Source organism: Silene latifolia, chromosome Y (genome assembly GCF_048544455.1).
Source record: "Silene latifolia isolate original U9 population chromosome Y, ASM4854445v1, whole genome shotgun sequence".
NCBI lineage: Eukaryota > Viridiplantae > Streptophyta > Magnoliopsida > Caryophyllales > Caryophyllaceae > Silene > Silene latifolia.
The window spans coordinates 416,918,911-416,990,999 of NC_133538.1; the positions used below are offsets into that span (position 1 = coordinate 416,918,911).

At 39.5% G+C, this 72,089-nt stretch overlaps 1 protein-coding gene and 1 long non-coding RNA gene across 3 annotated transcripts; one reads left to right on the forward strand and one right to left on the reverse strand.

Annotated features, from left to right (window-relative positions):
• Positions 1 to 9,272: 9,272 nt before the first annotated feature.
• LOC141626482 (uncharacterized) lies at positions 9,273 to 10,749 on the reverse strand. Its single transcript, XR_012536065.1, has 2 exons — positions 10,055 to 10,749; positions 9,273 to 9,490 (listed from the first exon to the last, which is right to left on the reverse strand). It is a non-coding gene; the product is annotated as an uncharacterized LOC141626482 (long non-coding RNA).
• Positions 10,750 to 30,624: 19,875 nt separating this feature from the next.
• LOC141633120 (OVARIAN TUMOR DOMAIN-containing deubiquitinating enzyme 5-like) lies at positions 30,625 to 36,667 on the forward strand. 2 transcript variants are annotated; one of them, XM_074445601.1, is made up of 3 exons: positions 30,625 to 30,745; positions 31,533 to 31,637; positions 35,325 to 36,667. In XM_074445601.1, the coding sequence occupies exons 1-3, from the start codon at positions 30,654 to 30,656 to the stop codon at positions 36,205 to 36,207; spliced, it is 1,080 nt and encodes a 359-aa protein (XP_074301702.1). In that variant the 5' UTR covers positions 30,625 to 30,653; the 3' UTR covers positions 36,208 to 36,667. The 2 variants fall into 2 exon arrangements, with proteins under 2 accessions (XP_074301702.1, XP_074301703.1); XM_074445602.1 differs by having other exon boundaries at positions 30,682 to 30,779.
• The last annotated feature ends 35,422 nt before the right edge of the window (positions 36,668 to 72,089 follow it).

Consider the following 72,089-nt stretch of genomic DNA (forward strand, 5'->3'; position numbering starts at 1 on the left):
CCTCTCGAGATAATGCCAAGGCTCAGGAAAGCCGTGAAAGAGTTCTAGACTTCCTTCTTCAACAAAGTACCCATTTAGGGTAGGGAGATAGGGTCGCATTTGGACTCCTACATGCTTACGGTTTTGGACTTGAGCGAGCATCTCGAGAACCTCTTCTTTAGTGGGTTTGTACCCTAGTCCAAGTGGTATCCTCTTTGAGTTGCCTTCCTTGTAGGGTGCGAAGGTGTTTCTTCGAGTAGGGTTCAAAGGCATTCCAGGGAAGTATCCCTGGGTTTTGAGTATGTGGTTGACCACCAAGTTGGAGTAGGGATCATAGTATAAGGGTTCCAATTCGCTTTCTATGACACTTATGCTTTGGAAGCCCCCAAGTTCATATACGGGATCTGCAAGGACTTGATTGTTCGACTTCTTTTCGATTATTGCCTTGATGGGTGACGAAGTGATTGTCACTACTTTGCCATTTAGTGGGATCTTGATCTTTTGATGAAGGGTGAATGTTACCGCTTTGGAAGCGTGAATCCAAGGTCTTCCTAGGAGTATGTTGAAGGAAGCTTCGATGTCCACTATTTGGAAGTTAACCTTTCGCTCAATTGGCCTTGTGGCTATGGTTAGGTTAACAAGTCCTACCACCTTTCGTCGTGTACCATCGTATGCACGCACACCTTGATTGGTAGGGGTCCAATCCGACTCTTTCATGCCTAATTTGTATGCCGTTTTGAGGGGTATGATGTTGACCGCAGAGCCATCATCTACCAAGGTCATTGGCACATTCTTCTTTAGACAAATGACGGTGATGTAAAGAGCTAAATTATGACTAGCGCCAAAAGGTGGCAAATCTTCGTCTGAGAAAGTAATAGGATTACTTAGCTTTGGTGATTCTTGATAGACCAAGTTGACTATATCTTCGGGTGTCGAGTTATGTGCTACATATAGTTTGGCTAAAGCTTGCAGTAAAGCTTGGCGATGTGGGAATGAGCTCACTACCAATTGCCAGACTGAAAGATCAGCCTTTGTCTTCTGTAATTGCTTGAGCAAATGGTCAGTGGAGTCCTCTTCGTTATCATTTGGTGTGACAATGTTGGTTGGACCATTTTGAGTAGTGCTTTGATATGGACGTCCCGAACGAGTTAGGTGGTCCACATCTTGGTCTTCACCATTTTGGACTATTTCCTTTACTAGGGAGTTCTCAATGAGATACTCGTCCTTATCATCATCGGCCCAAACTCCATTGATTGTAGCTAGTTCCCTCATTCTCATGATTTCATCTTCTAGTCGTATGATTTGGTTGACTAATTTATCAACCACAACGACTATTTCTTGCATAGTAACGTTTTGAGAGAAGATTAGTGGCACATGCTCCTTGGGTGTTGCGTTGGGATCACGTAAAGTTGTCACCACATTTTCTAATTCCCAAACTTGTCTATCCACACTCCTTGCCCATGTGATGAAGTCGGAAATGGTAGGGGAGATAGTAGAGTAGAACCCTTCATTATCGATTGCATGGATTTCTTCTTCAATTGGAGAAATGAGGTGTGAGCAATATAAGGTAGATTCGTCACTTGTAATCACTAGAACTCCAAGAGGATTCTGAGTGTTGTTGGGTTTACCTCCCGGCGGTATTAGTAGTCGGCCATCTTCAATCATGTCTTGAAGCACATTTTTCAATTTGTAGCATTTCTCTGTGTCATGCCCTTTGCCCCTATGGTATTCACCGCGATTTGAGTTCTCGTCCCAGAACTTGGATTTCCTTTCGGGTTCTGGAGTAGGTCCAATGGGTTGAAGTTTGCCTTGCTTCATTAACCTTTTTAGAGCGTTGGAGTAAGTGTCCCCAAGATTTGTGAATTTCCTTGGTGGGGTACTTTTCTTGGATGGCTCGAGAAGGTTAACTTCATCGGTCTTGCTAGTGGAGCCGTATGAACGACTTGTTGAGCCTTGATATCCTCGACCTACCGTTTTGGACAAGAGCCCTTTACGGATGTCATCTTCAATCCTTGTCCCTAGTACGGTTAAGTCCTTGAAACTCTTGATGTTTTGGTATCTCAAATGGTTGGCATAAATGGGTTTGAGATTATCCACAAACTTCTCCACAAGGGTAGCCTCATTCGGGCGTTCAACTAGTTGGGTACTAGTCTTCCTCCACCTACTTAGGAAGTCGGTGAATCCTTCTTTGTCATTTTGGGTAAGAACCTCTAGAGTGCGCTTGTTAACTTGGATCTCGGCATTATCCGCATATTGCTTAGCAAACTCGATTGCGGCATCTTCCCAAGTAGCGACTTTCTTGTGTTCTAAGGAGTAGAACCGTTGCTTCGGGATGGTGTCAAGAGATGAAGGAAAGATCCTTAAGAACATCTCGAGTTTGATGCCTTTGATAGACATGTAATCCTTGAAGGCACGGATGTGGTTCAAAGGGTTTTCGTGCCCCTTGAATTTAGGGATATCCGTCATATTGAAGTTGGTTGGCAATTTGGAATTGACGGCCTCATACTTGCGGTTATTCTCCCTATAAATGTCATCCCCTTTCAGGTACATCAATTGCTCCTCTAAGTATTGGAGTCTTTTCTCGGCTACAGTTAGTCCCATGGGAGGATTTTCATCCCTGGATTCATCCGCGGAGTCACCTATTACTTCACTTTCATGAGGAGGCAACCTCCCCTCTACGGCATAGATCCGGCCCTCGATGATCTCAAGGCGATCATGGACTTGGTCTTGGGTAACTTGGATTTTGGGCTAGCGCGGCTAGGATTCGATCATTACCATCTTGAAGTTGGTGGAGGTTTGTTTCGCTGGATCCATGCATCTTGAAAACTGGATAAGAGATCGATGACGAATCAAAACACGATCGACCAATCTAACACACTTGCTAAAAGAAGAAATGTTTTGACTCGTAAAGTGGGTGTGTGCAACTTGTGTTAAGTGAGCTTTGAAGAAAGGACAAGAATTTTGAAAATGTGTATCCTAGTCAACTATAGTGTAGTTGTAGGAGTGGACTCGAAGTGAGGTTTTGAAATGGGCTTGTGACCCGGATTTTGACTCGACAAATGGACAGAGTTTCGACTGGGTTTTGCGCTAATCAAATGGCCTTTTTCGAAATTTTGATTAAAAAGGATTTTGATTTTTACAAAAATCGTCATCGTTTCGTTTAGAAATGGTGATCACGTAAGGTACAAACATTTATACAAGCATTATAACGGGATGCTGAGTGCATTTAAAAGGGTTTTGGTTTAAAGTGTGGGTTGCCATACCGAACCATCAAACCTAAAATCTGTGGAGAGGCTCGTACCAAACAAGAGTAAGGCCGATTCCTAGTCCATTTCCTCAAGTAGTGAAGGCCCTTAATACAAACAAGAGAAAGCATCATGGTATGGATGACGTCAATCGCTATCCATCCTTAGGCCCAAATAAGAATTAGGACCGTTTAGACGGGACGATTGGTTGAATGGGTTAGGTTGGGCCTAGGAAGGCCGAATAAAACGGTCTAGGAAGACCGAGTTATGAAAACCGACAATTGTCTTGTACAAATTATTCCCTAACCTTGTTCAAGTTTCACCCTTCGCTACACGTAAGTGTATTATCCCCAGCGGAGTCGCCAAACTGTGGACAGCGGGAGGCCCACGGAGGCGCTTGGGAGGAAGAGAACAAGCGTTTGCATTTTGTTGGAGTCGCCACCAATTTTTATGGGAAATTGGAACCGTTCGAATACCTCGGGTCATGTCAAGACACAAAGTAGTGACATGAACACAAAGCAATTGTTACCCTTAGCATTCTATGTCTAGAATGACTCTCGTGGATGCCAATGAACACGGGTGTTCACAGATATCTGGAGTAAGGGGTGAGGGTACGTATTAGGAAGCTCTTTTGATCGAACACCTAATCTCGCCCGCCTCGATAGCGGCCTCTACTAATGATTAGGGACATAATTTATACTTGATATATCGTTGATTATATGCATGCAATGCAACATCCAAGTTTTAATCCTAACATGTGAGGAATTAACTAAGTCGGTTGACAATTAGTTTAGCATACAATTGGGTCGAAGTAGGAATTTAATGCTCAATTACATGTGAAAACATACAAATGATACAAAATTCAATGATAAATACAATAAGAAAATTACGATAATGAAAATTACAATAATTACAATGGATTAGGCGATTTATGTCGAAAATACCTTTAAAACGGATAATTTGGGAAAAAGAAATAAAAGAATGAATCAACGAACAAGTCAGAAGGTGATAATACGGATATTAGTCAATTATGCGTAAGCTAATTAAACTAGGTCAAGCAACAACGGAGGTCAGAGACAGAACTAAACCTGGAACAGGCGCAGCAGGACTGCACCCTTTAGAAGAGGCGCAGCAGATGCTGCGTCTGTTCCAAGGGTGAGTTCTGGCTGTGAAGCCGGAACTGCAAATCGTTAATATAAATCAGTGATTTTAAAGGTTAATTAATAATATTTACTCGGATGAAAGTGATTATCAGGTTAAGTACATGTGATTGATGGTCATGAAAGCAATAAACATGGATGAGACGGAATAAAGACGGATTATTTACATGAAAGAATGATTGATTAGTGACATGGGTGAACTAAATAGGCTAAACATGACGAATTAATGGCAAATTAATGACGAATAAGCGATGAATATGACGATAAACAGATGAAAATATGTCAAAGGTCGAATTCCAGAAACCCGATATGAACAAATCGAATTTCTACAACCCGGATTGAATTTAATGACGAAAACCCGCAAATATGAGATTATAAGGGATTTAAGTCGAGTTTAACGATGAATTAAAACATGTTAATGATGATAATTTATGTACATGTGAAATTATTATGCTATTATATCAAAACATTGAAGAACAAACGAAAACAAACGAATTGATAACGAATTGTCAGAGGAAGAAGGAAGAAGAAAGGAAGCGAGAATGCATGCGGCCTCACGAAGAGGCGCGGAATCTGCGCTCCTTCAAGAGGCGCGCGGCGATTCTTTGCGTCCTTTCTCGGCAGTCTGTCTTCCGGAAATCCGCAAAAAGAGGTTTTAAAGCACGGTTTTAAAAATCGGTTTTAAGAGATATTTTCGACACAAACCTTACATTAGTGATACAAAAAGTAAATAACAATAAATAAAGAAGGATTTACACCCTCCGACTTACATGTTTGACGAAACGAGATGAACTAAGATATCGATTAGTGATGCTCGACGCGAATGTAAAGAAAGTGCCCTCGTAAGAGGAAAACGATTAGATTAATTAAGTTGATTGATTGTGGAGTTGGTCAAATTGGTCGGTCATGCAAACGAGGCTGGTACTCAGAAGGATCCGAGCTTACGTGGTCGAAAGTTCAAGCACGTAGACGCCAAAAAGTAAGAACAAAGGTCTAGAATGCAAAGGGAGAAGAGAAGGGCGGACACTCGCGTGAGAAATATGAGGAGCGAAAGCTCCTATTTATACTAATCACGTGAAGGAATTAGGGTTTCGGGGAGTCTTTGGAAGTGAATCTCGGAAAGATATGAAAAAGATACGAAAATTACGCAGAAAAGGACCTGGGAAGAGGCGCAGCAGCCACTGCGTCTCTTGGAAGGGGCGCAGCACTTGCTGCGTCTGTTCCCAAGTGGTTTCCTCCTACGGAAGAAAGATTTCCGTGTTTAAGTTATGTAAGGACGGAATAATTTGGTTTTCCTTAATATCTTATGTGAATATTACGGGAAATTGTTTACCAAAGGATAAAGATTGTGAAATATTTATAAAATATGGAATAGAAATATCCGGAACGTTCCAGAACATTCTGACTCGGGATTTAACGGTTATCAGAAAATTAAGACGGTTTTAGGCCCGGACTCCAAATGTACTCTAATTACTGTCAAAACGACCGTATCGGCACGTAGATGACAACTAAGAGGTAGACATTAGTGTTTGAGCAATCACTTGACGATAAACTTACGAACTGTCATAAATCGTTCCGCGTAGCAAACATGCGGCTCAATCATCACCGGGTGGTTTGCGAGAGGTGCAGAAATGAGGTATCTACAATCGCACATTGCAAATTCTACAAAAGGAATCTAAGTAAATTGTGATAAAATGATCAACGTAGGGATTAAGGGTGAATCCCTCTACAAATGACTTTATCACAAGTTATGCAATAACAGTGGGAGCGTCTTTCAAGTTAAAGAGCCCAAGTCTAGTAAGAAGTCTATACATATACTTAGATAAATTCATGTCATTGGAGATGACATTGAATAGAAGGAAATAGCAATTGAAAAAGTTGGAATACATGGATATCGGGTATATCCAGTAGCCAAGCTTTTATTGCATTTTAACTAGTGTTAATAATACACTAAAGATTATAAGATATGAAGTAGTAATAGTATATTGACTATTCATATGTGATAATCGCATTTATCGTTTGAGTTTCATTAAAACTCACTCGTTACCTTGTCGTATCCGAATGGGTTGTAGAGACAAATTGAACCCTATTAAAGTGAACTGGATTGACATGGTATTCGCCCCTAGTTACTTATATGAGGTGAAGTCTCGAAGTGACTAGAGTGTGATGCGATTGATGGCAAGTTCAAGTGCCATAGAGTCATATGGGATGACTAGTCGATCACATAGGCAGACTGTATGGGACACTCTGTCGGGCAGTGACTGCTTATAGAGTTCTGGTAATTCATAAAGCCTGGTCGTGGCAAGAGCTACTATAGTATTCTTATGAGTCAATTCTTTTGACTAGAGACTATTCGCCCAAGTTGGCACAGATTTAAGATTAGCTTTGATTTATACTCTACGATTCCGTAAATGAGGTCAAACTGGGTATATTTTGGGTTATGATGGACTGTGGCTGAACGAAGGGAATAGGGCGATAGGAATTGTTCACCCCTTGTCAGGGTTGTTTGAAATCTCAAGGCCACTCGAGGAGTAGTTAACTGGAAATGTGTGGCCACGCTCGGAAGGTATCTATAGTAGATAATTCCGGTCAGACAGTTACTCTCCAGATCGAGGAAACCACTCAAGATATGATCAAGTGTAAGTACGACCTGCAAGACACCTTACATTGAGTGGGAGATTGTAATAGGACAAGAGAATTGGTGACGCACACTTGTCTCGGACAAGTGGGAGATTGTTGAAAAATGTGTCCTCAACAATAGTGCGATCACATGATTTAATATCATAATTAAATTTCATATTAAGAATACGTAAGGGATGATTCATTTATATAGTCAACTGATCAACATTAATCGGTAACGATTGGCTTGTTAGAGTTTGACGTTACTGTCGTGGGACGGTGGTGGTCAGTTGATCCCTTAAGGTCACACCTAAAGGATGATGCCCTAATCTGTAAAGTTGATTAATTGTATGACGATACAAGTTAATCAATTCCTTAAAATTAAACAATTTACTTGTGAGAGAGAATATTGATATCTTATTGTAATGGGATTAAATAAGATTTATTTTGGTAATAAAAATGCTTTATTACTAAACTTGTTTATTGTTTGAGAAACAATAGAGATAAGAATGAATGGTTAATTATAATTAGAAGATGTTGTGAATTATAACTAAATGACCCATTTTATTTATGTGATCAAGTATCACTAGTCAATTTGTTGAATGTAATTTAATTAATTTATAAAATGACATTTATGTGATAAATATGCATTAAATTAATTAATAACATGTAAAATACTACATGTGACATATTGTGTGACAAATGACAAATTGACAAAATAAAATGGTAGTCCATTTTATACATATGGACCGAAATGAAGGTAGTGGTAGTGGATTGTGGTTGATTTATTTTATGAGATAAAATATTTGTAATGATACCTAGTCTAACTAGCTAGCATACCTATACATTTAGATAAGAACAAAAGGAAAAAGGGAAGGACCATATATTGGTCCATATACTCCCCAAAACCGGTACACCCTTCTTACTCCCAAGGGGACTTTTGTTTTTGTTCTCTAATTCATTCTCTTTATGCATGTTCAAGATATTCACATGCATTTTTCTCTCTACTCCTTCATCTTTCTCTAAAAACTTGAGAAATCTTTATTCAAATTGTTCAATGAGATTACTAATATTATTAGTGTAATATATGAGTATTAGTAATCAATTTTAAGGTAAACTACTAAACAAATATCTAGCACATAATATTTAGTAGAGATAAGGGATAATCTTAGGTGCAATCAAGAGGAGTGGCTTCTATACTTGAAGTCTTTGGAGGATCATCCTATTATTCATTATAGCTCAAGAACAAGTGAAGGTAGGAGACCTTACTTGTGCCCATAAATCCGAAATTTACAATGTAAGGGACATTGTTTTCTTATAAATCTCTTATTTTGTTATGCATGCACTAGATCTAAAGAACAAATAATTAAAAAGTTAATTAGTACATTATTATAGGAGTCTAATAATAGGTATATAAACCCTAACATATTCCACACCGCCAGTGGGGGACCGCAGCCGTTCCCACCTAAGCCCCGCTCATCTCATCCGAGCGATAACCCATGTTCCTTAATGTGCACATCCCCTCTGTGGCAGGCTCCACAAAGGGCAAATCAAGGGCGTAAAGCCACTCCCGCAAATGACTCCACTCGGGCAAGGACGCACCTCGAGTACCACAGACAAACAATCACAACCAACTACATTATACAACAACCACCAATTACCAATTTCAATACGATATGAACTAACAACAATCAACAACCATCAACAACATCATGTAATCAATAACCGAGTAGGGAAACCCTACCCGGAGTAAGCAACCACGAGACCGTCACAAGCAGCTAATCAGTAATGCTCCTCTACGAAACCTCCCTCTATAAATACATATTCATACAATTACCATCTAAACAACATAATACTCCCAAAACCCCCAATTTTACCCAATTAGGGTTTTAAACAAACTCAACGAAACAGTATAAAATCTATACAAGAATCTTACCCTTGACGCGACGAACTCAACGGCGTAAAGAACACGACGATCCGACAACCTTAGCCTTTGGGATTTGATAATAACGCAAAGAATGAAACAACGTACTCTTTTCTCTCTTTGAAAGGTTTTTAGAAAAGTGAAAAGTGATTAAGAGAGATGACGGAACCCTTAAATACTAATCACGCGTTATTAACAAAACCCGGCTAAAATAACCTGTAAGACCAACTTACTCGATCGAGTAAGTGACTTACTCGATCGAGTGCCCCTTACTCGATCGTGTGTCACACGTACTCGATCGAGTACCCATCAGGCAGACTACTGTTTCGTATAAAGATATAATTACTCGACAGAGTAAGCCCTACTCGATAGAGCACCCATAGACATAAAAAACCGTAGTATTACACTGAGTTTCTACATTACAATAACTGTAAATACCAGAAAATATTATTCTCAGTAAAAAACTAAGTAAACTATAAAATAACTACATATCTTCATTAAAATGACCAAGTATATACATTTTTCCATTGAACGTCAATTATCTGCTTCTATCGTGATTCAACCTACAAATCACCAAAAAGCAGAATATTACTTACCAGAACACCCAAGAAGTAACTACAAGATAAAATACCTGAGTTTTAGTAATACAATAACTGGGTTAAAATAATACAATAATCGAGATGTAATGTTACAACAACTAACGAGTGAACAAGAAATTTGAATATATTTGAGTTTCATCTTAATACAATAACACAATTTATTCATTACAATAACTCAGTTTCTACATTACAATAACTACCAATACCAGAATTTCTACATTAGAATAATTGAGTTTACTAAGTTTCTACGTTATAATAACTAAGTTTCTATATTACAATAACTGAATTTCTGCATTTGAATAACTATTAAATAACCACGTTTTTCATTATGATAACTGAATTTCTACATTCAACTAGACATTTTATCAAACAGTTGGTGTGCTAATCTAGATTACAAACAATTTTTCAGGATTATGATAATAAATCATCAATCAAATGTCAACGCTATAATAAACAACCATACTAACGGAGTAGCAATTGAAATAACTCGTAAAATAACATATATTGACTTATATAATCTACGCTTACCTTCGTTTTGTCGATTCGCGCTAGGGTTTCTGCAAATTTTGGGCAAAAATTGACGATTGATACGTGTATCAATCAAATAGAACGAAGATAATGAATTAACTTTGTGTTTTCGACTTGAATTACTCAGTTTTTGTGAAGATTTGATTGAATAATGTTATGAAATTGAAGAAAATAGGAAAAAGAGAGAAAGAATAAAGAAAATAAGGAAGAAAAAGAAAGAAGATTAGGAGAATTTTTTTGATCTAATCGCAACCCTTGATCTTGTTAGATCCAATGGTATATAAATGCGGAGCTAACCCACGAAAAGTGGCAAACTCACCAGATCCAATGGTATATAAATGCCTAGTCATTTGCTAATCACTTCACCAATTTTCTTTCTTTCTCTTTTTTTTTAAAAGAAATAAAGGAACTCCTTACTCTCTTGTTCACCATTTGTTCCATGAGATAGCAGCCAACCAAGCCGTTATTGCTTATCATTTTCATTGCTCTTTAATTATTCATTCTTAGTTCAAGAGTAAGACTAATTGCTCTTTAATTCTTCTTTTAATTATTTTTTATATGGTTCTCACCACATATTTATATTCTTTTTGTAGGTTACAAAGGAGATCCATACAAGCATGAATACCTTATTGATTCGGATTGCGATTAGAAGTAACGCGTGATGGGTGACTCGATATTTCATTAAGTTGAATGATGTAGTTGCATGTATTATTCAATTTTGATATTTTATTATGATTTTGTGACTTAATTATATTTTAAAATTTCTATTCTTTTGATCCGAAATTTCTGGTATTATTCTTAATGTCAAATGTTTATATTTATGAGATCTATCATAATCACATGTGTTAGAAATGAAATCGTTTTTATTATTGCTCTATTGCGACAATTTGAGTTTTAAATTTCTAAACAATTATTAATTTCGTTTTAATTATTATAAACAAGTCCTATGACATATTTTATGACTTTGTATGATAAGAGTTTCGTTCCTATATTTTATTTATTAGTTATTAGCCTTATTTCATTATTTTGGTCGATTTGGATCCAATTATGCTTTAAATTTTTTTCATTACTTTTAACCTATGAAAATTATATTTTTGGCTCTTATAACTCATTTTGAAATGAGATTAGTTTTTGTATAAATTGATTTGGGTCCAAAGTATTTTTGATTGGTTAAATGATGTTTTATCGGTTTTACGATTAATCGGTTTTTATTACGTTTTAAAAAACATTTAAAGTGATAAATTCACGAAACATTATCTGATTACTGTTCATATTATTTTCTGCCATAATATTAAATTTCGTGAATTTATCATGTCAAATGATATTTAAAATGTAATAAAAACCTATTAATCGTAAAACCGATTAAACACCATTTAACCAATTAAAACTACTTTCTGCCAAATAAATTTTTACAAGTTTTTTTATCATTTCACAATGAATTATAAGATCCAAAAATATAATTTTTATAGGTTATAAGTAATGAAAACAGTTTTTAGCATAATTGGATCCAAATCGACCAAAGCAATGAAATATGACTAATAATTACTAAGTAAAATATACTCCGTATGAACGAAACTCTTATCATCTAAACTCATAAAATATATCATACAAATTGCTTATAATAATTAAAACTAAATTCATAATTGTTTAGTAATTTAGAACCCTAATTGTCGAAATAGAGCAATAAAAGCAATAATAAAAGCAATTTCATTCTGATACATGTGATTATGATAGATCTCATAAATATAAACATTTGACATTAAAAATAACACCATAAATTTTGGATCAAAATAATAGAAGTTTCGAAATATAATTAAGTCATTAAATCATAATAAAGCATCAAAGTTGAATAATACATGCAACTACATCATTCAACTTAATGAAATATCGAGTCAGCCATTACGTGTTACCTTTAATCGCAATCTGAATCAATAAGATATTTGTTCTTGTCTGAATCTCCTTTGTAAACTATAAAAAGAATATAAATATATGATGAAAACCATATAAAAAGTTAATTAAAAAAATAATTAAAGAATAATTAGTTTTACCCTTAAATTAAGGATGAGTAATTGAAGAGCAATGAAAATGATAAGCAATAATGGCTTGGTTGGATGCTATCTCACGGAACAAATGGTGAACAAGAGAGTAAGGAGTTCCTTTCTTTTTTTTTAAAAGAGAAAGAAAGAAAAGTGGTGATATAATTAGCAAATGACTAGGCAAAAGAACAAAATGTTAATTCCCCTTTTTTACGATTCAAATGGAGGAACAAAAAGTTGTTTCCTAAGTTAAGATGATCACAAGGTCAAAATAAGGGAACAAAATATATGGCCTAATATATAATTGTGTATCAATAAATGAAACATACCATGTTGTTTTCAAGAGAGTCACACAGCAAGATGCTTGGGTGCCACAAGAGAGTCACACAGCAAGATGCTTGGGTGCCAAGCTCATTTTTTCAAAACGTAGTTACTTATTAATGTATAAATTTTATTCTTTTATGAACTTTTTTTCATAAATTTTCACACCTTACCCTTGTAAAAAAAACAAATTCTTTCTTCTTCTCTCCCCTATAAGAAATTCAATAAATCCTCAAATTTCTCAATTACAAATCTTAATTTTCATAGTATTAATCAAGTGATAATTACTAATTTTGACCTCACTAATCACCGCAACAAATCTTTTTTGTATCAAGTTAAATAGATCTAAATCAAAATAGGGGAGATAAAATTAGGGTTTTTAAAATTAAGGTTGATGGGGAGGGGGTGGCATGGGAGGGTGCTGATGGTAGTCGTCTGGTCGGTGGAGGCGTCGGCGGTTAGTCGACGTTCAAGGAGAAGCGGGGGCCTGAGGTGCTCGAGAGAGTGAACGAGGGTGGTGGCAGAGGTTGAGAAGTTGGAGGGGTGGCGGGTCTTGGTGGTCTGGGCGGGCAAGGGCGCGTGAGGGAGAGGATTGGTCTGGCAGTCACAAGGGAAGGGCGGTTGGTGAGGGTGGCATGGTGATTGGTGGTGGTGGGGCAGGTGGTGGTTACAAACTAGAGGATGAGTTGAGAAAATGGAAGAACATAGATGTTTGAATGGAGGGGTAAAATGGTCATTATATCCATAATTGAATAAAACCCGCCCATGAATGATTACTACCCTTTTCAAAATATTGATTTTAAATGAACAAAAAAAATAATAGTCGGCCCGTTAAAGAAATCGGACTGGAAATTGACTAAGAACGGATTTAATTAAAGAATTAAATCAAAATCGTAAATTAAAGAATAAGAATTAAATCTCTTAAATAAAAATAAAAATATGAGATTAAAAATTAATATGAATAAATAGGAGTTCAATAGAAATAAAGAAGTTCAATGAATTAACTCGAAATAGAATTAGAATACGGATTAAATGAAAAAATAAAACGAAGCTCAAATAATTAGAAATTATTACAATAAGTCTCGAAAACAATGGAATATTCGAGACATCAGAGAGTTTAAGAATTCAAAGGAAGAAAAACTAATTGCTTGGGAATAAATTTCGAGCCATACGAATTAAATTGTAATCGGAAATAAAATACGATTATTAAATTAGAAAAATGGCGGGTGTCAACGTAGGTTTTGGGAGGTCCGAAGAGAATCCCATTGATCTCATTCGTTTCTTCGACATCAATTTGACATTACGAGGAAAGCTCTCGATCCTTTCGCTCTCTTCACACCAATACCAGGAACCGCTCATGAGGAGGGTTATATCCGCTGGCATATACCACCACATGGGTGGATTTTCCTCAATACAAACAATGCTTCTAGAGGTAACCCAGGGCCGGCCGGCTGCGATGATATTTTTCGAGACGATTCTGGTAACTTCCTTAATACTTATACCTTTTCTTGTAGTGTCTGTTCATCGATGCATGAAAGCAAAAATGCGCGCTCTTGTTGTCGGTCTTGAGCATGCTAGGTCCCTCGAAATTAGGAAGCTAATGGTGATATGGATAACTTGTCTTGTGTGAGTTTTATCCGTCAAAAACAGCTTATTAGCAACAGCCTTCATCCTTTAGTTCAAAGAAGCATCAAGCTTATAAATATGGAGGATTGGACAGTTGAGATAGGCTATGTTTTTGGCGAGTCAAGGGCTTGAGAAGCTTCCGGTCCAGTGGGTCCGTAAAGCCGAGCATCGGACTAGCTTGCCAATGAAGGAGTCAACTCTGACACTACCGCTTCTTACTTTGATTCTCCTCCAGATGGCATTCACACGATTCTTCGTGAAAGATTTGTTAGGGGTTGCTTATCCCCGTCTAGTTCCTTTTTAGTTCTATTATTGTATTGGAGGAAAGACCTGGCAAACGGGTCAATCGGGTCGGGTCAGTTCAGTCTCTCATTGATTTCAGGTTAATTCGGGTCGGGTCGGGTCATTTCGGGTTTCAGACCTTCTTCGGGTTTATTGGTCAGGTCTGTTTCGGGTCAAGCGGGTCGGGTTAATTCGCGTCAGGTCATTTTCGGGTCAATGAATAAAAGAGAAAAGGCAATTTCAAGCCTTTTCAGTTCAATTAGAGTTATGTTTTGTCGGGTCATTTTCGGGTTTGGTAGTTTCAGATCAGGTCATTTTCGGGTCCGATCAGTTACAGGTCAAGAAAGCTCGGGTCATGTTCGGGTCGGGTCGGGTCAATTCGAACTGCGGGTCACATTCGGGTGATGTAGTTCGGGTCAATTTCGGATTTCGAGTCAGCTTTTTTCTTGTCGGGTCAATCGGATTGGGTTGCTTTTGCCAAGTCTAATCGGGGCTTAGCCTAGACCTGGAAAAATCAACCCGGCCCGAAAAGGCTGACCCGAAATACGAAATCGACCCGAACTGCCGCACTCGAATGACACCTGAATCCCGACTTAACCCGACCCGACCCGAAAATAACCCGAGCTTTCATGGACCCGTAACAGACCTGACCCGGAATGACTTGATTTGAAACCACCCAACCCGAAAATGACCCGACAAAACATAAGTTTAATTGGCCTCAAAAGACTTGAAATGCCTTTTTTTATCTAAATCGTTGACCCGAAATGACACGGCCCGAAACAACCCGACCCGCATTACCCGAAAATGACCCGACAAACATACCCGAAACAACCCGGAAGGACCCAATCCGACTTGAACTAACCCGATAACGTGACAAACCCGAGCTGACCCGACCCGAATTGACCTGACCCGAGCCCGACCCGATGACCCATTTTGCAGGTCTAGCTTAGTGTAACGAGCCGCCAATGCCTAAAAATTGCGCGCGTAATCCGTTCACTTCGAGCCCTTAGATTTTATGTTTCTACATATGTATATTTATTTCTGTTTTTATAGTCATGTAGTACTCCAAGATTACTTCCTGCGTGTCGAATCTTGGACCTAGCTTTTTATTTTAAGATACGTTTTTAGGCGTTTAGAAAACGTATCGCTATTCTGCACATTCAATGTTTCCTGCTACCAGGCTTGTAATATCGAATTTCCCTCTTTGGGGAGTACTAGTCAATCAATCTGCTTCCCACCCAATTCCCTTCTTATTGTTTGTTGCTTGCATTCTTATGAATGACTCTTGCCTTCATAACTTACTAATAAGCATGTGTGTGTAGACCGTTGATGATCGAGACTAGGATCCCGACACTCGCAAACCGAGACCGATTACGAATGCTCTAGTGCTTGACGCTCTCGCTAGCATTCTTGTCGTGAGTTTAGACAAGGGTGCGTTCCACCACCTGGCTCAATGTTCGGACCGTGACATTTGGTATCAGAGCTCGGTCTTCATGACGGGCTACTGCATACGATGGCAGGAAGGACCATAGAACCGAGTGATAACAAATGCGGCACTAAGGCTATAGTGGCTGCCTTAGAGAAATTGATGGACGAGAAAATTCCATCGTTAGAGGCTCTGCTTGTGAGTTTGGGGAATACTCACCATGCCATAAAGAGGTACGAGGCTCGCGTGGTGACCATTGAAAAGGCGATTTCGAAAGAATATAACGAGGAGGTGGGCTACCTCCACGAAAAACTCTCTCAACTTGAGAACATGTGTAATACCTTGGTGAAAGTGGCCGCAGCCGGGAGTTTCGGTGGAGCTCCCAAGGTGAAGTCGCCTACACCTCACAAGTATAGTGGGGCGAGAGACTCGAAGAAGGTCGATAACTTCCTCTTAGACATGGAACAGTACTTCCGAGTGAGCATGCTCGACGAGAGTCTGAAAGTCAGCACTGCGAGTATGTACTTAATGGATGATGCCAAACAATGGTGGCGCTCGAAATACGCCACGATCGAGTTAGGTACCGTTGTGCTAGAGTCATAGGACGACTTCAAACGACTCTTCAAGGAGCAATTCTACCCGTAGAACACCGATTTCCTAGCTCGAAGAAAATTAAAGAGCTTGAAACACATAGGCTCGATTCGTGATTACGTGAAAGCTTACTCGACGTGTATGTTGGAGATTGCCGACATGACCGAGAAGGATCGAGTGATCCAGTTTATCGATGGCTTGAAAGAGTGGGCTCAACGAGAGACCATGCGACAGAGGCCAGAGTCCCTGTCGGTTGCGATGACAGCGGCCAAAAGACTGGTCGATTACTACATGGAGCGTGAAGCCGCCCAAAAGAAGGGATTCTCTGTAGCGAGCGGAAGTCACCCAAAACTTGGAGGAACGACTCCACAAGCAAGACCTCCCCCTATGGGAAACAGTCGGTTTCGTCAAGGGGGTGACAATAGAAGGTGGGGTACAACCAATTCTACTCTAAGCTCTTCTAAAGGGAGTACTTCAGAAGCGTCCACTGCTAGAAAGCCGTTTGCCTATTTCCTTTGTAAAGGACCACACTGAATGTCCGAGTGCCTACACTAGGGAGAGTTCAACACTCTCAAGAAGAGTTTGTCTAAGATGTCGGTGGAATCAAACCCCGAAGGGACAGACCACGATGCAGAGGGGATTGATTGATGCGTGTATTTTATATAAGGTTTTTACCTCATTTTTACACGCATTTCTGTACTATTTTACGTGGCATCTAGCTACAAATACCCTCGAATAGTCTACTTTGGTTCATCTTGTATAAATTGCAGATACAGACCGGAAAGAAGATAAATCGAGCCTAAACTCGTCCCATTTGCATACATTTATGGAGAATAAGGAATCGGAGCTTGGAATCTAGCACTTTGAAGACGTGTGAGCTGATTTCGGAAGGTGTCGAAGTGCCTTATGTGCTAATATAGCTCGATCGACCACTTTTCTAGTCGATCGAATGCTTTATACGATGAAGATCACTCGATCGAGTTGCTCTCATACTCGATCGAGAAGGACATTATACGGAGTTACTCGATCGAACGGTTTTTCCATTCGATCGAGGGGATCTGTTGCATAGTTACTCGATCGAGTGATTTTATTCCATTCGATCGAGAGGTTTTACCCTTCAGCCGTGTTTTCGCCTTATTTCATATGGACTTTTGTAATTAGGCTTATTAATTAGGTTTATTAGGTGGATTTTTGATAGATTATCATCATACAGACTGCGTAACTTTACTTCGGCTTCCTCACTTCTTCTCTTGACTTTTTACTCTCTTTTCTACCCTAGACTACTCGGATTCGGAATTGGTAATCGGTACATTTACTCCTTTTATTTCTTAATCATAATTGCTATTTTAATTCTCCCCTTTTCTTGTTGATTTTCATTATTGCTTTATTCGATCTTTCTATTTTTATTGTTATCATGTTTAATTTATATTATCTATGCATTATTATTGTTGATTCGATGATGATACATAGCTAATTCTCTTTTTCTAAGACTAGAGAATCCATGATTATGAAGGAGTAGTAATTGATTTATTAGGTTAATGCCTGTGTAGTCTTTGTTGTTAATCGCTGCAATTAATTGTTTCTGTCTAATTGAGTCGACGTAATTAGTCATTTAATCATAGTAAACCTTGACCTGGACCGGAAGGTTGGAAAGGGTGAGACTCGTAGCGAACATTAGGGTACCGTAGTGAGGGTGGAAGCTAAGCTATTTGTGCTTTAGGGCGAATTGAGACCGGAAGAAGATATTCACTGCCCCATAGACCATACTTGCATTGACTAGAGACCTAGATTGCTTGACTGAATGATCATGGTGAACCGACTGTCTTAGCTGCTTTCTCCTTATTTACTTGATCTTTATTCTCTTGCCTTTTTCTCTTCCTTAATCTCTTTAGTTTAGAACAACAAATTCAAACCCCCAATTTGGTTACCGTGACGGACTTAGTAAAGTTGACATTTTTCCATCTCCCTATGGAGATCGACCCGACTTCCCTAGCTATATTAGTTAGAGCCAGTTGGTTATTTTTGATAGGTATACGACTGCCCTGTCAGTGATGATGATGAGGCGAGTGAACAAGGGGAAATGGCTCAGATGGGTGCGGTGCATATGATGTGTTCAATGGGAAAAGGTGTCGAGCGCTCTGAAACCAAGTCCACAGAACTGATGTACGTGGAAATAAGTATCAATGGGAAGTCCATTCGAGCCATGATAGATTGGGCTGGAAAACTTGATTTCACCAGCGTCCCGATGGATGATTTCAAGAACGTCCTTGAAATAGATTACTTGAAGCGAACCCTGACCTTCTTGGCGCCCCACAATGGGTCTCTAATGATGGTCGATCAAACCATGTCTTGTGAAAGTCGTAGAAGGTGAGAGAAAGCTGAAGGGACCGCTCCTCTCAGCGATGCAATTGAAGAGGGGACTCCAAAAGGGAAAACAAATGTACCTGTGTACTGTGTCCATGAAAGAGGACACTTCTGCTGAATCCGTGGAACCACAAGTCCAGGAAGTGTTGGAGGATAACAAGGACGTGATGCCAGATCATTTGCCTATGAGTCTACCGCCACGACGGTGGGTGGACCATCAAATTGAGTTAATTCCAGGGACAATACCTCCTGCTCGAGGGCCATACCGGATGGCACCCCCAGAGTTAGGTGAACTACGAAAGCAGCTAGATGCTCAGGGTCAATTCGACCTTCTAAAGCTCCATATGGAGCTCCCGTGCTCTTTCAAAAGAAACAGGACGGTAGTCTGAGATTGTATATCGACTATCGGGCCTTGAACAAGCTGACGATGAGAAACCGCTATCCCATCCCTTTGGTAGCTGACTTGTTCGATCAGTTATAAGGCGTCGTGTACTTCACCAAGTTAGATCTGGGATCCGGATATCATCAAGTCCGAATCGCCGAAGGAGATGAGCCAAAGACTGCTTGTGTGATGAGATATGGGTCATTTGAATAGTTGGTCATGCCTTTTAGCTTGACTAACGCACCTGCAACGTTTTGCATGTTGATGAATCATGTGTTTCAAGAGTACTTGGACAAATTCGTAGTGGTGTACCTGGACGATATCGTTGTGTATAGCCGCTCATTGACCAAACACACAGAACACTTGAGGCTTGTGTTAGTGAAACTCCGAGACAACCACTTATTTGTCAAAAGAGAAAAGTGTGAATTTGCCCAACCCGAAGTCAATTTCCTCGGTCATATCGTGGGAAAAGGGAGACTTAGAATGGATCCGAAGAATATTACAACCATCAAAGATTGGGGAACTCCAAGAAACGTGTCCGAGCTCCGCTTCTTCTTGGGGCTAGCGAACTATTATCGGAGATTCATTAGAGAGTATTCAAAGATTGCCGCTCCACTAACCAATTTGTTGAAGAAAGATGTCAAGTGGGAGTGGTCTATCGACAGGAGAAGAGCCTTTGAGAGGCTCAAGGAAGAAGTGGTATAAGAACCGGTGTTGGCGTTGCTAGATATCACGAAACCTTTCGAAGTCGAGACAGATGCGTCCGACTTTGCCCTTGGAGGAGTACTCCTCCAAGGGGGTCACCCCGTGGCCTTTGAGAGCAGAAAGTTGAATGGGGGCAAGAATCGGTATATTGTCCAAGAGAAGGAACTCCTAGCCATTGTTCATTGCCTACGGGGATGGAGGCACTATCTCTTAGGGTTGAAGTTCGTCGTCAAGACTGACAACACTGCAGCATCCCACTTTTTAACTCGGCCCAAGCTCAATAGGCGACAAGCAAGATGGCAGGAATTGTTGGCTGAGTTTGATGTGGAATTCGCTTACCGACCAGGAGCATCAAATAGGGTCGCTGATACCCTAAGTCAAAGGTGCGACCTGTCTACGTTGCACACGATTGCCCATTTGTCTACCACCATGGTAGGCACAAATATTCGAGATCATGTAAGAGAGCACCTCGATCAAGACCCAGTAGCGAGGACTCTGAAACAATTAGCCATCGAAGGGAGGACTCGCAAGTTCTGGATGGAGAGGATGGACTTCTATTCTCGAAGGGACGTCGGATTTTTGTTCCAAAGGCGGCAGGATTGCGGAAGATTGTCTTACAAGAGTGCCATGATACATTGTGGGCGGGTCAGCCGGGATGGCAAATAACCTATGTCTACTGAAGCGGAGCTACTACTGGCCACAGATGAAGGATGATGTTATGGAGTACACTAAGACCTCCCTTATTTGCCAACAAGATAAGGGAGAGAAGAAGAAACCAGGAGGGCTTCTAAATCCGTTACCAGTGTCGACCGACCATGGGAAAGCATCTCTATGGACTTCATATCTGGGTTGTCGAAGGTGGGGGCGTTGAGTATAATCCTTGTCATTGTGGACCGGTTCTCGAAGTATGCAACCTTCATTCCTCTTCTGAAGGCTTGTAGCGCTGAAGAAACAGCCACGATGTTCTCCAGACATGCCGTGAAATATTGGGGGCTACCTCAAAGTATAGTCAGTGACCGCGACTCTCGCTTCACGGGACTATTTTGGGGTGAGTTGTTCAAGCTCTTAGGTTCAAGTCTTCGGATGTCATCAAGCTACCATCCTCAAACGGATGGCCATACCGAACGGTTTAACAGCATGATAGAATAATACCTGCGACACTTTGTGGGAGTAACTCAAATGGAGTGGGTGCGACTCCTTGATGTTGCTCAATTCTGCTTTAATGTTCAGACGAGCTTCTCTTCCAATAAGAGCCCGTTTGAACTTGTTACAGGTCAACAACTTTTACTGCCTCCCACAGTTGAAGATGTTTATGGCGGTCGCACAAAGAAAGCTCATGAGTTCGCCAAAGAATGGTATGTGAATGCAGAGATTGCTCGAGCTTATCTGGAGAAGGCGTCACGCCGCATGGGCAGATGAGAACTGAAGACCAAGGGAGTTCCAAGTAGGCGACATGGTCATGGTGAAGTTGAATAAAGAACATATGAGATTCCTCAGGGACGAGACAAGCGGCTGGTTCGAAAGTATGAAGGCCCAATCCAAGTGATAAAGCGGATTGAAGAAGTGGCACACAAGCTCAAGCACCCTGCCTGGATGAAGTGTCACCCGGTGTTCCTGTAATACTACGGATTTTATAAGCTAAGTACTCGACCGAGTAGAGCCTACTCGGCCGAGTAGTGCCAAGAGTGTAGTTTGTTTGGGTTCTGCCGAGGAATACTCGACCGAGTATGGTGAGTACTCGACCGAGTAGAGGATACTCGGCCGAGTATACATTTTACTCGACCGAGTATCCGGTGTGACGGGTTATATTTTTTCCGCGATTGATTTAGAAAGGATTAGAGTTATTTATAAACGCAAAACAGTTTCCTATTACATTTCATAAAACCTAATCACTCAAACGACGCTCTAATCCTCTCTAAATCTCCCCTTGTGTGTGTGTGTGTGTGTGATCATAGCAAGTGCATTCATCCTTTGTTTCTTTCGTCGGTAAGTCTTTATCCCTATGTTGTTGATGATTAATTATAGGGTTTGTCTTTATTCATGAATTGGGGGAAATGGGGTTTTGCAGTTAGTGATTGGAACTATATGATTGTTATTGTAGGTGACGATGTGGTAATTGTTATGCATTTGTATGGTTGATTGCAGCGTAAGCGGATTGCGAAAAGGTAGGGTTTCCCTACTCAGTTCTTGTGTAATTGAATTGAGATATTTGTTGTATTGTGTATGATTGTTGTCTGCTGATCATCGGAGTGTTGGTGTTGTGGTGACGGTGGTGATGTGGTTGTGTTGTGACGGAAGTGGTGTTGTGACAACTGTGATGCTGTGGTATGTGTGATTGTGGTGGAGTCACTTGCGGGAGTGGCTTCACACCCTAGTTCGCCCTCCGTGGAACCCGTCACGGGAGGGGATGTGCACATTAAGCGACAGGGATTGTTAGTCGCTCGTTGATGAGCTGGACTAGGTGGGGATGGGCTGCGGTCACCCACTGGCGGCGAGGATTACCTGTTGCGATGGGTAATCTGGCAGGGCTACACACTTCGGTGTGTAGTCGGTTAATGTGTGAAATTGGGAGACCGGGGATGGAGGATGATCAGCCGGTTACATTATTTGTTTATTTTATTTGAATTATGCGGTAACTGGCCCCGTGTTGTTGTTTTGTAAAACCTGCGGTGATCCATTCGGGGATGGTGAGCAGATATGACAGGTAATGCAGATGTTTAGTTATGGGACAGGACATGGGAGACATCACTTCGAGTCTAGTTTCCGCCGTTACGAGTTTAGCCGTCAATGATTTCAGTTGTATTGAAGTTCTTACACTTTTAGTTTGAGTTGATTTGAGATAATGTATTCGCTAACTCTTTATACTTTAATAAATGTTGTTTGGAAATTGTAACTTTGATATACTAACCTCGAGAAACCGAGATGGTAACAGCCTTTCATGTTAGGGTAGTCCTTGGTAAGGTACCTTGGTATGAGGAGGTGTTACAAAGTGGTATCAGAGCCGACGATTCCGGCACCTAAAACAAATGAACCCAATGAACTTAGGGAGTATAAATAAAATGAACCCGGGGAGAGTTGTTTGGAGCTACCGCAAGGACTTGGGAGACGTCCCGAAGTCGCATTAAGGCCCTTACGATCTCAAGCCGGTCACATGGGGGGGAAAATTGTTGTATGCTTGAGTTCTGTAAGTGTGATATCTATAGTTTGAACCTTGTGCGTGGTTGGATGAAATGATGAAAGAAGTGGAATGGGATAGTTGTTGAAAGATGCATCGAGGATTTTTCATGTTAAACTTTGAGAAGGAATATGTTGGCATGTTAAGTGTTGGAACATGGTAAAATATGAAAGGTGAATTGTTAATTTGTATCTGATTGATATTGATTATGAATAATGTGATCATGTTATCTGTTTAATACAATGTTGAGCATGAAGTATGGTAGTGGTACATGTGCATATGAACATGATGATTTTAATGCTTGATTGTTGGTAGAAGCATGTGATTAAGGTCATGCGTCTATATATGTAAATGTCGTATTTAATTTTAATGTGAGTATGATAAATGTTCAACTATGTACTGGTTTTTAGAGGTATTGAATTATTATTGTTGCCTTATGTATGTTCAAGTTGTTTTGGCTTAGGAAACTTGATTTGTATAAAGAACGATTAGGGAAGGATTGTCTTAAAACTGTCATAAGTCGAGCTCTGGAAATGATATTGCTGTGATTCCAAGTTGAGGTGATAACTTGTCCTCTTATGATTCTAACGATAGGTCACACGCCCAAAATGACCAAGTAACGAGTGAGATATGACTGTTTTACGAAAACTGGTCGGTGCTGAGAACTGCGACGATACTCGACCGAGTAGTCCCTACTCGGCCGAGAATCTTTTATACTCGACCAAGTATTCCATATTCGGCCGAGTAATCTCTCTGTGATAATTTTGTTTAGCGTCTGGAGTCGTGAACTCGGCCGAGTAGTCTCATACTCGACCGAGTAAGGTCTACTCGGCCGAGTATTCCCAATACTCGACCGAGTAATCCTTATGCGACAATTGAGTTTGCTTCTGGAGTCGAAAACTCGACCGAGTAATATAGTTACTCGACCGAGTACCTTGTACTCGACCTAGTATGTTATGTACTCGACCGAGTACCTCATTGGGCGGCCACTTTGAGTCGGTGGCTATGTTCTTACTTTTGTTTTGAGTCGGTGGCTATGTTCTTACTTTTGTTTTGAGCCGGTGGCTATGTTTTTACATTGTTTTGAGTCGTAGGGTATATACACATGTATGTTTTGAGTCTTAACGCATTCTTTTATATGTGAGACGGTCTTGATACGTAAGTTACCGGAAGTTATGACATGGAGAATGACGGCTTATGAGGGACATGTGTTGGGTAAGGAAGACATGTGTTAATGTGGTTGTGAAGGATAGTGGAAAAAGAAAAGGGAAGAATGATGAGCTAATCGAGGTAAAGAGCATGTTTTGTGAGATATGATGAGTGATATAGTCGTGTGTTGAGTAGTATAAAAGTAAGTGTATATGGGCAAGGGTGATGTAAGTGTAAAGAAGCATGAGAATGAAAGACTGAGATAAGGGATACGAATAGTGGCATATTTGGATGTGTAAGGATTTATGGAGGAAGACAGCTAGGATAGAGTTGCTTAAGGATATATGTAATGGAAGGTTTTTGTAAGAAGATAGGAAAGAGAGGTATATAGTGAACTTAAAGGAAGTTATGTCGCGATGTGGATTTGTAGAAAGTGGCTAAGTTTGGGAAGTTGGAATATCAAGGGGTGAGCCTAGTGTGTAATTCTTTGGACAAACGGTATGAAGTGAATTTTGGTTTCTAGAGATGCGAAAGGGAGATACGACTAATTGAAGAGTAACTGTTAGTGCGTGGACTTGATGGTGATAAAGGTGAGTATGAAGCAAGATGAGAGATGATAAAAGATACGAAGAATGATAAGATATTGATATGAACTAATGGAATTAGAGTTGTAGAGCTATGGAAAATAAACTAATGACTAAAGGGTTAGGTAGAAAGAGAAAGGAGATGACTTATTAATTGACATTATTGAGTAAAAGGAGGGAAAGAGGGATGGAAGTAAGTTGAGAGAACGTTGACCGGAGCTAAGGAGCATGAAGGTAGGAAATTATGAAATGTACGATATCCTCACTAGAGGGTGTGAGTTAATGGTTATATAGAAGAGCAGGACGACGTGTTAGCCGTGAGTTTCGAGGTATTAAGGGAATTAGAAGCTTGTGGAGTGTTGCAAGATCTGAGATTTTGGTGGGGAGTTAGGTAGCGATATGATAAAGGATAGAATTGGGAATAATGTTGAGGTATGTTTTGTTGATGGATTGGATGTTCGTATTTGGGATGATAACCAAAGAGAGGAAACAGATTGTTATATTAAGAAGTGATAGTAAGAGAGTAGTCACATGAAGGATGTTGGTGTCATAGTAGTGTCACTAGTGGCTGAGGGTGATGTTACTTTAGGGAAGTTAGTTGTTCTAATGAGGTTGATTTTGTGGAGGTGGTTAGTATGTTTGGTTGTGAGGAAGTATAAGATGTGGATATACGAGGTGTTCGCTGGAAGTTGGGTACTGATGTTATGGCTACATTTGCCGGAGGGGTGATAATTGTGTGTAAGAGAAGATATGTTAGGAAGGGCACCTGAGTTAAGTCTGGATAAGAGATATTCATTATCAAGTGGTAACTTACGTGATCAGGATTGACTAGTTGGATGTGATTATGGGTCTAAGAAATATATAAATGTTTGTGTGAGGTTGTGACCTCACGAGAAGCGGTATGGTGTGATAGTTATAATGTTGGTATCTGAATGTTCTGTAAGATATGTTGGATACGGTAACTTAATGGAATGATGATCAAAAGTCATAGTTTGGGTGGTCTGACAAGACTGGTTATACTTGCATGTGTATTCATGATATATGTTTATTCCATGAAAAAGTATGGATGGTATGCATGAGATTCTTGTCTATTTATTCCGTATGATATATGGTGTTGTGATCTGTAAAGCGATCTTGAGTAAGTTTTTCTTGTCCGAGATGTTATATTGAGTGTGTTTATGGGATTGTGTATGTTGTGATGTCTATCGGTGTGGTTGTGGTGCCTCGGGTGGTGATCCCGCACGGTACTTAGTATTGTGATGCGGGTATTTTCGCAGACTGCGGTCTGCGGTTTGTTGGTGGCGGTGTTGCGATGCCGTCACCGGTTGTGGTGGAGTAGGTGAGGTGATTATGATACGAGTTTCGAAAGTGCATACCAGTTAAACATAGATTGTTGTTTTATTTGCTGCTGTTCCTTGTGAGTTTTGGTTGAACATGTAGACTGTTGTTTTGTTTGTTGATGTTTCTTACCAGTTTCAGTTTGGGAATGAGAGTAGAGTAGGATATGAAAGAGAGTTGTATATGTTTTCGTTGTTGTCATGGTATAGTGATATTCTCATGATGGGACACGGTTGTGAGAAGTTATTCTGATAATTTTGATCTTATTTTAAGATGAGGCATCGGTAGTCATAGTCATGGCAAGTGATTCGTGGAATATGTGTTGTAATGATCCGAAAAAGCGGCGGTGGTTCATAATATTTTGTTGAGATAGTAAGTGCAGGATATTGGGAATTGGTGTCATGTTAAGTTATGTATGAGTTTTGCGGTAATGAAAGAAAAGAACTTGAGGATCTAGTGTGAGTGTACGTAACAAGTGTGGAGTGTGAGTTATGCTTTTGGTGATATAAGTTTTATATAGTTTATATGGTGAGGTGTGTCATGTTGCGGTAATGTGGAAGAGTTGAAGTTTTGGGTTAAGTTAAAGATTTTGAGGTATAGGTTAGGGGGTGTGACGAGTGAATTGAAGGATGAGAGTTGTTTAAGTAAGAGAGCCTAAGATATATGCTTGGCGACTATTCAGATTATAAGTGGTTATCTTTGACATGCGGTGGTGATGGGGATAATGAGAAGATATAGCTAGGATTTAGTATTAGTGAGTTACGAGGACGTAACATTTATCTTAAGAGGAGTAGGATGCGATAAAAGAGATTTTGATGGTTGTGCATATGGTACTATAATTGGAAGTAGAGTGTTGGTGTAGCATAAAGGACAGATATTTGTTTTGATTTTTATTAAAGGTCATGACCGTGCTTGTAGTAGTTCGATGTTTAGGAATGAGAGAATATTTCAATAGTGTTGACAGTTGAATGATGATGATTATGAGTCCGATAGTTTTGACAGTTGGAAGATGATATTTATGTGTTTGAGTAAACTTCGAGGACGAAGTTCGTTTTAAGGATGGTAGAATGTAACATTCCGTTTTGATGGTTGATCTTCTTTTGTGGATTGAGTGCTATTGAGTGTTATGGAAGTAAGACAAGGTTGGCAACATTATATTGTGGTTACTTGGTAATGTTATGGAGTCAGTATTGGGAGCCTATGCTATAGTTGAGACGATATCATGAGCCATGTTGTGGAAGGAAGAGTGGTTTGTGGAGTTAGTGTTAAGTGTCCATGTTTTATAGGTTGGGTTGGAACTTCGGGGACAAATTTCTTTTTAAGGAGGGAAGACTGTAATACTACGGATTTTATAAGCTAAGTACTCGACCGAGTAGAGCCTACTCGGCCGAGTAGTGCCAAGAGTGTAGTTTGTTTCGGTTCTGCCGAGGAATAGTCGGCCGAGTATGGTGAATATTCGACCGAGTAGAGGATACTCGGCCGAGTATACATTTTACTCGACCGAGTATCCGGTCTGACGGGTTATATTTTTTCCGCGATTGATTTAGAAAGGATTAGAGTTATTTATAAACACAAAACAGTTTCCTATTACATTTCATAAAACCTAATCACTCAAACGACGCTCTAATCCTCTCTAAATCTCCCCTTGTGTGTGTGTGTGATCTTAGCAAGTGCATTCATCCTTTGTTTCTTTCGCCGGTAAGTCTTTATCCCTATGTTGTTGATGATTAATTATAGGGTTTGTCTTTATTCATGAATTGGGAGAAATGGGGTTTTGCAGTTAGTGATTGGAACTATATGATTGTTGTTGTAGGTGACGATGTGGTAATTGTTATGCATTTGTATGGTTGATTGCAGCGTAAGCGGATTGCGAAAAGGTAGGGTTTCCCTACCCAGTTCTTGTGTAATTGAATTGAGATATTTGTTGTATTGTGTATGATTGTTATCTGCTGATCATCGGAGTGTTGGTGTTGTGGTGACGGTGGTGATGTGGTTGTGTTGTGACGGAAGTGGTGTTGTGACAGCTCTGATGCTGTGGTATGTGTGATTATGGTGGAGTCACTTGAGGGAGTGGCTTCACACCCTAGTTCGCCCTCCGTGGAACCCGTCACGGGAGGGGATGTGCACATTAAGGGACAGGGATTGTTAGTCGCTCGTTGATGAGCTGGACTAGGTGGGGATGGGCTGCGGTCACCCACTGGCGGCGAGATTACCTTTGCGATGGGCAATCTGGCAGGGCTACACACTTCGGTGTGTAGTCGGTTAATGTGTGAAATTGGGAGACCGGGGATGGAGGATGATCAGCCGGTTACATTATTTGTTTGTCTTATTTGAATTATGCGGTAATTGACCCCGTGTTGTTGTTTTGTAAAACCTGCGGTGATCCATTCGGGGATGGTGAGCAGATATGACAGGTAATGGAGATGTTTAGTTATGGGACAGACATGGGGAGACATCACTTCGAGTCTAGTTTCCGCCGTTACGAGTTTAGCCGTCAATGATTTCAGTTGTATTGAAGTTCTTACACTTTTAGTTTGAGTTGATTTGAGATAATATATTCGCTAACTCTTTATACTTCAATAAATGTTGTTTGGAAATTGTAACTTTGATATACTAACCTCGGAAAACCGAGATGGTAACAGTCTTTCATGTTAGGGTAGTCCTTGGTAAGGTACCTTGGTATGAGGGGGTGTTACAGTTCCATGTGAGTTGCTTGAAGCCGTACCATCCAGATCCAGCAGATCCTACCCGCAATAAAAGCAAGCGTGCAAACATTCGTTCCAACCAACTTCCAGTAGCATCAGCCGACTGAACCAGCCTTGAAGACTTCCAGCGTTGCCGAGTGCGGCAACAAATTAGGTGGGGGAGAGTGTAACGAGCCGCCAATCCCTAAAAATTGCGCGCGTGATCCGTTCTACTTCAAGCCCTTAGATTTTATGTTTCTATTTATGTATTTTCTTTTCTGTTTTTATAGTCATGTAGTACTCCAAGATTACTTCCTGCGTGTCGAATCTTGGAGCTAGCTTTTTAGTTTAAGATACGTTTTTAGGCGTTTAGAAAACGTATCGCTATTCTGCACATTAAATGTTTCCTGCTACCAGGCTTGTAATATCAAATTTCCCTTTTTGGGGAGTACTAGTCAATCAATCTACTTCCCACCCAATTGGCTTCTTATTGCTTGTTGCTTGCATTCTTATGAACGACTCTTGCCTTCATAACTTACTAACAAGCATGTATTTGTCGACCGTTGATGATCGAGACTAGGATCCCGACACTCGCAAACCGAGACCGATTACGAATGCTCTAGTACTTGACAAACACTAGTGCTTGACGCTCTCGCTAGCATTCTTGTCGTGAGTTTAGACAAGGCTGTGCTTCACGACCCAACTCAAAGTTCGGACCGTGACACTTAGGGGGTGTTTGGTTTGGGGGTATGGAATGGATTGGAATGGATATCACCGATTCAAGTGTTTGGTTGATCACTTTTGGAATGGATTTAGAAACCCAAAGGTTTCTCAATCCACCTCAATCCCTTGGAATCTCATACTCTACTCCTCCCCCAAGTTTCTAAATCCAATCCCCCTGGATACAAAACCTAAAATTAAGAAAGAAAAAAAAAACCCAAATTGCTGTTGTTCTACTCTACGTAAGTCTTCATCTTCTACTTTCAGTAATATTTTTTTTTGCTTTTATAAAAAATTTGCTTGTGATTGTTCATAGGTATACATGATTCGTTGCAATAATACATGTGTCTATTGCTTTAAACAATATTTACGGATTGTATGACGACTCGTATGACAATTGCCTTAAAAAATTGTGTTGTTGTATAAGTAATACTGCGTATTGAAATATGCACATGATTGAATTATTTTCGCATGATTGAATAGTAGAGTTCATTGTCTATGACCAGTTACATTCCGTCTATTGATTGAATTACAATCCATTACAAAATTGAACCAAACAAGTGTTAAAAGGTATGGGGTTCTAACTCCATTCCACCCTGAATTCTCATCCCAATCCATTCCATTCCCACACTTTGAACCAAACAGCCCCTTAGCCCTCTTACGCACCCAAAAAAAAAGGGAAAAAAAAAGGGATATTCTCTCGTGTACCCCCGAACTTTTTCGTTTTCTATGGTGTACCCTCGTTTTTTGCAAAAAAAACTTTGACCGACAATAATTCTCTGTTACGAGTTCAGAAAACGGTAATTTTTTTTTTCAAACCAATTATCTCGTCAAGGCCTTCAATTTGAAAAAACATTTCACCGCTTTTTGAACTCGTAGCCGATAGTTATGGTTGGTCAGACATTTTTTAACGAATAAACTTTGACCGACCATAATTCCCGACTACAAGTTGAGATGTCGGTGAATTTTTTTTCAAACGGAAGACCTCTTAAAGACAGCCAATTTGGAAAAAATTTTTATCGTATTCTGAACTTGTAGCCAAGAGTTATTGACGGTCAAAGTTTTTTTGCATGAAAAAAAGGGTATATCATAGAAAATGAAAAAGTTGAGGGGTACACGAGAGAATATCCAAAAAAAAAAAAAGCGAAATGACATTACCCAAAATCAATCTTGTCCCAACTCGGCCCGGTCGACCCATTTTTTTTCAGGTTTACTTATGTCTCGTTCGTTTTGTGGATGCTTCTGTTTGATGGATGGTCTCTCTCCCATTCACTGTAGTCGAAAGCTAGAGTTTAATACCAAATTCGTGTATGCATTTCTTCTCTAATTTTCGTCTATATATGTATTCATTATTTAAATTAAAGTATGTTTACTTTTTGATTTGTAAATTTTTCATTATATTGGGAATTAATTGCGGAAATCTATCACTGAATATTCTTCTGCTCAATTAGTTTTTTGTTCAACTTTTAGCTAAATTCGTCTGGGATTTTAGGGTTTTAGAATTGTGTTTTTTAGATGATACGTTCATAATTTGTTTGAGGATATCAGGTTTAAATTTGTCTGGGTTTTTAGGGTTTTATTTTTTTATAATGTTCGATTTATTACGATTTATGAATAAGGTTGCTTAGTATTAATTGGAGCATTTGTGTATTGTTAAGCGGCTAAATCACCGACGAGCGATACAGGCCTCTGGACTAATAATTCTGATGCTAGGTTTGCAGATTTTCGGATTCCCTCAAATCCCAGAGAATCATGAACTGATTCCGACATGTTTCGTATTCGTATTATGACCTATGGGGATTTTCGGTCTAAAATGTCTCGTACTACAATGAAAAAAGGGGTTTACTAGTGCGTATCTGTATTTGTATTATATTTTTGTATCGTAGCGGAGTACGAACTAGGCAACCATCTTCTGATGTTTCTACTAATATTCTAGAACTTTATTGTTGCAAAATTTCACATTTGTTTTATTGGCCTTGATTATGAAACTCGAAGATGTCAAATAGTTCTTTAAGATTTTAATCAGTTGGGCTTGAGTTTTGACCATCCAAATTACATGGATATGATTTAGAAGTTCATATTTATTATGTTTCAGGTGTGAAAGAATGGCAGAAAGCCATGGAAAGGAGATAGTAGAAAACATTGTTGAGAGTGCTCCTTCTACGGCGGAAACTCGTGATGAAGTGCTTACTAGGCACAGGTATTCTCTATTTTTTAATTATTTTACTTTGCTGATAATGATCATTATTCTGCATGAAACCTATCTTTCAGTGGGTTATATCCTTGAGTGGGTTCTTAATAATGGGGCTTTTGTAGTTTTGTGTATTGCAATTTGATTAATTCTGCTGTTTAGTGGATTATTAATAATGGGTATTTCGTTAATAACGTGCTGTTTTAGTCTGTTATGTGCTTTTAAACTAGTCCATTGTTTGTAATTTGATTTCTTGTTGATATGCCTTTTTGTGGAAGGCTTCTAAAATAGGGTCTCTGTGATGGAGTTGTGATTCAGAGATTGGAAATAGGTCTAGTATATGAGGGATATTATGTGAGTAAAGGGTAATATAAGGACCTATACTATACATTTTTTTCTAGGTAAGGACCTAAACGTTCAAACTTTACAGTTAAGGGACTCATAAGTAGAATTCCGTTAACTTAGACGGCAATCTCCAACATTTGTAATCTACAAGTGGGGCCATCTAACATGCACACAGTTATTTCCTAATTCTATTACTCCTTGACTAATTTGACATGTGATATTCTGTATTCTTCATCTACCCTAACCCAACATCAAAATTCGATGACCACCTTCTGTCATGTATTTCTTTCACTTTCATTATCTCTTCTTCACCAAAAAAATATTGCTAGGTCTCTGTTTATTTGGTTCTCATTTTCTCCTTTAATTCCTTCAATTTTGCTTCATGGTCAAATCTAGGTCATTCAATATCGTATTTGAACTCTTAATTCATGTTAAGATTTACTTATCGATCACCATTCTTCGAAATCCCAACGTAGGAGTTGGAAACCTTAATCACCAATCATCTAATCAATCATGGCAAATTTACATCTCAAATTCCCCATAACATTTTAAACCCAACATCACATTACAATAAGGCTTGTAAGGCAATCCAACGACCGACTCAACCACGTATACATCACAGAACATTTGTTATAGTATACACCATAGCAATCAGACATCGTTATTTTGAATTTCATTAATCATGGGCCAAATTTGGTTGAACAATAATATATAATCAATCTGGAGTATTACCGCACCTCCCTCCCCTATTCCTGCGAGCTTGCCGCCGGATGCCACTCTAGCATGCCGTCTGAACAATTCATCATCCACACGAGTGATACATTCGGCGGATGTGACCGACTTATATTAGGATAATTGGTGCAAAACAAGAAAAAAGCCTACTCATATAATTGTATTTATTTCACTTCTTTGAGAGTTATCCAAATTCTGAGTTATCCTACCCTCCAAAAAAAATTCCGAGTTATCAATCTAGCTACTGATTTGTGCCTAACGTAATACTGTTCTTGTGTTTTTTTGTTAATTAATGTCAAATATGTTAATCTGTTTTTTCAGTAGTAAGATGTTTAACGGAGTTAAGGGTGGAGTCCTTAACTGGAATTTTTTAAAGTATAGGTCCTTGATGGAAAAAAATGTTAAAGTTGAAGTCCTTATCATGACCTTAACTCGATATTATGTCAATAGTTTGGTGACGTTATATTAGTCATCTCATGCTAAAAAAAATTCTCTTATCTGCTGTAGGGAGCAGCATATGAGCATTATATTACGTCCCTGAGGACCCTGACAAATCTTACACCTCTTGTCTATGCAACTTCACTCTCCCACAGTAGTCGAAGTTAGATTTACCTATACATAGTCAATAAGAATGGAGTTAAGTTTTAGGACATGCTATAGAGGAGGTAGCGGATGAAATAGAAATTGAATAAGGAAGTAATAGTCGTAGCATAAAGAGGATGACGAGGGAGGTAACTACTAACCCATAAAGGGCTTATAGTTATCGACCTCTCTGGGTCTTTGAATTAGCTACCTATGACTTGTAAAAGGATTATTTTAGGCTGGAAATAGAAGCCATAATCCAGTGTTCTAGATTCATTCGCACCTATTAGCATAACACTGGCCTGATGTCCATCTTACTCACTGGAATGTTTAGAAAAATTGTGCACTTTGAGAATTTTTTTTTTTAATTATTTCTTGAGCAGTATGATTGATTGTGTCATTGATTCTGACCTTTGCGAAATTGCTTGTTCGGTCTCTACAAGTTTGCCATGATTCTTAGCTTGTTTCCCACGTTTTTGCTCAGTTAATTTTTTTTATGTTAATAATTGAAACACTATAGTTAGTGAAACATAAACTAAGTAATGTTTTAAGGACTTTTAGGAATGAGGGTAATAAACTTGAAGCTGATTTTGTAGTCAACTGATCTTTCAAAAATAAGATATTATATCCCAACCATCTTCTCCCTCATAGTCGTAAATTTCGTTAAAATACAGATGAATCCTGCCTTGGAGTTAACTGGAGAGGCGCCATGGTCCATGGGTCATGAAGTTTTAACATAAAATCTTTTGTTTGTAATCTGGTATGTAGTGTGTGCTTCTAGTCCTTCCCACATTCTAGATAGGATTTAAAGATAAATTATTTTACGCAGAACCGTAGTTTAAAAAGGCAGGCGAAGTGCGTGTCTTGTGGACATGAAGCACACTATATTGTCAATCAAATTTGCATTTTTGAAATACAATTTTGTGCAACAATACCAATTTTGGATCTAAAAGAGGGCTAGCTTGTATAATGAGTAAAAATAAAGATAATGTGGCAACAAGGTCATAAAATAAGAAGTAGAAAAAAACATATTGAACTTGCATACTAGTGCGCCTCGCTAACTGTAGCTTATTTGCAAGGTGAACTTGAGGCGCACCAAGGCGTTTCGGCTAGTCCATCGATGAGCCTCAGACTTGGATGATCTTTTTTTAACTAAATCAGAAGATATAGTAGCTTCTTTTTATACTGGCCTCGAAGATAAAAACAAGCTACTTAAACAGCATTTGTTAGTGAAGATCAAATTACTTGTGAACTGGAAAGATTATAATCAACATGTGTAATACATTTAATAATTTTAAGTCTGAATATTCTATACTAATCCATCCTCTATCTTTCTCTTTGTTCCATGTCTCACCAATCTCTTAGTCCCTTTCCTACCCTTTGTATTACTCTATCCTGTTCTCCCCGGCCTTTCTTTCAGGTCTTCCCTCCCAATCCCCTCCCCTCCTATTTGGTTTTCCAAGCAAGCTGAAAATTCATGTTACGTTGGAGGTGGTCAGATAATTATTTGTTGGCATCCTTAGACATTTGTCATATTAAGTTGCTGCATGTAGCATCATCTAATATCGTATGCATGTACAGTGTGAGATTCATAAGGCTATATGACTGGTACTCAATTTGCTTCATTTGCAATGTGAAAATCATCATGTTTGTTTGTCCATTTTTAGTCAAAGTTTTTGTTACCAATACCAAAATAATGGCTATTATGTGTGCAAATAAATGTCTTCTCTTAAAGACAGTTTATTGCAGTTGAAGGCTTATTGAAAAAGAAGCTGAATATATGATATCTTATTATACGATGACTTTTTTTTTCATTGCCTTTGCGGCGTATAAAACATAGAACATGGAGAAACCATGAGAAACGGGAAAGATTATTTTGCACTAAAATATAGAGAGGTATTTGCAGTTAATTTTGACATCTCATCCCGTTAGTTGGTCAACGGAACAATTTCATACATGTTTGGAGTTTTAGTGATAACAAATCAAGACTCTAGTATGTTTCTTTGTTTGATTTCCTACCATGATTAAATTCTTCAGGAAGGAAATTACACAATTACAGAGCAAAGAAACTGAGATGAAAAAGGCAGCAGCCAAAGGCAGCAAAGCAGAACAGAAGGCAAAGAAGAAGCAAGTAGAAGAGGCTATAGCCAAACTGTCCACCAAGCTGAAAGAGAAACATGCACAGGAACTTTCATCGCTGGGTTATAACACTACTAACGGCAATGAAAATAACAAAGGAAACCTTGACACACTTGTTAAGGCAATAGCTGGAGTATCTGTTTCTAGTCAGGCCGAAAGTTTCAAGCCTAGTAAAAGCAATAAGAGACGTGAGAAACGAGCTCAGGAAGAAGCTGCTAGAGAGCAGAGGATAAAAGAGGAACAAGACAACACTATTAGTGACAGAATGATCGAGAGTGAAAAATTGGAAAAAAAACTAGAGCCGCTTGGGTTGACCATTTCTGAGGTAAAACCGGATGGTCATTGCCTCTATCGGGCAGTCGAGGATCAGTTGGCCCAGTTGTCTGACGGTTCTTCGCCATATAATTTCCAACGACTTCGAGAGATGGTGGCGTCATATATGCGGAGTAATGCTTCAGAGTTTCTACCATTTTTCTCATCTGAGAGTGAAGTTGAAGAGGAATCAAATGATTCTCTTATGGACAGATTTGAGAAGTATTGCAGAGAGGTGGAATCGACGGCAGCTTGGGGCGGGCAGTTGGAGCTCGGGGCTTTGACCCATTGCTTAAGGAGACATATAATGATATTCTCAGGGTCATTCCCGGATGTTGAAATGGGGAAGGAATATAAGGTTGATGACGGAGGTTTTTCATTTAAATCCAGCATCCTGCTATCGTACCACAGACATGCGTTTGGTCTCGGCGAGCACTACAATTCGGTAGTCCCACATTCGGCGGAATAGGTCAGCAACGCCTGCAAAGTGTATTTTTTTAGCTTATTGTCCAAGTAATCATGCTCTGTTTTTGATCATTTAGTTTTATTTTCGACATTTCTAACCCAGCAAAATTTCATGGGTAAAACCTCAGTTAATAGATCATACAACCAGTTGTATGCTCTAGAATCTGAGCTATCTAATAAAGTTTTCGAGTTTTGTTTTAAAGAAGTCGAGTTATACCATAAAATTTCTGAACTTACTCACTTAAACATAAAAAAAATTAACTTTAAGAAAGCTCAAAAAAATTACACATAAGCTCGATAAGATATAACTTGGTTGTATGATGCTATTGTACCACTGGAGGTATAATGTTATTTGTGGTAAAACCTGAGCATATTATGCTCAGTAAAATCGGTGATGTACTTTCATATCCATACACGGTTATACAAATGGCACTTTTGTTCAATATGATGATATGTTCTTTATTGTTACTGAATTGTTTGTTTTCATGGCTTTATGATTTGCTATTTAATGGACTTATGTGGCTTGTAAAACAATTCCAATATATCTGCCTACAATCTTCCTTTTCTGCCGCTATGGCTCAAGTCAAGCCGGTATAACCAATTCTTATCCGATTTCTTGATTCGGATACACCAAGTAAAGATGGCCATCTGTTTAGGAACATTTTCTTTGCTTTCTACAAGATATTACTAAAATTTATTATAGAAGTCTCTTCTAAGGTGGTTTTGCACTAAGATAATGGAATGAAAATCAAACTGAAATCTGCTCAACATTGGATCTACTGGAACTAACACAAGAATACATTATGTCCAATTTTAACATCAAAAGGTATTTGTACACAGTTTTCATTGATGAACCTTTACTTAAAACTGATTCTTTTTCTATTTTTTGGGGGATGAATGATATATGGAGTGTGTATTTATTTTTGGGAAGAAAAGATGGATGTGGTACTGTCTGTGCAAGATAAATGTTTGATTTGATAAACTCATCAGATGGTAAAGAGCAACACTTCATGCACACAAGATACCCATACCCATACCCTTACCAAAAGCAGAACAAAAATGTCATTTTCTGGTCTTGCTAAATATCAGCATTTTGAGAGGACCATACATTTTTATTTCTAAGAATAACTTAAGATTATGAAATCTTTTTGTACAACCAAATTGCTCACTTACATCATTCTTTTTGTGCCATCTGTTCCTTGAAATGAGAAACACTATTGTGCAATGTCAGCTTCCTGATTTAATCCACTGAATGGAATGCAATCACTTTGATATTGCTTTGGTTTTCATGACTTGCACAATTGTATTACTCCCTATTTCATGACATGCTTGGGGAAAGGAGGTCCGGTCCTTAGGATGAAATAAATTGAAGTACCGTAATTATTAGAGAAGTCGTAATAAAAAATTGTATGGGTCGACTCCTAGTTCGCAACAATATAAGAAACCCCCATTTGACATGAAGATGTGAACCCGATCACAACAATTCGAGAATGGTTAAAATCTTACTGGTTTTACCAATATTATGACTATAACCTTGATCAAATAGGCTTCAATTGATGAACAATGCCTCTCTGATTCAAAATTACATTTGATTTATTAACTGAAACTCCTCCAACACATTAAAGATCACTTGCATGCTAGATTGCTAGTAGGGGATGAGGATAAGGTCAGACGATGCTTTCGTGTTTTCCTTCTTATTCTTGGCCTTTCTGTAGTTAAGTTTAGTTATATTGGAGAACACAATATGTTTACAGGATTTAGGTTTTGTTTTTTTGGCTGTTTTTTTTCCGACTTCAACTTATTCAACCAAATTTCTATTCGATTCAAATTCTCTATTCATCCATTTGTTCACTTTGTTCGATTCACTCACCTCAGCTCCATTCTGTTCAGCTCGGCTCGGCTCAACTCAGTTCAGCTGAGCTTCCACTAAATTCAGCCCATTTCAATTTTGCAAATCTTGATCTTAATAGTTTTTATTAATATTATTAATACTCCCTCTATTTTTCTATATATGACTTTCTCACATTTCGAGACATACACTTCTCTTTTCAATATCTCTCAAATTATATGCTTAAAATATAGTGATATGTATACTCATATGAAAAAGTTTTTCATAAGGAATTTAATGTTATAATTTTTAAAAATTTTTACCAAATATATTTTTGTAAATATTAAAGTCAAAGGCTCGCCCCGAAAAAGCAAAACGGCATATATTAAAAAATGGAAGGAGTATTATTAATTTATTATTGTTATTGTTGTTATTATTATTGTTGTTGTTGTCGTCGTCGTCATCATCATGAATTTATTATTAATTAATCATCCTCATTATTGTTATTATTATGAATATTATGGTTATTAAAATCTATAATATTCATATTAATATAATTAATACTATTACTAATATTATTATTATTATGAATATGAATATTAATTAATAATAATATTATTAATAACATTGTTAATTTTAATATTACTATTATTAATACCTAATTGTTTACCACCACTACTACTACCACCACTCTACTACCACCACCACCACCACCACTACTACTACTACTACTACCACTCTACCACTCTACCACTCTACCACCACCACCACCACTACCACCACTATTATTATTATTATTATTATTATTATTATTATTATTATTATTATTATTATTATTATTATTATTATTCAACTTGATCACTTAGTTCGATTCACCACCTCACTTTCGGTTCGATTTCAATTCAAATTTTCCACGCGATTCAAAGATTAGCTGATTGATTCAAAAGTTCTAAAAAGCGGAAAAAACGCGCCTTATTCCCTTTTGGTACAACTGAAAAAGTCATACAATGGTACTAAATGTTCTGTTCTCGGCATTTTGCCAAAGTATGGAGGACCATAAGCTGATATCACCGACTGGCTTTATGGAATCCTGAACTTTGTAAGTTTTCTTTTGGCTCTTCAAGCTCGTACGAATTACGGCTTGACGACATCCCACGTGTGAGTTGAAAAATACATCTCCTCATCTCCATAGAAGCTGATATGGATTTCTCGTAGATCAGGGCGGCTATGCATTATTCTTTTCACCCTTGAACAACAATAACAGCTTCACCCTGATGGCTAAAGGCTCCTGACCTTTCCTTCTATCATGTCGCGGATTCATGTTAAAAAAAAAAGTTAATTATTCTTCATAGTTAGAGAAAAGCAAGTTGATAAGATAGATGTACTTGTGTCCGTAAACCATATGAAGAAATCGGGTGATGTCTTGTGTCATTTTCATGAAGATACAACTTTTGTACGTGCACCGTATCCTCTCGATCTCCATTTAGGCCATGGGAGTTAATCCTAGATGAAGCCTATAAATAGACATAAACTGTAGCTTCATCTTCACTGCAAATCTCAACTAATTTTCCAACTTAACCAATTTTGACACCCACCAAGATAATGGATTCAGTGAAGCGTCTAGTTCACGAAAAGCCGGTAGTGATATTAAGCAAGACCGGGTGCCCAGTGAGCCACTCAATGAGGCAGCTCATTAGTGGGTTTGGGGCTAATCCTACTATCTACGAGCTTGATCAAATGGGAAATGGACGAGACATCCAAGTGTACCATCAATTTTCATAGGTGGTAATTATGTTGGTGGACCAAATGATTTGATAAGCCTTCAGGTCCAAGGCAGACTTGTGCAGATGCTCATGGATGCTGGAGCCATATGGGTCTGGAATCATTGGAATTAGCTATGCTTTTCCGAGTCTGAAAATTCAACTACAAATAACAGATGTTATAAATTATGAGGCAGGTCAAGCTGAACATAAGGAAGCTGATGTTCATCTTAAGTAGCTCTTTCATCTTCAAACTATAAAGTGATTAAAGTCTCGGCACAAATGAAAGGGAATGCTACCTGTAACCTTGGCAATGCATAAAAGTTCTACTACTGAAACTGGTTGTTTTTCTGTACATAATGAAACTGATAATATTCATTTAATGTTCTGAAAATATAGAATAACTGCAAGTTTCTTCAGCTTCTTGACTTTGGAACATGACACTGAACTCGTTGTAGTAAGAAGAAAGAACTAGATGGATTTGCAATTCTACACAAAACTTTTGTGTATGTAATTCAACAATATTCTATCTTTATCTTTTAAAAGAAAACTAATACTTCTTGCTCAATAATGTTGTTTAGTATTGCGAAGTAAGCCTTGATTCCAAGAGGTGGTTTTTTAGACATCCATGTTCATAAATGTGGTCTCATGTCAATCGACAAAGGGTGTTACCGGTTAGTAATTAGTAAGACTTTGTACCACCCTCTCACATGTTATTATGTACTGTTCGTTATCTTAGTGGGCCGTACGGCCCGTACATATTGCATTTGAGAAAGTGGCATCGAATTTGGTACTATCCGGTGACTTTATCTCATTTTTTCGTTACGATTATTATGGTACTTTTTCTGCCATGAGATGAAAATCTCTACATTACTATTTATTTATTTTATTTTTTTGGTCGCTGTAAATAAAGAGTTTTTATACAGATGATATTTAACTCATTTGGTCAAATGCATTTATTTTAGTAATACTAATAAAGTCTCAACTTAAGACTTTGTCAAGACTAGTGTAGATTATTGGAGTCTTGTCTCAAAACTTATCAATAAAGTCTTTTCTCAAGACTTACCAATAAAGTATTATCTCAAAACTACCAATAATTTTACCCTTGGCTATTATAGAGAATTTCCTACTATTATTAAAGGCATATTTTTCTAAAACAGTCATTTACAATACTTTTTTTCCCTATTGTCATTGAAAAAATTACATTTCTTAGGTGACTGTTATCTCCTATTAACTAAAAGAATAAGATATCTCTAATATTTTCTAGTTTAAATTTTTCAGCAAGATTTAGGCCTTTTATAATTCACTATTTTATAGAAGTTGGGCCTAACAAGTAAACATATATATAATATTCAATAAAAATACACAAATTGTTATATAAGACCGTCTTATATGATAAGACCTCCCTAATTAAAGTCCAGCCCAAAATACCTTCTAATTGTATTTTCGACTGGAAAAAAAAATTACAACTACCCAGTTTGCTACCATTTTTGTTTCTCTATCATAATTTCCTTCTCTCTCCCCTCTCTAACTCGTCCTCACAATCAATTTTTTTTTTCTTATTTGCTTAATCTACGTCAATCACATATTAAACTCCTTAGAAGACTTTTTTTACCCATCTTCATTACAAAATACGGGGTTTGTGCTAGATTGATAAAATAAAGTAACTCTTTCCTTCTCTTAATTGTATGTTAGTTTTCGTTAAATTTATAGTCCAATTTCGATCGATATTGTATTTTTCAGGTAACGATATTTTTAGAATTTCGGGTAATTTTGTGTATTTAGCAAAATTTCGGCTCGATATTAAGGTTTGACAAATTGTGTCTTTGTGTACTCTTTCGTGTCATAAACATTTTGTTTATATGCATTTGTTGTCATTCAATTTTGTCAAGTTCTTTAAATTTGTGTATTTTAGTTGGTCCTAGATTTCGGTTATTTCAAGTTATTTTTTCAAAAGTTGGAATTGAATTAAAACTTGATTTTAAGTAAATAACTTGATATTATAACTTAAAAATTCATGTTTTAGGTTGCACTTTTGTCAGAAGCTAACTAGCTCAAATGGAAGAGCATGTATAAATACACAAGGTGTGGGTTCGAATCCCGCGTTAGCTACGTGAATATTTGGTGTTTGTTGATGTCATCATTAGTTATAACTTGTTTTTAGAAATATTGGCGTTTTAACTCTATTGTTATACTTCTAGTTGAGAAACAATTATAAGTTCAAGCTCATATTTGTGTTAAAAACCATGGATTTTAGCTTGAAAGGTTCAAGTATCTAAGAGATTCATTTTTAAAAAAACTAGTTTAAACTTAAGTTTTGAGTTTTTAAGTTCAAAATTCTAGATTTTAATTTGATAGCTTAAGGTTTTCGTAGCTAAAAAGTCGGGAAATTATTAGTAAATTAATTTTTATGTTTTAAATTGAAAACTCAAGGGTTTAACAATGAAACTTTTTGTCTATTATTCTGCAATTTCAATTTTAAATATAAGTTGAAAACTCAATATTTTATGTTTGAAAATGACATATTAAGTTGAAAATCCAACAATTTTTTTTTTTTGAATATAGTTGAAAATCCAACATAAAAATGAACAAATATTGAAAATCCAAATTACTAAAAATAACATAAGAGTAATATTTTGATATTAGATAATTTACCTTTTTAATTTGTTTTTTTAGCTTAAAAACTAGACATTTTAATTTAATATTCAACATTTATAAGCCAAATTATGAAGCTTTAATTATGAAGATGTATCGTGGTTAACTAATTTGTGGTATGAACAATTTCATTAACATGGTGCTACACTGCTACATGGAGACATGTAGTGGGTCCCATGAGAGTACACGCACTCACAAGTAGGGCAGAGTACGGATCGGGTATTTGATTCAAAGTGCTAGTTCGGATCGGATATCCATATTAAAAATCCTTAAATTAGATATCCAATATCCAAACCAAATGTTTCGGATATCCAATGTTCAGGTATCCAAAATAATCGGATACTTTTGAATTTACTTTAAAATTAAGTTTGAAACACGATTATATTCATAGTCTTACATGATGATTTTCTTTAGTATTCTTATTCCAATGTTCTCGACATAAAATTTAAGTACCACCTAGATATTTCTCTAATATTTTAAACATTAATTAAGTTGTTGTATCAAAGAAAATTTTATTTTCTCGAAATTATACTAGAAAACTATAGTTTCGGATCGGATCGGATATCCAAATGTTTTAATTCTAATATCCATATCCAAACCAAAACCAAACATTTCGGATCAGATATCCAAACCAAATTTAACTTTCGGATCGGATATCCAAACATTCGGATCGGATACGGATCGGATATCGGATCAGTTTGGATAATCGAAATTTTTGCTCAGCCCTACTCACAAGTCACAATTTCCTTTTGCATTTCGGCCACGTTTTCTTATGTATTAACTGCTGTTTTTTTTTTTTTTTTAATCAAAATCTCTTGTTTGGCTAATATGTCTTACTGGGCCGTTCTATGGTATAAGACGGTCCTATAAGAGAGTAGCTGATAAAAGTATATTTCAAGATCAATGTGTAAAATGCGATTACTATCACCAAATTATGCAACACAAGACATATTTCACTTTAAATAAAATATACCAAATTATATTCTTACAAATTTAGTTGGTTGCACATTTTTTTACTCATGGTATTATTAACATTTCACACGTATATATCTTCTTAAATGTTACTCATAATTATAATTACTAATTGATTAAGTCTCTTTCAGGACTAATGCAGATTGTTAACTTTAAATTATGGTCTTATATTCAACATAGTTGTTAAATTCTCTAACAATTTTATCTAAAAAAAACCATACAAATGGTGCGGAATCTACACTAATTTATAATAATATTTGTTTTCTGCTATAGCGGGTTTACGCGATAACCTGCAATTTTAACTATAATTCAATAGTATTTTGTTAGTATTTGTAGTATTTTTTTTATTATTATAATTTAATTCCATCTCTGTTCTAATAAAGAGCATACATATTTCATTTTCGGTATTTTTTTATTATTATAATTTAATACCACCACTGTTGCCAACTCGCCACCACCCCAACACTACTGGTTGATCAAGTTCATATTAAAGTAAAGCTACTGGTTGATCAAGTTCATATTAAAGAAGATTTTATGATCAGGTAGCAAAGTCAACGATCAATTTTGAAGATTATATTCTCAAGCATTGATCAAGTGAAGCTCAAGATGAAGAGCTCAATATAAGCCCAAGTTGAAGAGCTTAACTACATTGAAGATCTCCATAAAGATTAGATAGCGTAGGTCATCGTCTTATAACGGTAATTAAAGAAGTAATTTTGGTTAGTAAAGTTATAGGGATTTTAGCTATAACTTTGCTCAACCAGACTTAAGGTTATAGCTGTTTTGACTATAACTTTGAGCTGCAGTAAAAAGTTAGCACGACTTATATTTTAAATGTGTTTTAAAAATAGTTTTTCAAATCTTATCTTTAGAATCTTTAAATGAAAAACTTATTTATAGTAGAGTGAGATTTAGGACATGATTGGATCAAATAAGTTTGAGATTATCCTATTGATTAGTAAAACAACTTATGAGTTGTCATGCTATCTAGGGTTTTCCTTCTACTCTTATCTAAACCCTAATAATCTAACCTAATATCTTACCTAGGATTTTACACATAAGAAGTGGGCTTGCGAGCCGCCTTCTACTCGTGTGTACTCCTTGTGCAAGTAAAGATTAGGGTAAATCTATCAATATTATTGTTAGAGATATTTTATATCTTTATGGTTATCTAGATTTATTCTATATCTTTTACTAAGATATGGTTAGATTAAGTAATAAGATTGGATCTTCTACTTACTATATACTTCACACGTGATCTATATAGTATCTAGGGTTTTATGGTAAAGATCGTAAATAATTATTTGTTAGAGATATTTTATCTCCTTATATTTATTTTGTATCTTTTATTTAAAATATTGTTGGATTAAAATAGGAAAAAGATAGATCTTATTCCTTCCTTAACCCACACGAGATCCTCACCATATCTAGGGTTTAGGTAAAGATCTTAGATAAAATATTTGTTAAGATATTTTATCTCCTTATATGTATTCCATATCTTTTAGTAAGATATTATTAGAATAAATAAATGGATTACGATCTTTTTCTTGCTTGGATAAGAATCATGGTAAATCAAAATAATATTTGTTAGAGATTTCTTATCTCCTTATATTATTTTTATTTTATTCTATTTTATCTTGTAGAATATTATTTTTGTAAAGATGGAAGGATAATATTTGTTTCTATGTTTTAGAATATTATTATTGTAAAGATAGAAAGAAATATTGGTCTCTTGTGTAATACTCTACGCGAGATCTCACGACATCTAGGGTTTCTTCGATGAAAACCTAGATCTCCTTTCTACTATAAATAGTACACATAACAATTCATTTAAACTACTTTTCAATATTCGAACAAAACATCCTTTGCAAACGTCTTTAAAGTTTATTATTTTTTTTGCACGTTAAAATTATTTTGAAAAGTCATGTGCTATCTTATATTGCAATTATTTCTAAGTATCTTCATAAGATAATAGCGCTTGAATATTGTTTCTTACCCGTTCATATTGTGAACACTAGAAGAACAATCAAGCACTTTCTTATTAACGTAAGATAGACAAAACCGAGTATTTAACGGTACTCAATTGAGTTACAACTAGAGTTAATTGTACGAGTGGGTTGATAATTTTGTAATCCATAGAAAGGTACTAAAATTATTAATCGAGAATAGTGGACGTAGGCTTCGACGTGTGAAGCTGAACCACTTCAAATATCGTGTGTCCTTTGCATCTTTCTTTATCTCGTTATTTACGTTTTGAATTGTTAGTTAGTTAGTCGAGTTTGATCTATAAATTTCGAGTAATTAATTGACTTACCACGCTCATACGGACAAATTGAAAAAGTAGGCACATTTACATATACTTAATTCACCCCCTCTTAAGTATATCAGATCGATAGACTCTTCAATTGGTATCAGAGCCCCGTGCTCTTGATTGCCTAACCGCAAAGAGGCTGATCCGTCTATCTCTTTTTGTTTTTATTTTTATTTATTCCGCTTCCTTACACGTGTGAAATGGATTCCAAGTATCTAAAGTGTCCCGTCTTTGATGGGAAGAATTATGGACTTTGGAAAAACATGATGACACACTACATAAGGGGATATGATTGGGAGTGCTGAAAGATCATACAAAATGGACCGAATAAAATTATGGTCGGATCTATCGAAGGCACTACCTATGAGAAAAAGGAAGAAGACTATGTGGAGGCTGATTACAAGAAAGCTAAGAAAAACTCGAAAGCAATAAGCATGTTGCAAAACGGCATGACATCTAATGAATTCGATCGTTTTTCTTCTTGTACCTCGGCCAAGAAAATATGGGATGGTCTTGAATTAGCTTATGAGGGAACAACTATTGTAAAGAAATATCGTACTGACTTGCTGATTCAAAAATATGAGCTCTTTACAATGGAGCCAAACGAATCTCTTGATAGCATGTCTACACGATTCTCCAGTATCATAAATGAATTGAAAACTCTTGGAAGAAAGTTCGAGTATGAGGACATTGCTAGAAAAGTCCTTAGGAGTCTGACCAAAAAATGGCGTCCTAAGGTCACAGTAATAGAGGAATCAAGAGACCTTACTTCTTTATCTTATCAAGAGCTTATAGGAGCTCTTATGGCTCATGAGCTCGTCCTAGATAACGATGAAGCCGAACCAAGTAAAGGAAAAAGTATGGCTCTGCACGCCTCAGCAAGTGAAAACACTGAGTCTGACATTGAGGATGAGACGGTGTTGTTTGCCAAACGCGTCAAAAAGAAACTCTTCATATACAAGCAAACAAAATCGTCCAACAATAACAATAAGGCCTTTAATAAGAAAGCAACTGAGTCAAAAACATCGTTTTCTAATAGAGGATGCTTCAAGTGTGGAGAGTCTGATCATATGATCAAAGACTGTCCCACATGGGACAAAATTAAAGACAAGACTAAATGAGAAAAGACCAAAAAGTAGTTTAAGCAAGTCATAATGGCGTCATGTTGGGGAGATCTCGACACAAAATATGACGAGGGGTCTGAAGATGAAGAAGTTGCTAACCTATGCTTAAGCAACGTTAGTCTCGACTTAATTTCTGAAAGTGATGATGATAGCACGAGTTAAATTCAGAATGCTGTCTTCTGGGAGAATCTGACTCAGACGATGAAGAAGAAGAGGTAAGCTATCTTGAACTTAAGAAACAAGTTAAGAAGTTGTCTAAAAGTGCGTTAATAGAATACTTCTAGCAATCTCTTGATAAGTGTCACGAACAAGATCTGGAACTGAAAGATTTGAAAGAACAGATTCTAGATATTGCTGAGGAGAATCACCTTCTTAAAGCCAAAGCTAAGAAGTTGAAATCTAAAGTTACGGCTAATAAAGCTACAACTTCAGAAATGACAAATGCTGAAAAGATAGCTCTCGAGTCTAAAGTTATAGCTAATGAAGCTATAACCTCGGAACTAAAACTCAACATTAAGCATCTTCAAGCCAAGGTTGTAGCTAATGAAGCTATAACCTTAGAATTGAGAAAAGTCAAAGAGCTTCTTAAATCTGAGGCAATAGCCAGAGAAGCTATAGTTTCAGATCAAAAGAAGGAAATAGATTCTCTGAATCAGCAATTGAAAAAAATCTAAAACTCACTATCCGATACTAAGAAATTACATTCTGAGATGGTATGAGTTCTTAACAAAAGATTCCAGGACTTTCATGACAACTATAAAGAGAATAATCCCTCTAAAGATGTGGAACTAGATCATTCCAAATGTTTAAAAGAAATTCAATCTTTAAAGGAATGCTCTTACATACTAGAAAAGTTCATGATAAGTGGGAAGGAAGAACAAAAGTCCTAAATTTCCTAACTGAGCAATCAGACAATAATATAAAAATGGGTTTAGGACATGAGTGCTCTGGTCGTAGAGACCACTCTAAATGCAAATCAACTCCTTCCGAACGAGATTTCAGGAAGAGAAAATATGTTAATTTACCTGAATACTTGATTTGTAATTACTGTGGTCATACGGGACATATTCAAGACAACTGTGTTAAACACGTGCAAGATTTACGCAAAGGCATTCAATTTGTTAAAGCGTCTAACACAGTAGTTGAAGAAAATGATATTCTCACGGATGAACCTAACTTGAATGATGAAAGAAATAATAACTTCCGTTGGTTCTATAATATGAGTTGATTACTAGAAAAAAAGCAATCAACCTAAACAACCACAAAAGCCTAAAGAGTCTTATAAGACTAAGGCTCCTCTGAAACAACCTGAAAAACAACCACGTGAAATACATAGAGCTTACCCTAAGGCTAGAACACCTCCAAAACAAACTCATTCATCTATCAAACGAAAAACCATTAGACAGGTCTGGGTTAGAAAAGATATAATCTTTAGGGTAACTAACGTTAAAGGACCCAACCTTGCTTAGGTACCTAAAAATTGTATCTAATCATTTGGCAGGTTGTGGTGAAAGAAAATAATCTATGTGTAACACCCCCATAAGTCGGGATCCTTTCCTTTAGGCATTCCCAACACATGGAGGCATCATAAGACTTGGTTTCTCAAGTTTTGTAGTGCGAACAAACAAGTAAAGAAGTTCCCAACTCAACATAAAGCAATATATAAGTTATAGTTAAATGTTTACAAGTCGGGGGATGCAAATACCATCCCAATAGTTATACAACCATATCGAAAAGTAGGAGTTTAATAGTAAAAAAGCTAAGATAAACACAAGTGGTGACAACAAGTGAAGACAGCTCCCCAAGCCCTCGAATGAATGATGCTAACATGTCAACACTGATCCTCATATGGGCGGAAATCACCATATGGTTCACCACAGATAATTTAAAACCCAAGTGTTAGCTTAATGATATAAATGTTCAATGAATACGACACTAAGCTTACCTAAACATATGACAATGCAAGATGAAGTCAAGAAGGTACAATGAGAGATAGGAAATCATCCTCCAAGACACATCCCCACGAACCGGTGACCGGGACACGCCCACGACGTCACTAACACATACAAGGTACTCGGAACACGTCCGTGTGTGGACAGCGGGCCGCCCACGGGGGCGCTTGGTGAAGGTCGAAAAACAAGCGTTTGCATTTTGTAAGGAGTCGCCACCAATTTTTATGGGAAATTGGAACCGTTCGAATACCTCGTGTCATGTCAAGACACAAAGTAGTGACATGAACACTAAGCAATCGTTACCCTTAGCATTCTATGTCTAGAATGACTCTCGTGGATGCCAATGAACACGAGTGCTCACGGAGATCTGGAGTAAGGGGTGAGGGTACGTATTAGGAAGCTCTTTTGATCGAACACCTAATCCCGCCCGCCTCGATAGCGGCCTCTACTAATGATTAGGGAAGTTATTCGTACTTGATATATCGTCGGTTATATGCATGCAATGCAACATCCAAGTTTTAATCCTAGCATGTGAGAATTAACTAAGTCGGTTGACACGTAATTAGCATACAATTGGGTCGAAGTTGGAATTTAATGTTGATTTACATGTGGAAACATACAAATAATAAAAGAAATACAATAATCATAAATTACAATAATGAAAATTACATTAATTACATTGGAATAGGCGATTTATGTCGAAAATACCTTTAAAACGGATAATTTGAGAAAACGAATAAAAGAATAAAAAGAAATAAATTAACGAACAGGAATTAGCGATATTACGGATATTAGTTAGTTAATACGTGGACTAATTAAACTAGGTCAAGGCGAAACGGAGTTCGGGACAAATCATCTCGAACAGCGCAAAGAGAGATCGCGCCCTCGGAAGAGGCGCGGCGATTCTTTGCGTGTCTGTTCCAAGGGTGAGTTCGGGCCGTGGCCGAATCGCAAATCGTTAATGTTAATTGGTAATTTTATGGATCGATTAAGTTATTTACTCGGATGAAAGTGATCAATACTTTTATTACATGTCAATGATGGTCATGAAAGCGATAAACATGGATGAGACGGATGCAAACGGATTATTTACATGAAATTATGATGGAAACATTAACGAGTCCTCTGTTGAAATAAGTCAATTCGGCTAAATATGACGGATATACAACGAATATGCGAATAAGCAGATGAAAATTATATCAATGACGAATTCCAGAAACTCAATATGAACAAATTGAATCTCGAAAACCCGGGTTTGAATTTAATGACGAAAACCCGTAAATATGAATTATAAGGGATTTAAGTCGGATTTATGATGAATTGAACATGCTAATGAATGATGAATTATGATATGATATACATGTGAATATTAAACTATTGTGATGAAGAATTAAAGAAAATAAACGAAACAAATAACAAACACACGAATTACAGAGGACGAAGAAGAAGAAAAGAAGCAGGAACTGCGGCGGCCCTCTCACAAAGAGGCGCAGCAGAATCTAACGCTCCTTCGAAGAGGCGCAGCGATTCTTTGCGTCTTTTCTCGACGTCTCTCTCTCTCGAAATCCGCAAAAAATGTCTTAAAGCACGGTTTTGGAAATCAGTTTTAATGGTGTTTTCGACATAAATCTTACAACGATGATACGATAAACAAAATACAATAAATAAAAGAGGATTATACACCCTCAGACTTACATGTTGACGAAACGAGATGAACTAAGATATTGACTAGTGAATGCTCGACGCGAATGCAAAGAGAGTGCCCTCGTAAGAGGAAAACGATTGATTAATTTAAGTTGATTGAGTGTAGTTGGTCAAATTGGTCGGTCATGCAACGGAGAGGCTGGTACCCGGAAGGATCCGAGCTTACGTGGTCGGAAGTCCAAGCACGTAGGCGCCAATTAGTAAGAACAAAGTCTAGAATGCAAAGGGAGAAGAGAAGGGCGGACACTCGCGTGAGAAATATGAGGAACGAAGGCTCCTATTTATACTAATCACGCGGAGGAATAGGGTTTCGGAGACTCTTTGGAAGTGAATCTCGGAAAGATATGAAAAAAGATACGTAAGACATGCAAAGAAGGGCCTGGGAAGAGGCGCAGCAGCCACTGCGTCTCTTGGAAGAGGCGCAGCACCTGCTGCGTCTATTCCCAGGAGGTTTCCTCCTGCTGAAGAAAGATTTCCGCGTTTGAGTTATGGTAGGACGGAAATAATTCGATTATCTTATGAATATTACGGGATATTATTTGCCAAAAGATAGAATTTATGAAATATGGAATAGAAATATCCGGAACATTCCAAACATTCCGACTCGGATTTAACATTATCGAAAAAATGGAGACGGTTTTTGACCCGGACTCCGAATGTACTCTAATTACTGCCAAAACGACCGTATCGGGACGTAGATGACAACTAAGTGGTTGACATTTAATATTTGAGCAATCACTTGACGACAATCTTATGAACTGTCACAAATCGTTCCGCGAATCAAACATGCGGCCCAATCATCACCGGGTGGTTTGCGGGAGGTGCATAAATGAGGTATCTACAGAGCCCCCACTTTGACTGAGGCTTGGACAAGGCGAAAGTCAAAGTATAGCCATCAGGTCAATCGAAGATTACAACCTGACGACTATGGCGACGCGAGGCGGCTCAAGGGGTCTGAACCAAGGACCTGTCGTCGGGAACATTTTAGAGTCTGTCGACTATCGGGGAGGGTCGTTTAAAGTCCATTAGACTACGTAAGGAAGCTCGCCAGCCATAAGAAGAAACCATACCTGAGATACCCCTGGGTGAAGCGGGATCAAGACGCTTCGCAAAACTCTTTGGTCTCAAGATAACTTGGTGTCCAAGGCATTAGGGTCACAGGAACTTTGGTCGAACTCTGCGGGAAACAAGAAACATTGAAAGCAGCAGGACGTCGCAGAAATCTGGGGAATCCGCTTGTGTTAGTCTCAAGCGAACTCGCAAAACTTGAGGTTGAATCTCGCTGCGTCGGTCTCAAACAAACTCTTGCTGGGAATATTTTGACGACTAGGAACATCTAGATCGTCGTGGGAGAAATCTTGAGTGAGCAAGATCTTTGCAAAATACTACTGCGCCGGATATAATGATCTTGAGCAATATTTGCAAAATATCTTTGCTGCTTGGATAAAATGCGGGCCGGAACGAAAGAAAATCATCGAAACGGACCAAAAGAATATAATAGCGTTGAAGAAGAGGCGCACCAAAGATGGGCCCACAAATAACGAACTCATAACGAATTTTTGAAAATCCGTATGGAGGGAACACAAGGAAGAGGCGCAGCAAGAGCTGCGACTCTTGGAAGAGGCGCAGCGCCTGCTGCGTCTTTTCCCCAATTTGGCTATTTTTGCGTAAAAACGCGAACTCAGAAGGATTGTATTTCATTATTTCGAAACACAATTCTTGCAATTTCTCTCTCAAATCTTCACCATTTTCATCGAGGTTTGATCCAAAAGCTTGCATTAAACATGACTAATCGAGGTATGTGTTCCAATCTTGCATTAATCATCTACATTTGTCGAATTTTGAGCCGCGAAAACTAGGGTTTTCGACCCTTTTGATCGAAAATTTGGGGCTTTTCCCCCAAATGGATTTGCTATGCCAAATTGATGTTAGAAACGGATAGTAGGCAATGTTAGGAACATAACCATGTATTTTCTTCGAATTTTCATCGAGTTTTGAGCCCTTGAGTGAATTTTGAGACGGTTTTACAGCTAAACCGTAAATTGCTTCGAAAATAGCCTTAGGAATGCCCATTGGCGATGAAATTTGGTATTTGGGATCCTTGGATGATGGGTAAACTTTCTACCATCTCGAAATTTTGGTTTGTGACAACTTTTTCAGGACACCTTTCTAGGGCATAATCGCCGTTATGGCGGAATGCTGCCGAATTTTCGACTTGAACCTGGAACTAGGCTTTGACTTGGACTTGACTTGACCCAATTTATCACATGAGTGATTGGGTTGGCGGGAATATGGCCAAAGATGGCATGGAAAGGGCGTTTTCGAGCTCAAGGCTCGAAACTCCTTAACAAAGGCTTGTCGTCATGTGACGCGGCCTGAATTTACTTTAACGTTGCAGGTGATGAGGCTTCTACTTCTGGGAGGACTCCCATGGAGATAGACGTCAGTACTGTTGAGGAGGCTTTAGAGCAGGCCTTCACCGCTGCGGTGATGGCCACTGGAGACGAGGCTCACGAGGAGGAGGTCACGAGAGGAGGAGAGATCCCGAGACGGGCCAACGTCGAGCGAGGAGATCGTCACCGAGAGGAGCTCTGCGTGGGCTGAGACTTGGGAGAGTAGGCACCTCGTGTGGGCTGCAGAGGGTCACCTGTCCTACAGGACGGTGAAGAGCCTGGTAAATAGGAATTCACTACTCACTACCTGTCCTCTTTCATTCTTTTAGTTTAAATTTCTTTCAAATTTCAGCCAAAACTAAAGATAGCTTTGTTTCAAATCATTATAGGAGGCCGGGAACATCGGTCGTTCTCGGGTTACACGACAAATGATGGAGCACTACGAGCGGTACCGTCGGCGGAGGAGAGAGGGCCATGATCGAGCGTGGAGCGTTTGGTCCTCCTCGGTTCGATCCGGAGGGATATCGTGAAGAGGAAGTTGCGGGCTAACCTTAGCCTGGTCTGCGCTTTCTTGGACCGATTCTGGGATACGACTTCCACGTTTCACCTGGCTTTCGGTGAGGTGGGAGTTACTCTGGAGGATTATGGCATGATTTCTGGTCTGCCGTGTGGGACCGAGGTGATGGTGTGGCCGGAGACTGCTATGAGGGCGGATTCGGCCGAGGCGAGGAGATTGATCGGCTGGAACTTGTCGCCGAAGGTGTTGCGATCGGGTTTGGTACCCGTACCTACGTCCGAGACTACTTTGGGGAAGACCCCGGGCCGGTGACGATCGATGGGAGGGAGATCGCTCCTCCTCGTCTGAGCAGAGGGGGCTCGTCCTCGTGGCTTTGGTGGTTCTCGTCTTCGATTTACCTCGGAGACAAGGGCGAGAGGCTATCGACGAAGCTTCTTCCCTTTCTTTCTCGACCCGAGTTCCCTAGGACGCCGGGACCGGTCATCGCTGGTTTTGCGGTCCTCATCCGCTTCATGAGGGCCATGGTTCGTCCGGAGTTGATGGAGAAGGGGACTTCTCCTGGCGCTGTCGGACTGGACTCTTGTTGGAGGTATGAACCTTCCTTTAGACCAAGGTAAATTCCTTTCTTTATTAAATCACGAAAGATCGTCATTGATTATTCTGTTCTACAGGCGTGGGTGTACTCTTACTTCCCGAGTCTCGTGCCCAAGAGGACAGAGCCGCTGGAGAAGGCCTATCCCGTGGTGAGGGATTGGGTGATGTGCCAGACGAAGAGCAAGCGCTCTTCGCACAATGTCTACCGGCGGGACGTGAACGCCCTTCACCGAAAGCAGCGTGAGTATCCCACTCGTATTCATTTATATTTCTTATCCTTTGCCTTCACTTGATCATAGGAATGATCTTTGCCTTATCTTGTCGCAGTGGGTGCCCAGACCTTGGGCGGAGTACGCTGGAGCGCCTCCTTTTGTCGCTGAGGTCCTTCGACCTAGGAGCCCGAGTCGGCTCTTTGTTGTGGACGTCGATGGGTCCCGTGTGGTATCCGGCGAGCGTTTGGCTCGTCAGTGCTCTCGGGACGCGTTGACGGTTCCCGTTGATCCTCCGAGGACGATGTTGGGAGCCTGCGAGGCCGAGAGGAGGCGGACTGGGCCGGTGCCGATGGCGACGACCTTCTTCTTCCCGGCGAGGACTACTCGGCGTTCCTTTACGGGAGGTTGGCGTGCGGCCGGTAGTGGTGAGTATCTTTTACTTTTCCTTGACTTGATTTTGAGAATTACGACGAAAGATCGTCGATTAATGAGAATTATTTGTCCTTGCGGAGGTCGAGGCGGCGGGCATCGAGCCCCCGCAGTACCCCGAGACTCTTGAGTACATCGACGCGACCGGGAGGACGACGATCTCCGAGCCGCGTGACTTTGACGTAGCCGTGACGGATCTTGGCCTAGACGACTGGCAAAGATCATCGATTCGGAGGGTGAGCCTCCAGCTTATATACCTTTCGTGTAAGAACACATTTGATTGAACTTGTTCAATTTATCGAGAATTTCTTTTGATAATGCAGTCGCGCCATCCCGGTTCGTGGCACTATGGAGGGTGGCCAACCGGCTGCGAGCTACTGCCATCGAGGCACTCGTCGGTGGTCGAGGTCGTCAGGTATGAACCTCATTTGATTTCTTTTGATTTTTTGATTTTCAGTTTTGTTTGAATTGATTGACATGAGCCAATTTACTTCTGTTTATAGGCTGGCCGTGAGTCGGAGCGAGAGTTGACCCGATCTCGGGGAGACAACTCGCTTGTTGAGGGAGCTCGAGTTTTGGGATGGCGAGATTGCTGCTCTTACGGCGAGGGTTGCTGAGTTGGAGGGTGCCCAGCAGTAGTTTTGTGTAGTTTTGTACATTTGGACATCTGATTTTGAACATTTTTGGACTTTGTTTGGGGCGCAAGCCCCCAGTTTGCTTGGACTTTGGACTTTGTTCGGGGCGCAAGCCCCCAGTTTGCTTGTACATTTGTATATACGATGGCCCGAGTGTCTTTGCTTTCTTTGGGTTGTGTTGCTTGTATCTGCAGGTTAGTTCTTGAACAGGTTTGGTAGATAACGGTTTACGCCGTCATGCTGCCGAAATTTACATAGAAATCACGCAAAACATACATTTTATACATATGGCCTTTGACCAGCGCAAAATGAGACTCGAAAGAGCACGAAAAAATGCAAAAATGCAAAAATTTTGTCGGAAATGACCGGACGGTAGGGAGGGTTACCCCCTAAAAAAAGAAAAAAGGGAAATCTGTAAGTGTAGAAATGAAATGTTGAAATGAAAACAAAAGGAAATTGTTTCCCAAAAAGAAAATGAAATTTACTTCCTAAAAAATAAAAAAATGAAATTCATTTCCTAAGAATAAAAAGTTTGAGTGTCATGAAATGGCGAAGGTGTCGATGTTGCCTCGAAATGCGTGCCCGCGAAAATAGGAAACTTGAAACATGGTAAACTGCTCGTATTTACCAAAATAAAATCCCGTAGGAATAGGAAATTATTCGTTATAGAATTAGGAAAGATCCAAACGCGGAAATCACAGAAGTGAGATCAAAGAGGCGCGCATGAGCTGCGTCCCTTTGAAGAGGCGCAGCAGGCGCTGCGCCTGTTCCCAAGTTGGTCCGTTCTGGCGGATTTTTGGAAACAACAATTAGTATAAATAGAAGCGTCGACGAGGCGTTAATTCACACAATTCTTCCGTCTCTTCCTCGTCTATTCACATAAAACTCTCGAAATTAATCTTCAAGAGAAAATTGTCATCATGAATACTTTGGAGATCCGTCTGAAGGAATGGACCAACGAGTTTTCGAATGTGGAGAAGCACGACATGGGTGCTTATAACCTTGGGTCTTTGTTGAGTTTGAAACTCATTAAGATGGTAAAACCGTTCTTGGATGCTTGCCTTGACTATTGGGACCCGAATTATCATGTTTTCGCGTCCCGGAGGTGACATTTGCCCATTTCTGAAGAAATAGTTTGCTATTGGTGGATGGGATCCCGAACATTTACCCGCCATTCCTTCCACTTCACAAGGGTATAAGAGCAAATTCGAGAGACTTGCTTGACCGACCGGACTTGAGGTGGATCGCCTAGTTACCCCGAAAGGCGTGAGAATGTTGGATTTTGTAGACCGATTCATTAACGAGCCGACCCTACTGTTTCCCATGTTGCCGGGAGGAGGGCATTTGGCTTTTTTTTGCTGCACGTGTATGTCTTCCAAGGACACGTTGATGAAGATTTGAGAGGTGATCCCCGTCTTTTGGGTCTTGTTGAGCAAATGGAGTCCGCGCAGAGCCCACTTGTTTATGCTTAGGGGAGATCATCTTGGGTTTGGATAATAGGAAATCCAACCGCGATCTGCCGTTCTTGGGAGTCCCGTCATTTTGCGGTAAGAGACATCATTCCTTTTTTCCTTTTTTTTTTTTTTTTTTTTTTTTCGTTTTTTTTTTTTTTTTTTTCGTTTTTTTTTTGTTTTTTTGTTGTTTGGTGTCTAATACCTGCTTTTGGTAGGTTTGGCTTATGGAACGCTCCGATTTCCGAGCCCCGGTTCATGCACTTTCCTATCATTCCTGTATGATTGCGATGAGGACGCGGTTGTACATGGTGGACTTCACCCGGTCTGTGACTATTGGAAGAACAAGTCAAGAATGATGATGGCCCGTTGATTAGGTGGGTTGTACCGTGGTGGCACCTCAAGTCCGTCACTGGAGTGTCTTCTTTGGATCCCACTAGGTCCGTGCGCATTCCGGACCGGAGTTCATGGTATGCATCTTTCCGGAAAGATTGATGAGGCAAGTTGGGCTGAAGCGGACGATCCCGAGGCTTGACACCGTCCCGCAGACTGCTATGGCGCTTACTACAGAGAGCCGAAGAGAGTGGGCTATCAAATGGGCCCAAAGAAACATGTGGTTCTTGAGTTTCTCCGCCAATGCTTTGTGGGTGTCGGATTCTTATCTGAGGTGGAGAAAGGCTACGACTTCGGAAGAGCGCGAGAGACTAAGGAAACGCGAACCCGTTGACTACAAGGTGCGCGAGGAGAAAAGAGAAGGAGAAGCATCGACGGAGGGAGAAGAAGAAGCCGGTTTTCAGGTCATTCACCTTTCGAAGAAATCAAAGACTACTCCTGTTGCGGAAATGGTGGTTGGCAAGAACGGAAGAGTCAGGCCTCGGGAAAGACCATTGGTGATTAGGTCTGAAGTGGTGCAAGAGCGCCCGGCTCGAGGTCGTGACAAGAAATATGACAAGAGTGACAAGGGCAAGGGGAAGATGGAGGAATAGCCCGAGTCCTTATTTATTATTTGATTATTATTATTATTGTTGTCATAAAAAAGGAGGGATTTTTAGAATCCTAGGCTATTCTATTTTTATTATGTAACGTACTATTATTATTAGAAAGCGAATTGAATAAAAAAGGTTGAATGGTTATGAAATTGTTGTGATTTTCTTTTATTATTTTTGTCGAATTTCAAATGCAACGCAAATGTCCTTCTATTTACATTTTAGGTATAATGGGTTGAATCCTGTGAAGGATTGCCTACGTATTCACTTAAAAAAGCGAAATCAAACCCTTGCGCGTAGTTCGAGTAAATGTAAAAGAATAATTGTTCGAAGCAAGAGCTTGTAATGAACATAGAAACTAAGCATGAGCTTTTGCTTGTTCTCAAGGTGCGAATTTAGTTTATTTGATGATATGAGGATGACAAATTTGTCAAAATGCAAGAGCAAAGTGACACTTAGCTTATTTCAGCTGGGCCAGGGGCCGTTTATTTAGTGCCACAGGAGCGACACATGGGTTTACGCGAGGCGCGTGTGTGGTCCTATTCTAGGCATAGTATCGTTTCGGTTGGTCAAGGTTTGTGGGGTTTGAAAACTCATTCCCATCTAGGTCGTGATTCTAACCGCACCCCACAGGAGTATGGATTTGACTAGATATGGTCCGGCCCAATTAGGTTTGAATTTTCCCCTTGGGTCGATAGGTAAAAGAGCTCTAACCGATTTGAGTACTAAGTCTCCTTCTTTGATGTTTCTTGGCCTAACCCTTTTGTTGAAAGCTCGTTTGATACGTGCTTGATATGTTTGGACATTATGTAAGGCGCGTAGCCTACGTTCATCCAGGAGGATGAGTTCTTCATATCTATCTTTCTTCCAATCGGCTTCAGGGATTTGGCTTTCGAGTAGAATACGCAAGGATGGTATTTCTAGTTCGACTGGTTGTACGGCCTCCATGCCGTAGGTCAAATAGAAAGGAGTAGCCCCAGTGGGCGTCCTAACTGATGTACGGTACCCCCATAGGGCAAAAGGTATATTGCTTGGCCAATCTCTGTAGTTGTCAGTCATTTTCTTGAGAATTGTGACAACATTCTTATTTACCGCCTCTACCGCGCCGTTAGTCTGTGGTCTATAGGGCGAAGAGTGGTGATGCTTAATCTTATATTTGGCTAGCAATTGCTCGGTTTCAGCTTGGAAGTGTGACCCATTATCACTAATGATCTCATGTGGGCAACCATATCGACAGATGATGTTGTTTTGTATGAATTTGGCCACATTTTTAGCCGTAAGACCAGTGTAGGAAGTCGCTTCTACCCATTTGGTGAAATAGTCAATCGCCACTAGAATGAAACAGTGACCTCCTGTTCCTACTGGTTATCTTTCCGATTATGTCAATTCCCCATGCGGAAAATGGCCAAGGAGATGTCATCGTGTATAGCAACGAAGGAGGGACATGTTGTACATTCCCGAAGATTTGGCAATTGTGGCAATGTCTCACGTATTTGATGCAATCGGATTCCATTGTGGTCCAATAATACCCTAAACGTGTGATTTTCTTTGCCATCATAGGCCCACTCATGTGGGGACCGCATTCTCCATCGTGGACTTCTTCCATCACCTTTCATGTCTGTGAATGATCAAGGCAACGTAGGACTACACCAAGAGGTGTTCTTTTGTATAACTCTCCTTGCATCAGGATGTATTGGGAAGCTAATAGGCGTATAGCACGTTGTCCCCTTTTGTCCATATCCGGTGGATAGGTACCATTAAGCTTGAAATTCGGGATTGCTTGGAACCGGGTTCTGTGCGATTTCCTCTTCATTGGTGATTTGGTGGACATAAGCGGTTCGACCGACTGTCGTTCGATACACAAGGGCATGTCTATCATGTGATCTGGCATATTTATCAAGGATGCAAGTTTCGCAAGAGCGTCTGCAAATTGATTTTCCTCCCGAGGTAGGTGTAAGTAGGTTACGTGATTAAAGAATTGAGCCACTTGGTCTATCCTAGCCTGATAGGGTGCGAGGCTTTCACTTCGGATTTTCCAAGATCCTGTAACTTGGTTGATGATTAGTGATGAGTCCCCATGTACTCGGAGGTTTTTGATGCCTAAGCTTACTGCCGCTTGTAGCCCAATGAGACAAGCTTCATACTCTGCAGCGTTGTTTGTCACCTCGAAGTCGAGTTTGACAGCAATCGGTGTATGCTCACCTTCAGGAGAAATGAGCAACACTCCTATTCCGAATCCTCTTAAATTTGATGCTCCGTCAAAGTATAGATCCCAGGAGTCTACATCTGTTTGAAGTATATCCTCGTCGGGAAATGACCAAGTATCTATGGTTTGTGCGTCGTTGATGGGATTTTCTGCGAAGAATTCGGCGACGGCGCGACCTTTTATGACTTTTAGTGGCACATATTTGAGGTCGAATTCTGAGAGCATCAGAGTCCACCTTGCAAGACGTCCGTTGAGGACGGGTTTCTCGAAGAGGTATTTGACTGGATCCATTTTGGAATATATTTTGACGGAGTAGCTAAGCATGTAGTGACGTAGCTTCTTCGTTGCCCACACTAGAGCGAGGCATGTCTTTTCGAGTTGCGAGTATTTGCACTCATATTCCAGGAACTTCTTACTTAGATAGTAAATAGCTCTTTCTTCGCTTCCTACAGTTTGAGCCAACATGGCACCCATGGCGGTTTCCGTTACTGTGAGATATAAACCAAGAGGTTGATCTTGTTGTGGCGGCATGAGCACTGGTGGTTTAGCCAATATCTCCTTGATTCGGTCAAACGCCTTTTGACAATCATCATCCCACATGGTGTGGTCTGTTTTCTTGAGTTTCTTGAAGATAGGCTCACAAATCATTGTAAGTTTCGATATGAATCGACTTATGTCTTTACTTTTCCCAGAATCCTTTGACTTCTTTTTCTCGTTTGAGGTTGTGGCATTTCGATCAGAGCTTTGATTTTAGAAGGATCTATTTCTATACCTCTTTGATCGACGTCGTATCCCGGAGTTTCCCGGATGTTACCCCAAATGTGCATTTACGGGGTTGAGTCTCATGTTGTACTTACGTAGCCTTGCGAAGAATTTGCGAAGGTTCGCAATATGTCCCTCTCTTTCCTTGGATTTGACGATCATGTCATCTACATATACCTCAACTTCTTTGTGCATCATGTCATGTAGGAGTGTAGTTGCGGTGCGTTGGTATGTAGCTCCGGCGTTGATCAATCCGAATGGCATTACTGTATAGCAAAATGTTCCCCATTGGGTGACGAATGCGGTCTTGTGCATATCTTCCATGGCCATCTTGATTTGGTTATAACCCGCATATCCATCCATGAAGGATAGTAATGCGTGGTCTGCGAGTGTCCACCAATATGTCAATGTGAGGTAGAGGAAAGTCATCTTTTGGACTCGCTTTGTTTAAGTCCCTAAAGTCAACACAAACACGGATTCTCCCATCCTTTTTGGGGACGGGTACTATGTTAGCTACCCATCGAATACTCGGAAACTTTGATGAACCCGGCTTTGAATTGTTTATCAACTTCTTCCTTAATCTTTAGAGCCCATTCTGTTCTCATTCGTCGAAGCTTCTGTTTCACAGGTTTGAAACCTGGCTTAATCGGAATCCTATGTTCGGCGATATCCCTGTCGATCCCTGGCATGTCTTTGTAGGACCAAGCGAAAACGTCTTTGAATTCATTTAGGAGGTCTATGAAATCGGCCCTTTCGGTGGAGCTCAAGGTAGTCCCTATCCTAAGTTTTTTGGGTTCTAGTTCGGTTCCTACGTTGATGGGTTCGGTATCTTCTATTACTGGTCCCCCTTCCCCTTCTTATAATATTTCTTTGGCTACGTAGGGAGGTATTTCGGTCAAGTCTGGTCTTGGTCATCCTCGGTATCATCATAAACAATTGCACTCGAAAGAACACGAGAGAGTAAGCGAACTCCGATTTATTCATATTAAGATTTGAGTAAAGTTGAAACAAAGAAGCCAACCGATCCATGGTCGGTGGTGGCAAAGGAACGATGGTTGGGGCATTTCCCGAACTACCGTGACTACTCGAGGCTAAGCTAGGAGAAACGAAGGGAGTGGGGATGACAACGGGAGTAGACTTTCTAATGACTTCTCTAGACTCCGACTCGACTCCGACTCAGACTCGACTCCACTCGTCGTCTTCTGGTTCTCCTTTGAACATCTCTCCTTCTCCGGTAGTGAGCTTGAAGAGTCTTCCTTGGTTGTTGGTCCATTTGATAGATTTCCTCCATCCTTTCTGCTTTGCTTTGTGTCGATTTACGTGATCAACGCGGTGGGGTTGAAGCGATCGTCCTGAAGTATCATAGTAATGATCTCATCCTGCGCGGCCCTAATGAATCGATCTTCTCCAAACAATAGGCTAACGGCTTGTTCGTCGAAGCAAGGTGCTTGACGGGTTTTGACGGTAGGAACCGTTTCGGGAGGAATGAAGTAGCAATCGTGAAAGATCTCGATTCCGGCTAACTTCCTCTCAAGGTAATGCCAAGGTTCGGGAAATCCGTGAAAGAGTTCTGAACTTCCTTCTTGAACGAAGTACCCATTTAGAGTGGGGAGATATGGCCTCATTTGGACTCCCACGTGCTTGCGATTTTGGACTTGGGCTAGCATTTCGAGAACTTCCTCTTTTGTGGGTTTGTACCCTAGTCCAAGTGGTATCCTTGTCGAGTTGGCTTCCTTGTATGGTGCAAAGGTATTTTTCCGAGTTGGGTTCAAAGGCATTCCAGGGAAGTATCCCTGAGATTTGAGTATGTGGTTGACCACCAAGTTGGAGTAGGGATTATAGTATAAGGGTGCCTACTCACTTTCTATGACATTCACACTTTGGAAGCCCCCAAGTTCGTATATGGGATCCGCAAGGACTCGATTGTTTGATTGTTTCTCGATTATTGCCTTGATGGGTGACGAAGTGATCGTCACAACTTTGCCATTTAGTGGGATCTTGATCTTTTGATGAAGGGTGGATGTTACCGCTTTGGAAGCATGAATCCAAGGCCTTCCCAGAAGTATGTTGAATGAAGCTTCGATGTCCACTATTTGGAAGTTAACTTTTCGCTCGATTGGTCCCGTGGCTATGGTTAGGCTAGCAAGTCCAACCACTTTTTGTCGTGTACCGTCATATGCACGTACACCTTGATTGGTGGGGGTCCAATCCGACTCTTTCATGCCTAGCTTGTATGCCGTTTTGAGGGGTATGACGTTGACCGCGAAGCCATCGTCTACCAAGGTCATTGGCACATTTTTCTTTAGACAAATGACAGTGATGTATAGAGCAAGGTTGTGACTAGCGCCAAAAGGTGGCAAGTCTTCATCCGAGAAAGTAACTGGATTACTTAGCTTAGGTGATTCTTGGAAGACCAAGTTGACTACATCTTCAGGAGTGGAGTTATGTGCTACATTCAATTTGGCCAAAGCTTGCAGTAAAGCTTGACGATGCGGAAATAAGCTTGCCACTAGTTGCCAGACTAAAAGATCAGCCTTGGTCTTCTGTAATTGCTTGAGCAAATGATCAGTGGGGTCATCTTCGTTGTCATTTGGTGTGATGACGTTGGTTGGACCGTTTTGAGTAGTGCTTTGATATGGGCGACCCGAACGAGTTAGGTGATCCACATCTTGGTCTTCACCATTTTGGACTATTTCCTTGACTAAGGAGTTTTCAATGAGGTATTCGTCTTCATCATCATCGGCCCAAACCCCATTGATGCACTAGTTCCTTCATTCTCATGATGTCACTTTCTAGTCGTATGATTTGATCGACTAGTTTATCAACCACGGTGACTACTTCTTGCATAGTGGCATTTTGAGAGAAGATCAATGGTACGTGTTCTTTAGGTATTGCGTTGGGATTGCGCAAGGTCGTTACCATGTTTTCTAGTTCCCACACTTGTCTATCTACATTCCTTGCCCATGTGATGAAGTCGGAAATGGTAGGGGAGATAGTGGAGTAGAGCCTTTATTTCTCAATTGCATGAATTTCATTTTCGGTGGGAGAAATGAGGTGTGAGCAATCTAAGGTAGATTCATCACTTGTAATCACTAGAACTCCAAGAGGAGTCTGAGTGTTGTTGGGCTTACCTCCTGGTGGAATTGGAAGTCGACCATCTTCAATCATATCCTGAAGCACGTGTTTCAACTTGTAGCATTTTTCTGTGTCGTGCCCTTTGCCCCTATGGTATTCACAGTAGGAATTTTCATCCCAGAATTTGGACTTCCTTTCGGGTTCGGGAGTAGGTCCGATGGGTTGGAGTTTACCTTGTTTCATTAGTCTTTTTAGGGCGTTGGAGTACGTATCCCCAAGGTTTGTGAATTTCCTTGGTGGAGTAGTTTTCTTGGATGGCTCGAGAAGGTTGACTTCGTCGGTCTTGCTAGTAGAGCCGTATGAACGACTTGTGGACCCTTGATATCCTCTACCTACCGTTTTGGACAAGAGTCCTTTACGGATGTCATCTTCAATTCGCGTCCCTAGTACAGTTAAGTCCTTGAAAGTCTTGATGTTTTGATATCTCAAATGGTTGGCATATATGGGCTTGAGATTATCCACAAACTTTTCCACAAGAGTAGCCTCATCCGGGCGTTCAACTAGTTGAGTACTAGTCTTCCTCCACCTACTTAGGAAGTCGGTGAATCCTTCTTTGTCATTTTGGGTAAGAACCTCTAGAGTACGCATGTTGACTTGGATCTCGGCATTATCCGCGTATTGTTTCGAGAACTCGATTACGGCGTCTTCCCAAGTAGCGACCTTTTTGTGATCTAAAGTGTAGAACCATTGCTTCGGAATGGTGTCAAGAGATGAAGGAAAGATCCTTAAGAACATCTCGGGTTTGATGCCTTTGATAGACATGTAATCCTTGAAGGCGCGGATGTGGTTCAAAGGGTTCTCATGTCCTTTAAACTTAGGGATATCCGTCATGCTAAAGTTAGTTGGCAATTTGGAATTGACGGCTTCATATTTGCGATTGTTTTCCCTATAAATGTCACCCCCTTAAGGTACATCAATTGCTCCTCTAGGTATTGGAGTCTCTTCTCATTTGCATTGTTCCTATGATAGGATTCTCATCTTTAGACTCGTCATCGGAAAAACGTAGTACTTCACCTTTAAGGGGAGGCAACCTTCCCTCTACATCAAAGATACGGCCTTCGATAAGTTCAAGGCGGTCATAGGTTTGTTCTTGAGTGCTTTGCATTTGGGCTAGCGCGCTGCTGAGGATTCGATCATTACTCTCTTGAATTTGTTGGAGGTTTGTTTCATCGCTTGATCCGGGCATCTTGGAAACTGGATAAGAGATCGGCGACAAATCAAAACACGATCGACCATTCTATCACACTTGCTAAAAGAGGAAAAGTTTTGACTCGTGAAGTGGGTGTGTGCCACTTGTGTTGAGTGGATTTTGAAGAAAGACAAGGTCTTTGAAAATGTGTGTCCTAGTCAACTGTAGTGTAGTTGTAGGAGTGGACTCGAAGTGAGGTTTGAAATGGGCTTGTGGCCCGAATTTTGACACGACAATCGGACGGAGTTTTGACCGGATTTTGCGCTAATTGAAGGCCCTATTTCGAAATTCTTGTTTGAAAATAAGGATTTTGATTTTTTTTGAAAATTCGTCATGGTTTTGTTTAGAAATGGTGATCACGTAGGGTTTACACACTTATACAGGCATTATAACGGGATCTTTGAGTGCATTTAGAAGGGTTTTGGTTTAAAGGGTAGGTTGCCATACCGAACCATCAAACCCGAAGTCTGTGGAGAGGCTCGTGCCAAACAAGAGTAAGGCCGATTCCTAGTCCATTTCCTCAAGTAGTGAAGGCCCTTGATACAAACAAGAGTAAGCATCATGGTATGGATGACGTCAATCGCTATCCATCCTTAGGCCCAAATAAGAATTAGGACCGTTTAGACGGGACGATTGGTCGAATGGGTTGGGTTGGGCCTAGGAAGGCCGAATTAAACGGTCTAGGAAGACCGAGTTATGAAAACCGACAATTGTCTTGTATAAACTTATTCCCTAACCTTGTTCAAGTTTCACCCTTGGCTACACGTAAGTGTATTATCCCCAGCGGAGTCGCCAAACTGTGGACAGCGGGCCGCCCACGGGGCGCTTGGTGAAGGTCGAAAAACAAGCGTTTGCATTTTGTAAGGAGTCGCCACCAATTTTTATGGGAAATTGGAACCGTTCGAATACCTCGTGTCATGTCAAGACACAAAGTAGTGACATGAACACTAAGCAATCGTTACCCTTAGCATTCTATGTCTAGAATGACTCTCGTGGATGCCAATGAACACGGGTGCTCACGGAGATCCGGGTAAGGGGTGAGGGTACGTATTAGGAAGCTCTTTTGATCGAACACCTAATCCCGCCCGCCTCGATAGCGGCCTCTACTAATGATTAGGGAAGTTATTCATACTTTATATATCGTCGGTTATATGCATGCAATGCAACATCCAAGTTTTAATCCTAGCATGTGAGAATTAACTAAGTCGGTTGACACGTAATTAGCATACAATTGGGTCGAAGTTGGAATTTAATGTTGATTTACATATGGAAACATACAAATAATAAAAGAAATACAATAATCATAAATTACAATAATGAAAATTACATTAATTACATTGGAATAGGCGATTTATGTCGAAAATACCTTTAAAACGGATAATTTGAGAAAACGAATAAAAGAATAAAAAGAAATAAATTAACGAACAGGAATTAGCGATATTACGGATATTAGTTAGTTAATACGTGGACTAATTAAACTAGGTCAAGGCGAAAACGGAGTTCGGGGGCAGAAATCATCTCGAACAGGCAGCAGAGAGAGACTGCGCCCTGCGGAAGAGGTGCGGCCGATTCTTTGCGTCATTTCCAAGGGTGAGTTCTCGGCGTGGCGAATCGCAAATCGTTAATGTTAATTGGTAATTTTATGGATCGATTAAGTTATTTACTCGGATGAAAGTGATTAATACTTTTATTACATGTCAATGATGGTCATGAAAGCGATAAACATGGATGAGACGGATGCAAACAGATTATTTACATGAAATTATGATGGAAACATTAACGAGTCCTCTGTTGAAATAAGTCAATTAGGCTAAATATGACGGATATACAACGAATATGCGAATAAGCAGATGAAAATTATATCAATGACGAATTCCAGAAACTCAATATGAACAAATTGAATCTCTAAAACCCGGGTTTGAATTTAATGACGAAAACCCGTAAATATGAATTATAAGGGATTTAAGTCGGATTTATGATGAATTGAACATGCTAATGAATGATGAATTATGATACGATATACATGTGAATATTAAACTATTGTGATGAAGAATTAAAGAAAATAAACGAAACAAATAACAAACACACGAATTACGAGAGGGCGAAGAAGAAGAAAAGAAGCGAGAATGCTGCGGCGGCCCTCACGAAGAGGCGCGGCGAGAATGCGCTCCTTCGAAGAGGCGCGGCGATTCTTTGCGTCTTTTCTCGACGTCATCTCTTTGGAAATCCGCAAAAACAGAGTCTTAAAGCACGGTTTTGGAAATCAGTTTTAATGGTGTTTTCGACATAAATCTTACAACGATGATACGATAAACAAAATACAATAAATAAAAGAGGATTATACACCCTCAGACTTACATGTTGACGAAACGAGATGAACTAAGATATTGACTAGTGAATGCTCGACGCGAATGCAAAGAGAGTGCCCTCGTAAGAGGAAAACGATTGATTAATTTAAGTTGATTGAGTGTAGTTGGTCAAATTGGTCGGTCATGCAACGGAGAGGCTGGTACCCGGAAGGATCCGAGCTTACGTGGTCGGAAGTCCAAGCACGTAGGCGCCAATTAGTAAGAACAAAGTCTAGAATGCAAAGGGAGAAGAGAAGGGCGGACACTCGCGTGAGAAATATGAGGAACGAAGGCTCCTATTTATACTAATCACGCGGAGGAATAGGGTTTCAGAGACTCTTTGGAAGTGAATCTCGGAAAGATATGAAAAAAGATATGTAAGACATGCAAAGAAGGGCACGGGAAGAGGCGCGCGACCATGCGTCTCTTGGAAGAGGCGCGAGACTGCTTTGCGTCTATTCCCGAGAGGTTTCCTCTGAAGAAAGATTTCCGCGTTTGAGTTATGGTAGGACGGAAATAATTCGATTATCTTATGAATATTACGGGATATTATTTGCCAAAAGATAGAATTTATGAAATATGGAATAGAAATATCCGGAACATTCCAGAACATTCCGACTCGGGATTTAACAGTTATCAGAAAATGGAGACGGTTTTTGACCCGGACTCTGAATGTACTCTAATTACTGCCAAAACGACCATATCGGGACGTAGATGACAACTAAGAGGTTGACATTTAATATTTGAGCAATCACTTGACGACAATCTTACGAACTGTCACAAATCGTTCCGCGAATCAAACATGCGGCCCAATCATCACTGGGTGGTTTGCGGGAGGTGCAGAAATGAGGTATCTACACCGTGGTACCGGGCCCGAGTGCGACTCGAGTCCCCTACTAGATGTTGTGCCTCACCACACGAGTCCCTCCGTAACCCAAGTACTACATGTGCACAACCCCCTTGGAGTGGGAAGCTCCAAGGGTGACTTGAGCGGAAGACAGTTTTCCAACCGCCTTCCATCTCCAAAATCGAAACCAAATATCCTCTAACATCCTCCAATGTCCACTGAACCAAGAACAAATCAACAAGTCCAAATAACACAACTATGCAACCATAATGGTAAGACAAGTATAATCATGCTCAACTCTTCACTAATTCATTTCCCATCATTTAATTGCTCTTTAACATGTTATAATGCAATGTAATCATCCTTGTTACAATTTACCATTCTCATCTTAACCTAATTACCATGAAGTCATCTTATATGATAAACCCTAATTGCCAAAACATGCTATAATACAACTATCATGAGACAAATGTAATTAGTGACAATAAATACACAATTAAACACTAATATCACCATAGCTAAGTAGGAAAAACCCTACCTCAAGCTTATCTTCACCAATCCACAAGCTACTCACTAGAAATGCTCCTCAATGAAGCTCTCTACACATATTAATTTCTACAATCAATACTACAATCTATTATAATAACCATACTAATTAAACCCCCCTAATTATCCCCTTTAATTCATACAACCAAACAAGTATAGATAAATCTACTAACTAAATAAGATTGCTAAGACAAGAATAAGGGAAAAGAAGTGTAGATCAACTTACAACCAATTGGAAGAACAAGGGAGATAAGAATCTCCTCTAGAGAATTAGGGTTTTGAGAGAGTTTGTTAGTGAGGAATTTAGAGAGATATTGGGGGAGTTTAGAGAGTGGTGTGAATAGTGCTGGAGAAGGGACTTGTGTGGGAAATCTGAAATGATAAGGTTCCGAAAGCGACATCTCACCAACAATTTTCTCGTATGAGCCGTACTCGATTGACACTCGGTCAAGTGACCGGTTCACTCGATTGAGTAGAAGCTCTACTCGGTCAAGTGGATGGTCACTCGGTCGAGTGACCATCTTTACAGGCTTCCAGAATACTGTCCAGTGGCACTCGGTCCTTCACTCGGTCGAGTGGGGCTCCATTCGGCCGAGTGAATCGTCTACTTGGTCGAGTCGAGTCTATATAAATGCGGGGTATTATAATCTTCCCCCCTTAAAAGAATTCATCCCCGAAGTTCACACCCGACACTCTAAGAGTCAAAATTCTATTATCACATTAAATTCTCAAAGTAAAAGGTGGTGAGTCGGGTATCAATAAACTAGTATGCTATGACTAACCAAAATTTATACGACTAAGTAAAAGATTAAGAATTCCGTGCTACTTGTACTTGCGTAATACGCCCTACCCCTCTAGAAACATGGTTACGACCTCATAACTGACTCATACCTGTTCGAAAAGGTGAAGGTATCGTTCTCTCATGTTCTCCTCGGCCTCCCAAGTGGCCTCTTCAACAAAATGGTTGGACCACAACACTTTCACCAAGATTGTCTCGCCATGTCTTGTCCTCCTAACCTTTCGGTCTAGATTTCCTTGGGTGTTTCCACATACGTTAGGGCATCATCGAGTTCGATCATCTTCGCTTCGAGCACATGAGAGGGGTCACTTATGTACTTACGCAATTGAGATACGTGAAAGACATTGTGAACTTGGTCCAAGGCCGGTGGAAGTGCTGAGCGGTAGGCCACTTCCCCGACTCTATCTAAAATTTCATAGGGGCCAATGAACTTTTGGCTCAACTTGCCCCTCTTCCCAAATCTCACGACTCCTCTCATGGCTGAAACCTTGAGTAGTACTTTGTCTCCTACCGCAAATTCAATGTCACTTCTTGATGCGTGCATTTTGTATAGTCTTTTTAGTCTATTTAAGCACGTATTTCCATGTACTTTTGTACTGTTTATATAGTATTATGCCCCGAATTGGCTACTTTAGTTCATTTTGTCTGTTTTATAGAAATGAACGTGGAAGTAGTAGAATCGCACCATTTTCGTCCTTTTTGTATGCATTTTGAGGAGACGGTATTTTTCAGAGTGAGATCTTGCATTGGGATGCATGAAGGAACAGTCTACGAGGCAGTCGGTCACGAGTTTGAGCTGTTTTGGAAGAAGAATACTGGATCGAGCTGTTTTACCACTCGATCGAGTGGTTTCTATGGTTGAGGTTGGTCGATCGAGTAGTATTATGCTCGATCGAGAAGTGCTGGAATTAGGAGTTACTCGATCGAGTAACAATTTTGTTCGATCGAGTAGATTATTTGGAGAAATGCTCGATCGAGTGGTTTCAGACTAATCGATGGAGTGATTTTGGCTTTCATGGGCTTTAATTAGTCCGTGAACGTGTTTTAGCGTATGAACTTAGTAGTTTTTCTATATAAATGCATAATAATTAGGTCTTTAGCATCTATTCTATTAAGTTTTTATCTTATCATTTTCATCTTTCACAAAAGACTGCGTTACTTTCTCTCTTTCACTGTAACTTTGCTTTCAGGGTTATTTAGCTCGGATTTGTTTGTTCTTTACGCCGGATTCTTGCGATTGTAATCTCTTTCTCCCTTTTTAATTTTAATCTTTCATTTATTCATCTTAATTACTTGTTTTGCTCTTCCTTAATTTCTGCCCTAATCTTTGTTTATGCATTTTAATTACTATTTCATCATGCTTTACATTAGTTATCTTAATATTGTTATTATTGACAACATTAGCGATATGAGTAGCTAAATCATTTCATGTCGGGATTAGGGGATCTACGGTAAAAATGTGACGATGTAGTAAATGGGTTAGATGAATTAATTGTGAGACTCTGTCCCCATAGCAATATAACTGTATCTACCGACTTAGTTGAGTGCACGCTTCCGAGTCACCCTTTTAATCTGGTTAAATTTAATCTTGGATCGGAATATTGGACTAAATAGACCTGCTATGAACAGTAGACTACCCTGACGAGGACGGAAGTTAAGTTAGTGGTAATTTAGGATAGAAAGTGGACCGGAAGGACCTTTCCATATCCGTCTCGCAGTAATTTATCTAAGTTATTTACAGTTGAGTCACTTGACTACCGTAGTGAACCAAAATTCTGACATGTCCCTTCTCTATTGATAGTTTAATCTCATTTTATGCCTTTATTGCTCTTTCCTTGCTTCTCTTCCTTTTACACCTTTAGTTTAGGGAACCAATTACAACCCCCCCCCCCATTTGTGACCAAATAGACGGACCTTTACAGATATCTTGCCTCCCTGAGGAGATCGACCTGACTTCCCTAGCTATACAATTAGTTTAGTTAGTTATTTTTGATAGGTATACGACAGCCCTGTCAAATTTTGGCGCCGTTGCCGGGGAGGCAATTGCCCTATCTGTCTTTGTTTCCATTATTTTATCCATCTCAGGGAATTTTATTCCTTGAGGCAGTTCTTATTCATTTTCTTTCAGTGTTGTGTATGCCCAGGTCACACAGGTTGGAGTTAGTTTCAGCTGATTCTGAACCAGAGAGGTTGTTCAGGCATAGACTCCATCTGCAAAGAGAATCACAAAAGAAAGCCTTGAGTACTTTCGAACCCGAACTTTAGCATTTCCTTTTTATAAAAAATCCATCTTTTGAAGAAGACACTTTCAGTTCTGTAAACCAACCAGTAAATATGCCGAACATTACCAGTCATTTGGAGCCTAAAGCATCATCAATTCCAAAAGGTTTCAATCTCCAGACTGAGGATGGGAATACATTTGACATCCGTCCTTCTTATATCAATCTGGTGGAGAGAAATCTCTTTAGAGGTGTGGCAGGTGAAGACCCGAGGAAGCATATAGAGGTCTTTACGGACTACTGTTCTACTAT

Bases quoted from the DNA above. Each gene is read 5' to 3' on its own strand.
- LOC141633120 (XM_074445601.1), top strand. From the start codon at position 30,654: ATGTCTCGTTCGTTTTGTGGATGCTTCTGTTTGATGGATGGTCTCTCT. The intron at 30,746-31,532 runs GTATGCATTTCT...ATTATGTTTCAG, and splicing joins GAGTTTAATACCAAATTCGT to GTGTGAAAGAATGGCAGAAA. The intron at 31,638-35,324 runs GTATTCTCTATT...TAAATTCTTCAG, and splicing joins GAAGTGCTTACTAGGCACAG to GAAGGAAATTACACAATTAC.